This window comes from Perissodus microlepis, chromosome 17, assembly GCF_051167445.1.
Source record: "Perissodus microlepis isolate ML-2025 ecotype Zambia chromosome 17, ASM5116744v1, whole genome shotgun sequence".
Taxonomy (NCBI): Eukaryota; Metazoa; Chordata; class Actinopteri; order Cichliformes; family Cichlidae; genus Perissodus; species Perissodus microlepis.
The window spans coordinates 22,873,635-22,933,316 of NC_140477.1; the positions used below are offsets into that span (position 1 = coordinate 22,873,635).

Consider the following 59,682-nt stretch of genomic DNA (forward strand, 5'->3'; position numbering starts at 1 on the left):
CACAGCACACATAGATAATATCACTCGGTCTTCCTACTTTCATCTCTGTAATATTAACCGTCTTCCTCCCTCACTCACTCCAAACAGTACCGCCATACTTGTCAATGCTCTTGTCACATCTCGTCTGGATTACTGTAATTCTCTTCTCTATGGTCTACCTCATAAATCCCTCCATAAATTGCATTTAGTTCAAAATACAGCTGCTCGTATTATTTCCAGAACTAGATCCACTGAACATATAACACCTGTTCTTAAACAGCTCCATTGGCTTCCAGTTCACCTCTGTGTCAATTTCAAGATCCTGCTTCTCACTTTCAAAGCGCTTCATAACCTCGCTCCTCCATATCTATCCGATCTTCTCCATACATACTCATCCCTTCGTACACTCCACTCTTCTTCAGCTTCCCTTCTGTCTCTTCCACCTGCTCGCCTGACTAACATTGGACTCAGAGCCTTTAGTTGTTCTGCCCCGAGACTTTGGGATGCACTTCCACTTGTTCTCCGGACCACACACTGTCTCACCACTTTTAAATCACGTCTCAAAACTCATCTATTTAGAATTGCATACACCTGATCTGTCTTAGTCTATTTTTACCTTGCTCAGTTTTTATACTTGTCTTTATACTTTTATGACTGTTTATGTCTAAATTTTATTTTACCATGTTTATTATATATACATAACTTTTTTTTATGTTTTTTATGCTATTGTTCACGTGTTCTTGTAAGGTGACCTTGAGGGTCTGAAAGGCGCCTAAAAATAAAATGTATTATTATTATTATTATTTATTATCATTGTACATGTATAATGAAATTATGGGTGCTCCACACCAACTGTGCGGGAATAAAATAGAAATAGTGGACAGGAGGAATATTTACAGAACAATAGAAAGGCACACATTAGAGAACAAAGTGCTTGAAAGTAGTGCAAAAAACTTTGTCTGAATAGAGTCTGTGTGTGAGTGACCTGAGTGATGGGGGTTACTCAGACCATGGTTCATATTTGTGGGTGGGGTGTGGGGGGATAGTGTTTGCTAACCGTCTGAATGGCCAAGGGGAAGAAGCTGTTAGTGAATCTGATGGGGTGGGACCTGTGAACAGAGGGCAGGGTGAAACCGGCAGGGTGCGAGGGGACACCTGTGACGGCCCTGGTTTACCTGAGACAGGAGGATCTGGCGATGGCCTGCAGGGGTGGCAGAGGGCAGCCAATGATTTTTTGAACGGTGTTAATAACCCTCTGTGCAGCCTTCCTGTTCTCAGCAGTGGCTCCTGGGTACCGAACACCCAGGCAGGAGGAGGGCACACTCTCCACTGAGGAGCGGTAGAAGGCCAGCAGCAGCTTCTGGTCCAGGTTATTCTTCCTCAGAACACAGAGAAAGTGCAGCCACAGCTGGGCCTTCTTTACCAGGGCAATGGTGTTGTGGGTCCAGGTGATGTGAGTGCCCAGAAATCTAAAGGTGGAGACAGAGTCCACCCTTCTCCATTTATAATGAGAAGGCACCTGTCTGTGCCTCCTGAAGTCCATTATGAGTTATTTTGTTTTAAAGATGTTCAGCTTCACTGTATTTATACTGTATGCTGTCTCATCTCCTTCAGAGATGAGCCCAACCACGGTGGTGTCATTGGCATACTTGACGGTGACATTGGTTGGGTGGGTTGTGTTTAGTCATAGGTGTACAGGGTGTACAGTAGGGGTGCGGGGCTGAGTTGGAGGGTGAGGTGGGGGCTGAGTCAGACTGATTAAGGCCGATTTGGTAGGAAGTCTTTAATCCAGGAGCAGATGGCACAGGGGATCTGAAGGTGAGGATGTCTGGGATTATGGTATTGAACACTGAGCTGTGGTCCACCAAGAGCATCCTCACTAGCTCTTCCTAGTCTCCAGATGGCTCCGCGCTCTGTGAAGGGTGATGGTGATGGCTTCTGCTGTGGACTGATTTGCTCTTGATGCAAACTGGTGGGGGTCAATGGAGGAGGTAGGCAGTCTCTGATGTGCTGAGACACTATCTGCACAAAACACTGCATGACTACATATGTGAGGTCTGTAGTCATTGAGGCTGTGGTCATGTTTACTGAATGTTTGCTGAATGTTTGTTGGATGTTTTCTAGATCAGCGGTCCCCAACCCCCGGGCCTCGGACCGGTACCGGTCCGTGAGTCGTTTGGTACCGGGCCGTGAGAGTTGAGGCTCAGGTGTGAAATGTATAGTTTTCAGGGTTTTTAATCGGTTTTCAGCGTTATTTTGTAATCGTTTTTATCGTTTACTCGGTTTTCCTTGGTCTTTTCACGTGTGTTATGAATAAATTTTCTTTTTTTCGGTACCGGTACTAGTTTTATTTTGTTGTATTTATCCGCGACACCTTAAAGGCCAGTCCATGAAAATGTTGTCGGGCATAAACCGGTCCGTGGCGCAAAAAAGGTTGGGGACCGCTGTTCTAGATGTTTATCGGATGTGGTGACAGCAGATGAAGTGGCAGTCTGGTAATGTGTGGTTTCCACCAGCAGGGGGTGGAGCAGGCTCATGATGCATCTTCAGGTCGTGAAGGCAGACTTTCACCTGAAGCAGACAAAGCTTCCAGTTCCCGTTGCTGTTTCAGGATCATAATGACTGTTTGCAACTTTTGGGAAAAGAATTTCTCCCTTTCAAAATAAAAATCATTTTCAGTCGCTTCAGCGTCATGGAGAAGGAAACAGCAGTTACACAAACAGCTGATCAAAGTCCGGTTGATCTGAAAGTAAGAGCTGTTTTTTTTACTTTCCCTCACATATAGGGCTTTGGAGTTGACATCAAGCCACAATGCATTGTGGGAGCACGCCACCATTTTAGCAGGTCACGAATCAAAACAAACACACTGTGTTGGAAGGGAGATTGCTATGAATTAGAGCTGGGCGATAGAACGATAACGATATGTATTGCGAAATAACTTTTTCTCGATAGAAAAATTTAACTATTGCGATAGACCTCACCGCTCTTGTCCTCTTTAAAAAAAAAGAACAACCAATCCAAATTAAGTAGCGCAGAGCCGAACCAATCACAGCCGCAGCGTCACGTCACGTGACTTGTTACGTACAGCACAAGTGCCAAGCCGCACATGTGTATTTGTTTGGGAAGCAGCCAGCCGCCGTGCCGCCCGGGTAATGGAGGAAATGAGTGTGCCGACTACAGAAAAATCAACCGAGAGCGCGACCGAAAGTTACCGAAGAGAAAACAGATGATGGTTCCAATGCCGGAGAGATTGTCGAACGGAAGAGCCACAGAAGTTCCGTAGTGTGAAGGTATTTCGGCTATTTCAAGTCTGACAAAAAACAGAGTAGCGCGCACTGTAAATTGTGCCGAAAGCAAGTGTGGAAATACAATAAAGCGGTGCATGCTCAATCTCTGACTGAAAGCGCTAATTCGTCATTCGGCTTTTGTCAGACTAAAGTAACTGTTAAAACTGTTTGAAAAGCTAAGCCATACAACAAGGAGAGATTGAGAATTTCCTTTTAGTTCTCAGTTTATTTGATATTGACAAAAGTTAGTCAATTTTGTCTGTTCTTCTGTAAAACAAACTAAGATTTATTTTTAGAATTAATATTTTGTTTCTAAGTGGAATTGACAATTTAGTAGTCTGTGTTTTTTGTTCTATTTTGAAACTTAAACGCTTTAGCGGCTGCCTTTTGTGTAGTTTGCAATATTTGCCTTTATTTATCTGAAAAAGTCTCATGTTCCTTAAGTACATCTACCCTGTTGAACTTCCATCCATCCATTTTCTTCCGCTTATCCGGGGCCGGGTCGCGGGGGCAGCAGCCTGAGCAAAGAGGCCCAGACCTCCCTCTCCCCAGCCACCTCCTCCAGCTTATCCGGGGGAACACCAAGGCGTTCCCAGGCCAGCCGAGAGATATAATCGGACGAAGCGGACGAACTCTCCTTTCCAGCACCCTGGCATGTCCTGGGTCTGCCCCGGGGCCTCCTCCCGGTGGGACATGCCTGGAACACCTCACCCGGGAGGCGCCCAGGGGGCATCCTTGTCAGATGCCCGAACCACCTCAGCTGGCTCCTTTCGATGTGGAGCAGCAGCGGCTCTACTCTGAGCCCCTCCCGGATGGCCGAACTTCTCACCCTATCTCTAAGGGAGAGGCCAGCCACCCTTCGGAGGAAGCTCATTTCTGCCGCTTGTATCTGCGATCTCGTTCTTTCGGTCACTACCCACAGCTCGTGGCCATAGGTGAGGGTAGGGACGTAGATCGACCGGCAAATTGAGAGCTTCGCTTTTACACTCAGCTCCCTCTTCACCACGACGGACCGGTGCAGTGTCTGCATTACTGCAGCTGCAGCCCCAATCCGTCTGTCGATCTCCGGCTCCCTTCTCCCATCACTCGCGAACAAGACCCCGAGATACTTGAACTCCTCCACTTGGGGCAGGAACTCATCCCCGACCCGGAGTGGGCACTCCACCCTTTTCCGGCTGAGAACCATGGCCTCAGATTTGGAGGTGCTGATCCTCATTCCCGCTGCTTCACACTCAGCTGCGAACCGTTCCAGTGCGAGCTGGAGGCCCTCACCCGATGAAGCCAACAGAACCACATCATCCGCAAAAATCAGAGATGAGATTCTGAGGCCACCAAAGCGAAAGCCCTCCGCCACTTGGCTGCGCCTAGAAATCCTGTCCATAAAAATTATGAACAGAACCGGAGACAAAGGGCAGCCCTGGCGGAGCCCATCACCCACCGGGAACGAGTCCGACTTATTGCCGGCAATGCGAACCAAGCTCTTGCAACGGCTGTATAGCGATCGAATGGACCGTAGCAATGGGCCAGACACCCCATACTCCCGCAACACCTCCCACAGGACACCCCGAGGGACACGGTCGAATGCCTTCTCCAAGTCCACAAAACACATGTAGACTGGTTGGGCAAACTCCCATGCACCCTCAAGTATCCTCGAGAGGATAAAGAGCTGGTCCAGTGTTCCGCGACCAGGACGAAAACCGCATTGTTCCTCCTGTATCCGAGGTTCGACTAGCGGACGAACTCTCCTTTCCAGCACCCTGGCATAGACTTTCCCAGGGAGGCTGAGGAGTGTGATCCCCCTGTAGTTGGAACACACCCTCCGGTCCCCCTTCTTAAAGATGGGGACCACCACCCCGGTCTGCCAGTCCACGGGTACTGCCCCTGATCTCCACGCAACATTGCAGAGGCGTGTCAACCAGGACAGCCCTACAACGTCCAGAGCCTTCAGGAACTCGGGGCGGACCTCATCAACACCAGGGGCTCTGCCACCAAGGAGTTGTTTAACTGCCTCAGTGACCTAGCCCCCGGAAATTGGCGGGTCATTCCCCTCATCCCCAGACTCTGCTTCCTCCTCGGAAGACGTGTCAGTGGGATTAAGGAGGTCCTCGAAGTATTCCTTCCACCGCCTGACAATTTTCTCAGTCGACGTCAGCAGCGCTCCGCCAGCACTACACAGTGGGGCAAAAAAGTATTTAGTCAGCCACCGATTGTGCAAGTTCCCCCACTTAAAATGATGACAGAGGTCAGTAATTTGCACCAGAGGTACACTTCAACTGTGAGAGACAGAATGTGAAAAAAAAATCCATGAATCCACATGGTAGGATTTGTAAAGAATTTATTCGTAAATCAGGGTGGAAAATAAGTATTTGGTCAACTCAAACAAGGAAAATCTCTGGCTCTCACAGACCTGTAACGTCTTCTGTAAGAAGCTTTTCTGTCCCCCACTCGTTACCTGTATGAATGGCACCTGTTTGAACTCATCATCTGTATAAAAGACACCTGTCCACAGCCTCAAACAGTCAGACTCCAAACTCCGCCATGGCCAAGACCAAAGAGCTTTCGAAGGACACCAGGAAAAGTATTGTAGACCTGCACCAGACTGGGAAGAGTGAATCTACAATAGGCAAGCAGCTTGGTGTGAAAAAATCAACTGTGGGAGCAATCATCAGAAAATGGAAGACATACAAGACCACTGATAATCTCCCTCGATCTGGGGCTCCACGCAAGATCTCATCCCGTGGGGTCAAAATGATCATGAGAACGGTGAGCAAAGATCCCAGAACCACACGGGGGGACCTGGTGAATGACCTGCAGAGAGCTGGGACCACAGTAACAAAGGCCACCATCAGTAACACACTACAACGGCAGGGAATCAAATCCCGCAGTGCCAGACGTGTTCCGCTGCTGAAGCCAGTGCATGTCCAGGCCCGTCTGAAGTTTGCCAGAGAGCACATGGATGATACAGCAGAGGATTGGGAGAAAGTCATGTGGTCAGATGAAACCAAAGTAGAACCTTTTGGTATAAACTCAACTCGTCGTGTTTGGAGGAAGAAGAATACTGAGTTGCATCCCAAGAACACCATACCTACTGTGAAGCATGGGGGTGGAAACATCATGCTATGGGGCTGTTTTTCTGCCAAGGGGACAGGACGACTGATCCGTGTTAAGGACAGAATGAATGGGGCCATGTATCGTGAGATTTTGAGCCAAAACCTCCTTCCATCAGTGAGAACTTTGAAGATGAAACGAGGCTGGGTCTTCCAACATGACAATGATCCAAAACACACCACCCGGGCAACAAAGGAGTGGCTCCGTAAGAAGCATTTGAAAGTCCTGGAGTGGCCTAGCCAGTCTCCAGACCTCAACCCCATAGAAAATCTGTGGCGGGAGTTGAAAGTCCATGTTGCTCGGCGACAGCCCCAAAACATCACTGCTCTCGAGAAGATCTGCATGGAGGAATGGGCCAAAATACCAGCTACTGTGTGTGCAAACCTGGTAAAGACCTATAGTAAACGTTTGACCTCTGTTATTGCCAACAAAGGTTATGTTACAAAGTATTGAGTTGTATTTTTGTTATTGACCAAATACTTATTTTCCACCCTGATTTACGAATAAATTCTTTACAAATCCTACCATGTGGATTCATGGATTTTTTTTTTCACATTCTGTCTCTCACAGTTGAAGTGTACCTCTGGTGCAAATTACTGACCTCTGTCATCATTTTAGGTGGGGGAACTTGCACAATCGGTGGCTGACTAAATACTTTTTTGCCCCACTGTACACAGTGCAGGTAGAGCACCGCTTTCCCCTCCTGAGACGCCTGACGGTTTGCCAGAATCTCTTCGAGGCAGTCCGAAAGTCTTTTTCCATGGCCTCTCCGAACTCCTCCCACACCCGAGTTTTTGCTTCAGCCACTGCCCGAGCCGCATTCCGCTTGGCCTATCGATACCTGTCGGCTGCCTCCGGAGTCCCACAGGCTATCCAAGCCCGATAGGACTCTTTCTTCAGCCTGGTGGCTCCCTTCACCTCTGGTGTCCACCATTTGGTTCGGGGATTACCACCACGGCAGGCACCAACCACCTTGCGACCGCAGCTCAATGCAGCAGCTTCGGCAATGGAGACGCTGAACATGGTCCATTCGGACTCAATGTCCCCAGTCTCCCTCGGATTGCTGTTGAAGCTCTGCCGGAGGTGTGCGTTGAAGATCTCGCGGACTGGGGCCTCTGCTAGACATTCCCAGCACACCCTCACTACGCGTTTAGGTGCACCAAGTCTGTCCAGCGTCCTCCCCCGCCACCTGATCCAACTCACCACCAGGTGGTGATCAGTTGACAGCTCAGCCCCTCTCTTTACCCGAGTGTCCAGAACATATGGTCGCAGGTCTGGTGATACGATTACAAAATCGATCATCGACCTACGGCCTAGAGCGTCCTGGTGCCACGTGCACTTATGGACACTCTTATGTTCGAACAAGGTGTTCGTTATGGCCAAACTGTGATTAGCACAGAAGTCCAATAACAAAGCACCGCTCGGGTTCAGATCAGGGAGGCCGTTCCTCCCAATCACGCCCCTCCAGGTCTCGCTGTCGTTACCCACGTGAGCATTGAAGTCTCCCAGCAGGACAACAGAGTCTCCAGGTGGAGCACCTTCCAGCACCCCCCCCCAGGGACTCTAAGAAGGCTGGGTACTCCGAACTGCCACTCGGCGCATAAGCGCAGATGACAGTCAGGACCCGTTCCCCGACCCTAAGGCGCAGGGAACAAACCCTCTCATCCACCGGGAAAAACCCCAACGTACCGGCAGAAAGCTGAGGGGATATTAGAATACCCACCCCAGCCCGCCGCCTCTCACCAGGGGCAACTCCAGCCTGAGACAGACTGCACACAATGCACCCGACCCCTATGGCGCCTCCTGCGGGTGGTGGGCCTGCGGGAGGATGGGCCCATGTCTCCTCTTCGGGCTGTGCCCGGCCGGGCCCCATGGACTAAGGCCCGGCCACCAGACGCTCGCCCTCGGGCACCCTCCCCGGGCCTGGCTCCAGGGCGGGGCCCCGGTAACCCTATCCCGGGCAGGGTAAACTGTTCCCTCGATGTTCTTTTCATAAGGGTCTTCTGAATCGCTCTTTGTCTGGTCCCTCACCCAGGACCAATTTGCCATGGGAGACCCTACCAGGGGGCAAAAGCCCCCAGACAACATAGCCCCTGGGATCCCTGGGACACACAAACCCCTCCACCACGATAAGGTAGCGATTCAAGGAGGAGCTGTTGAACTTATTATGGTAAATAAATATTTAAATCAAAACAAGCTGCTGATTATTTCACATTTTACCTGTGAGCAACGGCACATTTAAATCTTACAAATATAGTTATTTGGCTTATATCGTGATGTCTGTGAAGGTTCTCAGTCATCCAGTTCATCGTAGTCAAAGGAGCTTGCAAAGAAAAGCGTCTGGACTTCTTTAAGTTACTTAAAGACGTTTCACCTCTCATCCGAGAAGCTTCTTCAGTTCTAAGGTCAAATGGTGGAGAGTCCCAGATATAAACCTAGTGGGAGTATCCCCCCCACAGAGGGACAAAAGGACCCCCTGATGATCCTCTAATCGCCTGAGCCAAGGTGTGAAACTGGGTGTGGGTCCCAATCAGCCAGAGTTTCGGGTGAGTTCATTGTGAAACCTGGCCCCACCTTATCATGCGAATTACTGAGGTCAGATGGCCCAGGATGTGAGTGGGCGTTAAGGCGTCTGGGGAGGGAACTCTATAGAACTCTTATATAATATAAGAGTTCTATAGAGTTATATATCGTGATATATATCGTTATTGCCTGAAATGAAAAAAACATATCGTGATATGAAAAAATCTTATATCGCCCAGCTCTACTTATTACACATCTTCTACACATTCTATTTTAGTTTTATACATTGATTAATGGCCTGCAGAATATCCTTATCATATTAGGTGATTCATAATTGTCACTTAAAGTCGAACTTTATGCTTTCTCCATCTCTAAAGTGATTACATCCTTGGATTACATACTTTAGGTTCATTTTTTGCTGGCAGATTAAAAAAAAAACAAAAAAAAAACAGGCAGATTTAGAATATAACATGCAGCATTCTTTAGATGGATACATAAAAAGATAAAAAATTACATGTATGTGCCAACTTTCTAAACACTTTGTTACATTTCTGATAAAGTAGATTAAACACATTTGTGTCAGCCTTGGCTCATAGTTCTTGTCTTTAAATTAACTTTGCCTGTGTGTGTTTCAGGTCCTGCACTCTCAAAGACTGAATGAACCAGCATTGCAGCCATGGGTCACTGTGAGCATCACAGGGAAGGTTGAAGCCGCCCACTGCACCTGTAAGGCCGGAGTCGTGGAGACCTGCACCCACGTCGCTGCTCTTCTGTTTAAAGTAGAAGCAACAGTGCAGATCCGTGGCACAAGGACTGTTACAGATGAACCTGCATGCTGGGTTTTGCTGGGTAATATGACCAAGATATAGTCAGAGGTTGGCCATAAGATAGACTTCTCCTCTTCAGCTGCCCCAAAAAAGGCTCTCAATCAAAACATAAACAGACAATCCGTAGTGACAGGTAAAAGAAGTTCCACCTGCTACCGTGGAGGAGTTGTCTGAACTGATGGGAAAATATTTCTCCAAGCATAGTTCTGTTCTGAGTAACCCATAATGTTGTATTTAGGGGGTCTACATTTATGTCTGTAGTGCATTGCCATGTAAATAATTTGCATTTACTGAACATGTACTTACTAAGTACCACTGTTCAAAAGTTGAATAAAGAAACAAACTAATGTTTGCCTCTTTTATTTTAAATTAACACCACTTTGTAGAACATTACATCAGTAACAATTGTTGTGGAAGTTTTCCACTTAAATAAAGCCTGCAGACGAGTGGTGAGCGGTAGCTAACATTCTTTAATCAAACACACAAAGAACATACAACCAAGCTTGATGGAGAGCCTGCATGACCACGGGGCAGGGTCAGCAGAGTCTCACTGAGCCTAGCATGGCTCTCAGTTAAATACCTTCTCCAGGAACAAAAGGCAGTACACAGCTGTTTCACACCTTAAGGTTCACACTCCCTTGCTACTTCCCAGAGTCCTCGAAGAGACAAAAGACTCTGGTCTGCTTCCTTACTAGACCCCCCACCATTTGTCTTACAGTATGAGTGTCAGACATGTTAATACAATAAAATAATGTGATTAATACCTAAATGAAAGAAATTCCTATACACAATGTAGAATCAATGTCATGTATAGTTTACAAATGACAAAATGTTTACATAAAATCATGACAGCATTTAAATAATATCACCCACTACTAGCATTCTGTAATTTACTGTCTCTTTTGAAAACTTATCACTACATAAACAGCACAAGACTTTTAAGAGTATTTAACAAGAGCATTTTCCCTGGTTTTACTACCACACTGGGCCACATGTTCACCAAAATGCAGCAAACCTTCACCATCTTATCCAGAAGGGTCAGCTCTTCACCCTCACATGGAAGAAGTCATCTGATTGGCATGGTGGTATGTAGCATGTAGTTTGAAGCAGGGATTTCGTAGTGCCGCATGTGTAGCGTTGGAACCCAGTCAGGATTTGTTTCATTCATTTCATCGGCTGGTTTGCCTGCATAATGAAAAAAAAATTAGCAACTCTATAAATAGAACGTATATCAACAAAATCACTCATTAGGATGTTTGTTTTAATTTGCTATGACCTCAGAGCGCCTTGAAAATAAAACTAATAGGCTATAAAGAGTGATATGAAATTATGTAGAACTTACCCGAATGGAAATGTCTGGAGCACCAACAGATATCTGGAGATGGTAGAGAACTGGATATCAGCTCGTCTCACTGCTGCTATCCAGGCTAGACACCTTCTTTTGGTAACATCTGATACATGAACTCCTTCATGTTGCTTCCAGGTGGGGAAAGAATAAAAAGAGAGCCCATTTTCCAGCTAATTCCCTTCCCGATCGTGCGATCTAACATTACAACTGAAAACACAGCAAGGATGAACCATTACTGATGCTTTCGCTCCTTTTGCCCTTTGTTTGGCCTACTAAAATGGCGCCTAGGCAGCCTCTATGACGTCACCGAGATCCCAAATGAGACAGTGTGTGATAAACACTGTGTTTGGCTTGGTCTGCAGCCTCCTCAGGAACAGGACACACGTGATCAGCTGAACTTTCACCCACAGATGCTGTCAGAGGGATAACCTGGGTTTCTCATCAGTCTTCGCTGTCTCTGGTTCTAAGGATGCTGCCCTTAAAGCATTTATCCAGCTAGGCTTTATTAGTGTAGACCACAGCAGGTTGTCACGTTGTTTGTTACTGCCACATGAGAGGGCGCTGTGGAGCTCCTCTGGTATCACACGTTTCACCTGACAGTGTGGTCAGTTTGTGGACATCCACAGAACTCTTAGGGGAGGAGGTATTTTGTGATGGGTCTTTGGTAGGTAACAGTTATTTTTCATCATGATCTTGTGTTTATATTGGAAGCTCTCACAGTGTTGGTCATTAACAATGTTCCCTCTAAGCTGTGCGCATGCGCAATTGCGCACTGCTGGGACGTCTCTGCGCACAGAAAATCTGCGTTGCACACAGAAAAAAAAATCAAACCTGAATTGAAATTAAAATTAATACTTTAACAATTCTGATTTGCAGTGTTAGTCAGTAAGTGACTGGCTGCTCCCGTATGGGATTAGAACGATGCCATCTTATCCCATAGTCCAGCCAATAATGCGATTCACATTCGTATATACGCAACTAATCAACGTTGTTGACAGGCTATGACAGCGTCCTTATGTGCCCACACCGTGTTTTAGCTAGCAAAGCAGCGTGGCTGATGTGGAGTGAAGCCACGTTAATGACACCGTGGACAACCATTGGAGATGTGAGCAGGACAGACGGAACAACTGAAGGAAAAAGTGTGGACTTTATACCAGTTTTTAAATTGTGTTGATAGGCCACGTAAAACCAGAGTTATGAGAAAAATATATGCAATGTTTGGTTTTCTTCCTGAATACTATGGTTGTTTATAAAACGGTAAAAACGGCGTTTTATAAGGAAAACGCTGGAAAGCGCTCTCCGCCTGTGAGGAAAAACAAAACCAAAAAAACCCCACCCTTTCCTATTGGTGGAAAAATGTACCATGTCGACCAATCAAAAAATGATTTGGCAACATGGCATTTAGTTGTTTAGGAAGGGGGGAAGTTGTAGGAGGGACAGCTTGTTTTGAGATGTGAGAGATTTGCGTTTAGCGCAAATCTTGTGTAGTTAGTGTGTAGTGTAGTCAATAGTTTTGTTGTGTGTGTCAGAACAACGAGGCGACTGCTGAATGTTACAGGTGTTACAGGAGGGATACATCTCCTGTTGTCAGGCCTGCAGGTATCAGGCTGTTGTTCTCCTTTATCTCATAGTGGACAGAAATTATTTTTTGGAGTGGCACAAATAATTTGTGTGGCATCAAATCTGATGCAGAACAGCTGATTGTTCTGTAAATAGTTTGAAATGTTTATTTAAAAAAAACGCCTTAGCTGCATTTTTAGGTAAACAGCTGCAAAAAACATTGTTGTTTGCATAACTCAGTTACTTTTTTGAAGAAGTAACTATATAATTAATTGCCCAACATTGGTCATTATGTACTGTATTTTGCAGACAGAGAGTTACAGGACTCTCCCCCAGACCACAGACTCATAATACAAGTCAGAGCTTTATAAAAAAAAAAGAAAAAAAAGAAAGTTGTGTTTTCAAAATTGGAGTTCAAGTTATTTTTACTTCCAATAGTGTTAACATACTACACAGGTCATGAACAAGATTTCTTTTTTTATTTTCATTGTAAGTGGGCTAAAGTAGTTAATTAAAAGTAGTCTAACATAAATGTAAATGCTGTAATTTGATTATTTTAATAAACCATGTAACGTGGATGGATTCGATGCTGGCGTGACCACAGTGCACACGTCTGCTGTTGCTCACAGTGCTCCAAGGGTCCGCTCAGGGAGTTTGTGTGTTCGCTCAGACACATGAAAAATTAGAGGGAACATTGGTCGTTAAAAACGGGCATGGGGTCATGCGTGAGAGATGTTCTCCAGCTTCTAATGGCAGACATGTTTTTGTCTCTGTGCTTGCACAGTGGTTTGTGTGAGGACGCCTGGCTTCCATGTGGAGACTGCTTCCTGTTCAGGGGCTGTTCATTTCTGTCTCCATTTAAAAACAGAAAAACAAATCTGTTTTGGAATCATTCTTTTTACTGAGATCTCATTGTTGAGTACAGAGACAGCCAGACATGCTGGCTCTTTACTTTAAGTTACAGTTACTCTTGAGTTACAGTTGCTTAATCTGAGTTACAGTTTCTTACTGTGAGTTATTGTTACTCTGAGCTAGTTACTCTGAGCTCTGATGCAGTGAAGAGTGATCGCTGCGTCAGTGAGCAGCAGAGCGATGTGATTTTAATGTGTGATGTGACGTCACGTGACGGTTGTGTTTTCTTCCTTGTGTTTTTTATGTTTGCGGTGAAATAAATTTTGGAGACAGGATGTCGTGACTAATTTCAGTCTGAGCGCCTCTCAGAGGGAGCTGATGAAGAGGAGGAGGAGCGGCTGCGGGGCGCAGGGCGGGGCGTCGGCGCGCAGCAGCAGCAGCTCCATCACCGACACCGTCACCGACCTGCTGGCGTCTGCGGGCTGCGGCATGGACCCCGCTGCCCGGCCTGTCTGTGAGTGTGGGCCGGTCCGGTGCTGCTTCCCGCGGTTCTGATGGTGAAGGCGGTGCGCGCTCAGAGAAGCGGAGCGGACACAGACCTGTGCGCGCGGCGCGGCTCGCGCTCCGATGCAGCAGCGGGAGGAGGAGGAGGCGCCATTGTTTGGATGCGCAGCAGATTGAGAGGAAGAAGGCCAGGGATCGCGCGCGCTGACCGGGACACGCGCACCATGCTGCACCCGCTGTTCCTCGCGCTCCACCTGCTCTGCTTCACCCAGGTAAGGAGCCGCACTTCCGGCCGCAGCGGCTTTGTTCGACCGCAGGAACAAGGGAGGAGGGAGGTGTGTGTGTGTGTGTGTGTGTGTGCGCGCGCGCGCGCGCGCGCGGCGGACACGCGACAGCCAGCAGCTCGATGTGTCTGCGGAAAGTGGGTCAGTCGGCTGCAGCATCACACACACACATAAACTCAGACTCACACACTCAGTCTCACACGCACACCACATAAATACAGACGGACTCATACACACACACACACACACACACACACCCTATACACACACAGACTATCACATTCAGTCTAACACGCACACCGCACACACATGCGCAAATACAGACTCACACAAAGACACTTACACACACAGTCTCACGCACACATCACACACACACACACACACACACACACACACACACACACATATATATACAGACTCACTCTTAGCTGGTGCATCTGGGTAAATCTACTTTACACTTACAGGTATTAGGAGCACTGCCTTTATTACTGCCCTCCTGCACATGCTCAGTCTGTTCTTTGTAAAGTGACTGAGTGGTCATGTGTGAAGCCAGATGTTCCTGATGTTTCTGCTGAAGCCAGAGGTTACTATAGCACCCCCTGTGGGTGTAGTCCATCAGCTGTTGACAGCATCACACAGACACGTCCATTTGTGCTTGCTGTGTGTAGTTTTTGTGGGCACAGTAACACAAGTGAGGTTACAAAAACAGAGAGGTGCCTGACCAGTGATGATGATGTCACTTTTGTCATGCAGCGCTATTCACCGGGGTGAAGATGGCGAGATGATAATGGCCCTGTGACATGCCACCTGTGGACGCTTATAAAGCACCCGTCGGTTTTACGGTTAAAGTCAGCCTGTTGTGAAGGACCAGCGAGTGTTGCGCTGATGCTGGACGACTTCTTGTCTGCGAGTTTCTGTTTCCTGTCCCTGTAAAATCATCTGGAAGCTGCAGACTTTTATTTCCTGTTCAGTGTTGAGATAGTTGTAAAGTAACGTGGCGGGTTTACAGTGTAACGGGTTCCCCTCCACCTCGTTATCCTTGCTATCCGCATGCGGCGTTAATATCCTGCTCTGAGCGCTATCTGATGCTCCAAGCTTCCAATTTCCTGTCCTCTGACAGCTGCTCTGATTCGAGGCGCTGAATGTAAAGAGTATGAAGAAGAAGAATTTATGAAGCAGTTCCTGTTTCACTGACATCAGCATCTTAAGTTTTGGACTTTTATTTGGACATAACACGACGCACATTTTAACAAATGTAACCATGTGAGGAACTTTTATTTTGAAGAATAAATGTTTTATCCAAATCCAGATTTGTTTTTATCCAAATCTGCTGCTTTGTCTCTAAAATTTCAGGTTTAACAGCAGCGTACTACATTGTCTACAATCCTGAGGAAGACGCTGAAATCACTGATATGTTGCAGCTGTTAGTAAAACATATTTAAAATCAGTGCCATCTTCAGACTGAATTTGAAGTCAGTGATTAGTTGGTCTGCTGAAATGCACCATGGGAGTCAGTGTTTATCAACTCAGTTCTTCACTGTTTGTACAAACAGTTCTGTGATTGTCTGATGGGACATTTAACTGTTTAGCAGTAACTCACCTCCTTGATTTGTTAGCAGGACTGCCCAGAAGGTGTCTGGATCCAAGAGTAGGAGATAGTCACTCAGCCAGGTCTGGTACTCCTGGGTCTTTTCGGTCTCCTGCATCCAGGGCCTCGGATGCCGTGGATTCCCAAACTGTGGCAGTGGGCTGAAGGCCTTGGGAAGGTTTTATGTGGCCCGTGATGAACAAAGACTGTTCATCTCTCCACTGCACCCATCCACTGTTCATGTTGTACGGTAGAATGAGACAAGCCTGAATCTCCTCAGTGCAGGTGTAATTTCAGGTCTGAACAGGAACTTTAACAGCTAAGTTAGCTAAGCGCCATGAGGTGGCACATTGAAATTCACTGTGCCACTGTGGCCACGCCCCCCAGTGAAACCTATGTCTCAGAGGTCCTTCAGATGAAGCTGACCAAAAATGGAGGCGACCTGATGAAATGTTGAGTTTGGCACCTGAAAACTTCAGAGAACTTCCCGTTTAGCTGTTACTTATGTATTCTGGCTTCCTACCACAGTCCAAAGACATGCAGTTAGGCTACGTCTACACTAGCCTGGATAAAATTGAAAACAGCGTATACGTCTGAAAACACTCTGCGTCCACACTATTGTTTTCATTTGTTTTCACAGAGTTGTTCATCCACATTGAAACGCAATACAGGAAACACGTTCCTGTATTGCGTATGCGTGAAAAGCAAGACGATTCGACCTGCCTCATTTCTGTCTGCCGTTTATTTACTTTCCGGCTCTTTGAAATGTCGCGGCAAAATGTTGAGGAAAAGCACAGAGTTTTTTAAATGGACTAACAATGAGGTGGAGTTGTTGCTGTGAGTAACACAAAAGTACAAAGTTGCAAAAGCGAGTGAGAGTTAAAGAATTTGAAGAAAAGCTATCTGGAGCATGTACAAACTGATATTAATCTTTAATAGGGCTGTCAAAATTGAGAGCAAACAAAACAACTGCTGTGTAATGCCCTCCACTCTCTTAGTTTAATTGGTCACATGACTGCATCACATGACTAAAATGTGTCATAGTTTTCGAAAAGGCTCCGGGTTCGCTGTCCACACTGCGACGGGAATACGGCGTTTTCAAATGTATCCGCTTTGGAGAGCATTTTCAAAACGCTCAGTTTTCCTTGACCGTCTCAGTGTGGACAGAAGGCCAAAACGGAGAGAAAAAGATGCGTTTTCAAACGAAAACGTATTAGTGTGGACATGGCCTTAGTGGGGTAATTGGAAACTCTAAATTGCCCATAGGTGTGAAGGCGGGAGTGAATGTGAGTGTGAATGGTTGTCTGTGTCTATGTGTTAGCCCTGCGACAGACTGGCGACCTGTCCAGGGTGTACCCTGCCTCTCGCCCTAAGACAGCTGGGATAGGCTCCAGCGCCCCCGCGATCCTGAAAAAGATAAGCAGCAGAGAATGGATGGATGGATGGATGACTTTTGTACATGCGGGTGTAGAGTTGGGAATAGGGGGCATGCTGTGGGTCCTATTAGTGTTTGGATGAGCTTGGAGTTCAGAGGTCAGATAATAACAGCAGTTTTTTGTATTTTTAGGAAATTGTTTAATGTCAATCAGCTGTTCTCATTATTGTGGCTGTGACATCATCAGTGAGATTTATGGGTGATGCGTGAGCCATCACGTCCTCAGATCTGCATCATGGTTCTGGGGTCACTTCTGGACTGTAAGCCCACAGTAACCGTGTGGCGCCGGCTGTGACTCAGAGATCTGTTTAAGTCGGCGCTCCACACGGTCTCTGAATATTCACACATTCGTGACTTTAATGTGCGTCTTGGATTACGTTGGAGGGTTTATCCCTGTATGTGACAGAGGGCGATAATGTGAGGGCATAATCAGAGCGACGGAGGGTTAACAGAGGCCCGATTAGAATTTAATCAGAGTTAGATCTGCAGAGCAAACACTGAGCTTCTTCTTTGAGCCGCCACGTCGCCCATGTTCGATGGCTAAATGGGCGATTCAGCTGCAGCCGAGTGGAATAACAACGAGAACAACCTCAGACACCCAGAACAGAGGCTGGACGGGCTTCTTTAGGTCAAAGGTTTATAAAGAGCAAGTGCCAGAATGATCCAGAGCCAATCACCACACATGACCAGCCTTCATCCTTCCTCATCCTCTCTGTAGAACATGGAAGGTTCTTCCTGCTTCAGCCTCTCTTTCAGAATAACAGTTATCACAGCTCGACTTTGGTTTTTTATCTCCCTACTGATGGGAGCGTTTATTTTGAAAGGTCTTATAAATAAGATATGCTTCCTGTTGGCTTTGATTGTGTAATCAGCTGATGGACCTTTTACGTGTTGTTAGTCACATGATGATGGTTATGGTGAGCTGATGAAGAGAAGGTGGTTCGCCACTTTTCCTGCTGAGCTCTAATGAAACGTTTAGGAAGGTCACTAAAGAAGCTCCTCCACCTCCAGCTCCACCACCGTGATGCATTGGGATCTAATGAAGGACTGAAAATAATCAACTTCACCCTGAAGCTCTGTCTCATTTCAGAATCCAGACGGTGAGAACAGAAAGCCTCCATGGAGGGACGCATTGTCATTGATTGGTCCACAGTTTCACATGGGGCCATCTGATTGGTTGAATCTAAAATATATATGGAGCTGCAGATCCTTCTGGATCTTTTCTAGTGACAGGCGATGAAAATGAGGTTCACTGAACCCCTCAGTCCACATTTAAGATCAAGAAAAACATCACTTAAAGTAACGTGTTGAATTTAATTCCAGAAGTTAACTTTTAGTTTCCTTCCTCGTGTTCTTTACCAGAGCGTCTTCACATGAGTTAAGACAAACTTCCCTAATGGACATTAGAGGAACTGCAGCTTTTGGAGTTGATACTTATAAGAAGTTTCTTCTCCATTTTTTGATTACAGCAATGAGCCCCAGCCCTAAATGTTGGACATTTTACTTTATTGAGGTCACATTACCTCATTAGGCTTGTTATAGTACTTGAAATAATCAACCAATCAAGTCCCTGTTCCAGCTTCTTAAGTGTGGGAAAAACATTTTCAGTCTCTTTCAGTTTTTTCACAGATCTTGAGAGCCGTAAACTCGTTTCCCGGCGTTTGATGCCCGATGTTTGTACCTCTGCGTTCCGCTTCATTCGGTTTGGTTGTTGCAGCAGCTTCTTCTGTGGGAACCTGCTTTGGAGAGCTCGTTGGAAAGGTTCTCATTGTTCTGTGAATGAGGCAGAGAGCTGTCAGCCATCTTTTGTTATTCCGGTGAAAGGAAGCACCACATGAAAAGACCTCTGAGCCTCACCAGGCTCCATAAAGAAAGTGGAGATTTTAGTGTAACACTCTTGTAAGAGAGAGGCCAGAAACATGATGGAGGAAAGGCCTCAGATTGGATTTCATCAGAAAAAAACACCAAGCTGAACTTTTCCACGCAGGAAAAATAGAGTCAAGAGGAATCTACAGAAGTTGTGAGGCTCAGGTTGTTTTTAGAGTTATGAAATTTACCCTCACCAGACTACATTCAAAAAAGGGAAGATTTACTCTGCTCTAATCAAGCCAAAAAAGTCTGAGGTGAGCCATAAAAGTTTGAAAAAAGCCCACCCAGAACACCCCCCCGTCTTCCCCACCTGCCTCCACACAGCTTTGCAGGTTTGCATGATAATGCTGGCAGCTGCCTGAGGGTGAAGCCTCCCGACCCCTGGCTCCACCCCCTGTTGGCTGTCCGTCTGCAGCCATTCACAGGGTCACATTCATTCACTTACTCAGAATCACTTTCCCCTCATGAAAGGATGAGCTGGTGTCCTGACACAACACTGAGGATTCAGTGTTTTTAGTTTTAGTTTCTACGCTCTGTTTGCTTCTTTCAGTTCATTTGTATTATTTAGAAATTTTAGTGTTACTTTAATTTTGATCTTTTTTATGATCAGCCTACAGTTGTAAGAAGTTCAGAACAAGTTTTACAATAGAAACACTCATCAGGACCTGATCATTAACACAGTTTAATACAGGGGTGTCCAACTCCAGGCCTCAAGGGCTGGTGTCCTACAGACTTTAGATGTGTCCTTGATGCAACACAGCTGATTTAAATGACTAAATTACCTCCTCAACATGTCTTGAAGTTCTCCAGAGGCCAGTTAATGAACTAATCATTTGATTCAGGTGTGTTGATCCAGGGTGATATCTAAAACCTGCTGGACACCGGCCTTTGAAGCCTGGAGTTGGACACCCCTGGTTTAATAGAAGCCAAAACCTGCAGTTCCTCTAGCGCCCAGCAGAGGCTAAAGCAGTGAGTCAGTCTCCATAGACTGTAATGTTAAAAACTTTACAGCAGAAATAAACATGTTCACAGCCTGATACAGAAGTGTTGTGGTCTCTATAGATAATTCCCCCCTTCATTACAACTGTACCAAACTTTTGTTAAGGAATAATGATAAGAGTAAGTAAAAGAGAGGAATGAGAAGAAAGGTGTCTCTATACACAGATGACACAGTTCTATATACAGGAGAAGAAGGAGACTTAACAGTTTATCTGGGGTTTATATCAGGAGTTAGAGACACAAACAACTGCACAATGGGAGAATATTATTGTAAGTCACCTTATTAACTTGCATTAGAGCTTAAAGTTTGCATTATTAGAAGCGTGGCCTCTACCTGCAACCTGCCTTATGTCAACTAATTTGAGTCTCTTAACTGGACCTCTGGACCATATTTGTGCTGTTGGAGCCTTTGGGAGCATTTTTAATTACTTTATCAGACCAATAATATGGCTGCTGTGAGATTACTGTACTAACAGGCTATCCAGGAAGTCTGAGCACCAGTTTTAGGAATTTATTTGGATGTTACCGATTAGCAGGCATCAGCGTCTGTATGTTGTTCCCATTCAGTCTTTTCTAAGATGAGTCCAAAAACCAGTGACTGCTTCCATCTTTTATTTACAGTGTGTCGTTACAGACATTGATTGAAAGAAAATTGATCAGTGCTGACAGACCATTGATGTTGTTTTGTTCCTGTCTGAGTATGTACAGCAGTGCTTGACCCTCAGAAAGTCTGTGATCTGCAGAGAAATCGAAAACCTTTCTCTTTGGAAAAGTGTAAGCGGTGCTGAGTGTGTAGCTCTTGGAGCTGTAGGATAATTTGGACAGTTAATGAGTGAACAGTGGGTGAAACTAAAGATAACCTGAGGAAATGTGTTGCAGGTTTTGATGTTCAGGCTCTCAGAGGATCTTCTTATTGACCAAACTCGCTGATCAGTGAAACAGCGGGGGTCATGTGATTCTGGCCCGATGTGGGGGCTGGGGGTACATTAGTAGCATTGAGCCCCCATGCTCTGCAGCGTCTCCGTGGTAATACTGCTGCGCCGCCACCCACCCTAAACGTGGTGCTCCTTTCATCACTGTTGCCATGGCGACAGCAGAGCAGTGGAGCCTTGAATGAGTCAGTGTGGATTTTCTCTTCCACTCTCACTCAGGCTGATGTCGATGGTTGCAATGTGGCGACAGCTCGGGTTGTCACAATACTTGAATTTCTAACTCATCACTGATCCCCAAGAGAGTATTGCATATATGGGAATACTGCAGTACCACAGGAAAAATGAGAGGCTTTAGTGTTTTTCTTTTAAATAAAGACTGGAACAATACAAACAACAACAGAAGTAACAACAGTAACTATGTGACCAGTACTTTAAGGTTGTTTCTGTGCAGCTTCTGGTCGACTTTTCTGCTTCGGTCATAAAGACAAACCGGTCTGTCCACTGACCTCTGAACTTCCTCCTGAAGCTGTGCTTAGTGTTAGTGATGGGAGGGGTTCTTTCAACTCAGAATAACTCTCTGATCTGATTGTAGTTTAAGTATTGATTAATATCTGAGTATCAATTTTTGCCATCTAAAATAAGTTTTCAGAACTTGATTGTGTGAAGCTGACATATAAATTCAGCTCATTTTGAAACTTATTTTTACTCTTGGAATTTGAACTGGATATTGGTGCAGCCCCTTAATTGGTCCTCTGAAACAAGCTGTTTTAGCTTCTCCATGAAAGCACACTATCTTCTGATTGACTAACTTCACAGGCATGCAGAGGGGCAGCACCCAGAGGTTATGAGGTGTACTACAGTGAAACAATATATCCATGACAGATAATAAGAAAATAAAGAATAGGTACCCTTTAATTTAGAAAGTAGAAAGCGGCTTGTGGATTGTGATTAAATATGTTCTGGAGGTTCGTGTTCCCATTAGGATCAGCTCATCTACCGCCTCCATCAGGTTATTGATTAAGCTCTAAACAATGAGAGCCATGCTCCACATATGAATCAAATCAAAACAAAATGACATACACATGTTTTGTTTTTCAAAATAAGGGCAACCTCCACTAGGTTGTAGATAGCTAAGACTCTCCACATTTTAAGAACTGAAGAAACCTCTTGAATAAGAGGTGAAATGCCTTCAAGAAATTTAAAGAAGTCCACCTGCCACCTGCTTTCTTTCCAAGCTCCTTAGATTATCGTGACCTTAATGACAGAAAACCTAGACAGACAGAAGAACAATTTCATTTTGAGGGATTTTAAAATTAAAAATAATCCTTTTTTCACCACCGCCAGTGTTAGCTTTGAAGATGCCTACATGTTTTCCTCTTTTGTTTTTCTGGAGCAGATGTATAAACCTGTCAAGCATCATAATTTTTGTAGTTTTTGCCAAATTAAAATAAAAAAAGATCTTTAACACATGGATGTTCTCTATAAAACAGATTGAATTGAATCTAAAAAAAATCTAGTTTGGGCTCAGAGCAAGTCAGAACTGATGACAGAAACCATGTTAGCCTTGCAGGGTTAACAGACCACAGATTCAGCATGAAAGTCCCAAAGTGTTTAATTTTTGGTTGTTTTTACAGTATATTTCTTTTTAAGGATCCAACATCCTCCAAATACCCCGACTTCCAGCTTCAGGAAAGTAAAGCGGTACAGTTGAGTATCACCTGCATACAGGAAAAAGCTCAGTTAGATGTACTGTTGATGTAAGTACAGAAAAGAGGAGGACCCAGGATCGAGCCATGAGGTGCACCACACAGTCAGTTTCCTTTCCACAAACAAAGCTATGTTCTTCCTTTTTCTTTATCTAACTCCACAAATAGACCTCAGCACCTCCTCCCCCACCTCCCTTCCCATCTTTATGGACCTGCTCTGTCCAAATACCACAGCAGTCATTAAGCCGGAGTGCCGGCCTGGCATTTTAAAAGGCCAAACCAGAGTGGGCCGAGCTTTTATTTGCCTCCTTTCTATAGAGAGAGAGAGAGATTTATCTTCTACAGTCTAATGTGGAGGCGTGCTGTTAGAGGAGGTGAAGCTTCGTAGGCGGAGGTCGTTCACAGAGAGTTTTAACAGCAGTTGAAGGAAAAGTTTTATATCAGGCACAGCAATGACAAAGATGGCTCTTTGATAAAACTGATAGTTTTATTTGATTCTGCTTACATCATACAGAACATTTCCCTCTCTTTAATGGCCTTTTGAGAGAATTTGTGTGAAACACTGAATGATAACAGTTTTATCATTTTTAGATCATATATATTTACACAGTGTGTTTTTATGTTCTTTAAATAGAATTCAATTGATGTTTTCAACCTGAGGGTTTTTTTTACAGCGATCCAAATGTCTGTAAAGTCTAGATTGAGGTTTCACTGTATTCTTATTAAGCACAGCGCTAAAAAGACAATAAAACCAGAGCCTGTGTCCTGCATGGAGGAGTTGGGATAATGGTTGTTCTCAGCTGACAGGTTCAGAAATGTTTCCTTCCTGGATGTAGGTCAGCTCCTGCTACACTTTACATTTACTAACATTTAACCCGCTTCGCTTTCTCTGTTTGTCGCTGAATATTTAACGTCCTCACGGCGTCAGGGTAGATTCCATCATGCCTCGGTGCAGCACACGTTCGTGACTGTTTGAAATGTGGGTCAGGTTCTGTGCGGATGGATAATCTGCTGCTCCGCAGTCACAGCAGGTCGCAGTGCTTTCATGAAGCTGCTGTAGGCAATCGTGTCACTGAGCCGCTGCTGATCCACAAACAGGAAACACAGGCTCCAACCGACCGATCCGACCTCAGCCGGAGCGCAGCCGCTCTTAGATAAGATACATGGAAACTGACGGCATAATAAATACACAGAACCAAAACACACGAATCCAAGAATTAGTTTGACACTTCTGTATGGTTTTATCATCAGGAAAAAAAAACACCTTTAAGGTGGAATCAGCTGACATCTCCTGTTTCAGACCAGGAACCAATCAGTGACCAGTATCAAATAGTGGGTTGTAACTGAATGAAATGTGTGGTGCTGTGTTCATGTGATTCAATCAGCAGCGTGAAGTTTATGCACACGGATGGTGCTTGGCGGGGAGTCGACCTCTTGATGTCAGATTTAATGAAGGCAGACCAGCCTGCTCAGCTCAGGACAGGAGAGACAGGAACACAAATCATCTTTGCGCTCAGAAAGAAGAGAAGAGAATAAGACAGGCCGAGATTACGGGAACTCCGATGCTCAGTCTGAGGCTTCTCTTCACCCAATCAAACGTGTTTAATATTGGTCATTAATTGATCACCAGCCAATGGGAGCCCTCTCTGCATCCTCAGTGTTGTGTCTTCTCTTTCTCTTTGGCCTGATTCTTAGAGCTCTGGGGCCAAAGCATGATGGGAAATCATATTCATGGACACTGAGACTGCAGGGGGTAACGGTTGGCTGTTGGCAAGTGTGAGAGGCTGTGCAGCTTTTCAGCTGTTTTCACTTTTGATTTCTTAACTTTCAGAAATAAATCATGTTCTGTTCCATGTTTCTTCCTGGACTGAACCAGAGCTGCTCTGCATTATTCACAGTTAATAATAATCCTTCTTTATCTAAACAAAGCTGTCTCTTTAATAACCCCTTTCCTAGAGCCCACTTTCTTCTGATTGGCCTATTCTGGGAAGCCTGTTGAGGGGCAGGATCCAGTGCGTTTGGGCCTCACCAGAGCTCAGCGTATCAAAGTGAAAGGAGCTGCTTCATCTAAGCTGAAATAAACGTTAACCTCTTTGTTTGCTCACATTTTTCTTTTTCAGAGCACGACGGCGTTCCAGGCGACCGTAAACGACGAAGGTTTGATTGTGGCGACTTTGGATAGCTCAGACCTGCAGGAGAACGTCACGGCGTATGCGGTGCAGATCTCTGGAGAACCTAGAACCATCCTGATCCAGTTCGTGAACACCAGCGAGCCTCTGCTGTACAACGCCTCCTTCCACGGCCTCTGCTACACGGTGGGGCTGCTGCTCAGACGGGGACAGGCTTGGTCCCGCCCCATGAAGACCGTTGCCGTGCTCACAAGTAAGAACCTCTCCAATCACGGGGTTGGGGGGGTGGGGGGTTCAAAATCACTGATTCTGATATTACAGGATCGCACCATGTTTAGCTGCTGGCCTTTACAGGAAATAAACCTGAGAGTCACTGCTTTCCATTTTTAATAACCTGAAACGTCATTTTGGACATTTCCTCTGTTTTCTGATGTTTTTAAAACCAGTTAAACAATCAACTGAAATAATCAGCAGACTATTTTTACCTTCAAATTCTGTTAGCTTGATCATCATTGGTGACTGAAGAAGTCAACACTATAAAAGTCTGATTTATCTGGATTATTCTGTAGATTTAAGCTTTAAAAGTGGTTGAGGTTTGTTTAATTGATTATGTGTAATAAAGGAGCATATATGAAGGAGAATTATCCTCAAAAAACTGTTGTTGCAAGAATTAGGAAAATTTTATTATTTTTAAAATTTTGCATATTAGACATGTAGTTCAAATAAAGGGCTTACATCTCTGTTCTGTAGTTCTGTGATTGTGATGTTCGACTCAGTTTCGTTTGTCTCCTCAGAGCCGCTTCCTGTCCGCAGCGCTCAGATATTGGACTATAAGGAGGCTCCAGAGACTGGCGTGGTGTTTGAAATCGATCCTCCGACCAGAAACGTCTTCAGCAGAGTCAACATCAGCTACGCTGAAGGACAGGATCGCCGATCGATGCTCTATAAAGGTAAAACATTTCATTCTGTTTGTATGAGTGGGTGCTATTTAGTGTAATTTAGTGTGTTTCGTAAACCAATATGAGCCTTCTGCCTGAATGTGAGGACAGTTATTGTAGTTCACAGTCTGACTGGCAGGTGGAGGCACCTGAGTAGCGATAGAGGAATGTGTCTGTCTGAATAAATGCCCGGCCCCTTCCAAACTGAAGATTCTGATTGGGTAGAAATCCTCCGGGGAACTCTGGGGCGCCCTTGCCTTTCTCTGATGAAAACAATTCTGAAAGCACGTTATTCCACTTAAAGCGGCTTGAGACAACTGATGTTGTGATTTGGTGTTATATATAAATAAAACTAAATTGAGCTGAACCAAGTTATTTCAAGTTGACCTGCACACACCTCAGTGGAGGCAAATATAAAGGAAAGAGGACCCAGGATTGACCCCCGAGGAACTCCATTTCAATTCAATTCAATTCAATTCAATTTTATTTATAAAGCACCGCAACAACAGTCGCCTCAAGGCGCTTCATATTGTAAGGTAGACCCTACAATAATACACACAGAGAAAAACCTAGCAATCATATGACCCCCTATGAGCAAGCACTTTGGCGACAGTGGGAAGGAAACACTCCCTTTTAACAGGAAGAAACCTCCAGCAGAATCAGGCTCAGGGAGGGACGACAGGTTGGGGAGAGAGAAGGAAGACAGTATAAAAGACATGCTGTGGAAGAGAGCCAGAGATTAATAACAAGTATGATTCAGTGCTGAGAGGTCTATTAACACATAGTGAGTGAGAAAGACCAGACCTGATTTCAGCTGCTCCAGACTCATAGTCGCTCAGTGCTTTGGTGTTCATGTCCTGACTGCTGACAGATGTTAACACAGCTCCAGAAATAAAGAGAGTGTTTTTGTGCTAACAGTTTCTTTCTGCTTGTTGTTTGTAGATTTCTACAGAGGGAAGACAGTGTTTAAGCACTGGTTACCGGGGATGTGTTACCGAAACATCACCTTCCAGCTGATCTCAGAGGCCACTGTGTACCAAACTGCACTGGTGACCCACAGTGACATCACTCACACACCGCTGCATCATCGGACAGGTGAGGCCCCTCCCACTGTGAGAGTCCAGTGCTTGCTCTGTACTGAGTAGATTAGATCGGCTCTGAGGCAGACCTTCCTGCATGAAGCTCTAAGTTCTGCTTTCAGAAATCGTTGCCTTAGTAAATACAGTGATCAGAACTGGAGAACATGGCGGCCCGGTTCAGAGGCCTCCAGCGAGGACCTGCTGCCTCATTTTTTTAAACAGTGATGTATGATGAGACGGGAGGAGCTTCGTCTGGCGAGCTGACTAGCCATTTCCTGCTCAGAATAATTCACTCCCCTCTCTCCCCCCAGTGCCCCACCCTCCCCTCAACATCTCCTATAAGATCATCCATTTGAGCCAGAGGGCAGCTCCAGGTCAGCTCCCCGACATGCTCCCACATGATAGTGGGCAGCGATCCCCCCGCCAGGCCCGGGACGTCCCACTGATGGAGGAGCGGGAGGAGGAGGAGACCCAGGCTGAGGAGAACACCTCAGATGAGGTAATAGGAGTCACTTACGCCCCCTTCAACTCCACAAAAGTGTTGACGGTGAGCGCCCCCATTGATGTGAACAACAGCCGCACGGAGGAGGCAGAGCCTTCGAGCTACTGGCTGGATCCGACGGAGCCAGCTCCCGCCGACAAGGATGAGGAGTTCGTTAATGGCGTGCTGCCCGAGTACGAAGACTCCAACGAGCCGGGCTCGGCCATGGCACTCCCTGCCGAGCCTTCCGTCCTGCCCACCAGGCTTCCTCCAATCCTTTTGGAACTGCGCTGGCTGCCGCCGCGCCCACCCACCAGCTACGACGGTTTCAACGTCTACATCTACAGAGATGGTAAGCAGGAAGCAGCTGAATAAAGAACATCTCAGATGTTCCCATGTTGGCATCTGAACCTCTCGTTCTGCTCCTCAGGTAACTCGACAGAAACAGCGACGGTGGACGAAAGCACTCACGAGTTCTTTACAGAGTTAACGGAGCCGGGAATATACCGTGTGCAAGTGACCACACTGAGCTCGTCTGGAGACTGCGAGTCCCGAGAGAGCAGTGGCGACACTGCCTTCACCTTCTACCTCAGTAAGTGTACAGGAAGTGATTATGGCACATGCAGCAGCGTGTGGCAATGAAGGATGGATTCAATCAAATGCATCTTTGTTCTAGTGTTGTCATTGTTAACGTAATCCACTTCCTGTTGACCTGCTGCTGGTTTATTAATGGTTACAGGTCCCAGCGGCGAGCTGCTGGAGGACCTGCGAGAGCGTCCTCAAGCCGTCAGCGTCAGGCTGCTGGACTCGAGCACCGCTGCCATCTCCTGGGCGCCATCGTCGCAGAACCACAATGGGAGCCTGGTGTCAGTGGTTTCCACCACCTGCCTGAAGCCCAGCCTGAGCCAGAGGATGGAGAACACCTACTGCAGCGAGGTCAGGCACGGCACTCATTACTGGCTGTGCACCGCAGATTGAAGCTCACACAGGGGGTCTTTTCAATAAATAATAAAAATAAATTAGAATAAAAATTATATATATATTTCTCTTTTAAATGTCTTTATGAAACTTTATAAATGTTTTTGTTTTGAATTATTTTTTGAAAATTCCAGCTTCGACCCTCGATTTGGACCTCGAGCCTTTGACCAAGGCTTTGGGGCCTTGGTCAGAGGCTCCTGGGCAGGAGGCCAAGTACGTTTAACCTTTTATTTTTTTTAATCACAGGAAAACTCGACGAGTGACATCATCACCAACCTGACGCCGGGTGCTCAATACCGGGTGGTCGTCTATCACACCAATGGACCCCTGATCAGCCCGCCTTCGGAGCCCGTCATCATCGATATCGGTGAGCGTCACTTTATCCGTCTTTTTCAGTCCCACTTCCTGTTCACTGCTCCTGTTCTTCCTGTTCCACTCTTAAATCCCGCCTGTGTCGGTGTGCTGTGTCAGAGCCCACCGGCGTGCGCGAGCTCACCGTTTACCCCCTGAGTCCAACGGCGGTGATCCTCAGCTGGCAGCGTCCATACCACGTTGCCTTCAGGAAGTATGTGTTGCAGACCTTCTTCTTCAACCCCGTCACGCTTGCCTCTGAGTGGACCACCTACTACGAGATCGCCGCCACCGCCTCCGTCATCGCCTCAGTGGTAACCAGTCTGTCTCCGTCACAGGAAACATGTCATGGCACCACGCCGCGTCCACCTCACCGTATTTGTCTCTATTTCCTCTCAGAGGGTGACCGACTTGCTGCCTGCCTGGTATTATAATTTCCGTGTTTCCATGGTGACGTGGGGTGACCCACCGCTCAGCTGCTGCGACAGCTCCACCGTGAGCTTCGTCACAGGTAATGCCTCACCGCAGCAAGGACGCTGCGAGGGAGGCTGGGCCAGGATCCAGCAAACAGACTTAGACTTAAAAATAGAATAAATAGACTTTTAAATTTGTTTTTACCGATTTATTTAGTTTTTATATAAAGAGACATTTAGACACATAATTTCAAGCCATTTTTTTCTTCATGAATATTTTTTATTCTTCTGTATTCATCCATCAGCTCTAAAAATAAATCAAAAATAAATTAAGAAATAAAAACATGCAAAATTAAAACGCATTTTAGTGTTTAACATTTTAAATATTTTTTTTAATTTTGTTTAAATATTACTCAATTTGGTCACTCCCTGAAATAATAAAATAAATATACAATTTAAAATTTATGCATAAAAATAGAAATAAATAAAATAAATGTATATTTTTAATGATCTAATTCATTTTGTTTTTATTTTATATCTATTTATGGGTTTACTGATAATGCAGCTCACAGATGAAGAACAAAACGCATGAATTTTTATTGTTTCTTACGTTTTTTTTATTTTGTTTTTTATTTGTTGATATTTCTTGTGAAGATCCAGACGGCACATCTTTAATGTGTCTGCAAACGTATGATGCAGGTCTCCTTCCTCTTCCTCCTCTCAGCTCCCGAGGCGCCTCACATCTCCTCTGTGGATTACTCTCATGGCGTTCTGTACGTCCGCTGGACATACGGCGAGCTCTTCATTGACCTGTCGCACTCAAGGATGCTGCACTGGCAAGTGGTCGCTGTCGGGAAGAAGGGACCGGAGAAGACGTACTCCGTTGACGTGAGTCCAGACACATCTGTCTAGGTGTTCACGACACTCTGAGACACGTTCTCGCTGTTTTAGGTGTATTTGTGCGTTTGTGCGGTGAGTGTGTCTCCAGCAGCAGCTCATTATTTCAGGGTCGAGCGGAGCTGTTATTGACTCTCTCCTTCGGGTTGGTTCGATGGTCTGATTAGCAGCAGAAGAATGACCTGCAGACGTCACTGCTCTACGAGTCCAATTACCACCGTAGCCTGAGCTCGCTTCTGTGATCAAGTGTCTGAGGGTCCCAAGCCATGTTGGAGGTTTAATTGAGAGCGTATACAGATGGCGTGTAGATGTCAGCTATATTCAGGATGTTAAGCAGTCTTCATTTCTACTAGATTGCTACTGATAGTTCTGATAAATGTGTAAACAATTAAACCAGCTTACAAAAACACAACAAACAAGAGAAATGTAACTTTATTTTGAAGAATTTATGTGAAATAGAAATCTCAGTAATGAGCATTGACCTCGGGGACTGAAACCAAAAATTACACTTCCTTTTCCAAATGTGGTCAAATGTGTATATAAAAGATGAGCATAGCCACCATGACATCATTCATTAGTTTTGTTAGCATTCTGGACGCCAGCTCGTTGTTTTCTTGTTTCTTAAAATGTTTGTTTTGTTTGGATAAGAGGGTGGCATGCTAAGTTATCATCTAATGCTAGCTAACTTGGTTAGCATTGTTTAGCTAAGTTTGTCTCTATAATAACCTCACAGCAGCTTTATTATTGGTCAGATAATGTCATTAAAAATGCTCCAAAAGACTCCAACAACACAAACACAGTCCAGAGGTCCAGTTCGCTGAATGTAAGCCTAACTGGCAGCTGGCAGCTACAGTCACCTGTCAGTCAAAGAGGCCACACCCCTAATAATGTAACCTGAGAGTTTCTGCGGACTCCATCACTGCTGGGGCTTCTGCTGGAGGTTAGAGGACATGGCTTTGCAAAGCAATGGCTAACGTCACATTGGTGATGTCCATCTTTTATACACAGTCTGTTGAATGTAATTTAAAAGTACGAAGACTGAGGACTTGTTGTGTTTGTGGTCAGCAGGTCTGCAGAAGTTTAATGAAGCTTCCACACTCAGAGCTGATCATTTATATTTAATCTTTAGTTCGTGGTGGAAGCAGACGGTCACAGTGACTAAACGGAGACAGAGACAGCTGTGAGGATTTACTGCAGGGATATTTTTAGTTTTATTCAGGGCAGATTAAAAAGATATTTTAGGAAAATACCTGCACTGTTAATCTTTCAGCAGCTCCACGTGGGACAGAGGCAGAGCAGAATATGACCCCATCAGATGGAGGAAGGGGGCACTCAGGACTGACTGTGTGCACGCTGTTCAAGTGTTATTTACATGTTGTTTACGTGTTGTTTACATGTGGTGCTGTGTCAGGTGACTCGGAACGTGATGCGGGCAAGCCTCCCTCTGCCTCCCGGAGACATCTACAACCTGACGGTGACGGCATGCACAGAGCGCAGCAGGAACACGTCCACGCCAAACATCATCAAACTGGGTCAGCGAGTATTCACTGCAATTTAAAGATGCAATAATGATGCAGCTATGCAGTGTTAACAAGGTTTCCGCTACATCAGGGTTTCATACGTAAAACCTAAAGAGGCAGCCGGCTGCGCAGACTAACAGACTAACTCCCCCAAAGTTCCCCGAGTGCTTTTTCAAAAAAATCATCCCAGTTTTCTTGAGAAAGCATAAATGATTTATATTAGTACACGATAACTGAACAATATTTTCACCCCACTGAAAGACCGACCTTTAACTCTGTAATTCTCAGAGCTGTAAAATTGAGTTAAAGGGAGGGTTAGCTTCTGGATTACACTCAGTATTAAACTCCAGTAAAAGTTTGAGCTGTTGCTGAGAAAGCATCACGCGTTAAACCAAAGAAATCACTTTAGACCTGAGAAAAAGAATCAGTTATGCTCATAAAGCAGGAGGTGGATTTAGAAAGTTATCAAGTTATAATGTTAAGTAATGAGGCTGCAGACTGAGAACAATTACACTTCTGCAGAAGAGACACCTTCGTGTCAGACTGAAGTATGTTGAGGACGATCTGGGGACAGATCTGGAGGAACCTGAGAGGTTCTCCAAAGAAGAACGGGCTGGGATCATTTAGGAGATGAGTGTGAGACACTGCAGGCTGTTATCCAGCATAATGGACTGACAAGCAACTGTTAGCATGAGGGGCTTTTTTTTTTTGGAATACTTTAGTTCCTGTGTGCAAATTAAAACAATGTAAGCATCCAAAATAAAACCAGGATGTTTGGAAGAGCTGTGCAGCACTTCTTTTTCATGGGGGTAAAAATTCTGTCCTTGTGATAGGATGACGTGTAAAATGTGTTTGCTGTTTCTGTCAGTTTGTAGAGAGATAATTGAGAAAATGAAACCCTGGGCTGCAGGAGTTTTAAAACGTGAAGGATGTAAGTGGGAAAGACGTCTCGGTGCTGATCGCCGCGCGGCGGCCTCTCTGCTTGTTAATCTGTGCTGTGGGTCTGAGGTCAGACTCACAGAGTGAACATGAAACTTCATTTTCTCCACTTCCCCTTCTGAGCGTATCAGACTATTTCAGTCCTCCTCAGAGGAAGTGCGGGGTCTTTAGCAAGCTTCGGCTCGGCTCGGCCCTGCAGTTCACCACCGCAGTTCATCCTGCACTGTAAGCTCTCATGAAGGGTTTTCGCTGCTGTTTCCTGCAGAGCCGGCTCCTCCCAGATCGCTGTATGCCGTCAACGCCACTCACTCGTCCGTGACTCTGCTGTGGACCGAGGAGGGAGTGGTCGACTATTACCAGGTCCTCTGCAGACCCAGCAAAGCCAGCAAGGAGCAGCTCAAGGTAAAAGTGCTCCAGCCATGCTCTATATCAGCTTTCATTGCCTCAGCTGCAGGTCTGAGACGATTAGGAAAGGATTACAAAAGAGCGAGATTACAAGTTAGTTTCAGCTCTGCAAGTGTTTTCTGTTTTAACTCATACAAATTCATTCATTTCAAAGATTTTTCTATGTTGTTCAGACATTAAGTCAACCAAACTTTTGTTAATTGTGAAAATAAAAATGTGATGCACAGATAAATCAATAATAAAGGAACTACTTTTGTGTTTTGCTGATGTGAAAGTTTCTGAGATAATCCCGCAGAAATGTGGAAGTTGTTAAACATGAGATGACATGACATGCTGATGAGAAATAAACCAGACAGATCCAGTGAGGACCGAGGATCGATCCCTGGGGAACGCCAAGCCTCATTTTAGCTGCTACAACCAAAAAGTTCGATTTTTGCAAATCAGATTTTAGCTGCTGTAGAAACAAAGAGGAGGAATGACAGAAGTCGCAGACGTTTTCTTCGAGCATCAGCGTGAATAAATTCATTGAGGCTCTCTCAGGCTGGGGAATTTGTTTCATATTGGCCACATGGGATCTGTATTAACAGTTTTCTGATCATGTGACCCAAAGAATAATAAAATGCAGTAATCAATAATCCCAAACTGAAGCTCCCTGAACATAGTAATGAACCCGGACACAGACACAAGGGACCAGGTTTGCAGAGATAACGAGCTGCTGATGCTGAACACGTGTTTTTAGGCTTGAAATTTAGTTTGTTCCCAAGCTAACGAGCTGGATGCCGGCTTTAATTAAAGAACTGAAAGTGTGATCAAAGCTGAAAGCAGAATAGAGTGAGTGCACATCTAAGGGGAGATGATTGATTGTTTCCTTCTTTTATTTTAGCTGTTTAAAACTTGAGAGCAGACTGACTCAAAACAAACTCACACAAAGCCTGAAGTCTGCAGTAAAACATGATGACATGTCATGAAAGGCCTGGGTCTTGTGGTCGGGGTGTCCTGCAGCGAGTTGAAAAGCATCATGGCGTCTCGAAATGAATCAGATTAACTATAAAAGGATGAGTCAGCATCAAATTATAGGAGGTCCAAAAACTCGAGCTCTTCAGCTCCATAAACCAGTTTAAACTTTTCACTTTCAGTCTGAGACCAAACTCAGATCTGTGAGGACTCTGATGTGATTGGTCGCATTTGACCCACACCAGCTGAGGTGGAGAGAGCACGATCGGCCTGATATTGTTGGGACAGTAAAACAAGATTATTTTTATACAGCTGGCATATATCCCTTTAAGGAGTTAAATAATGACAAATGGCAAACGTTTGGGAAATCTGTTGATGTTTCGCATCTGAAAGGAAAAAAATCAGCTGATTTCTGATCAGATTTTTGAGCATCTGTCAGTCTTAAAGTCTATAGGAGAAGAGTTTAGAAAACATGGTTTTCTTCCTGTATCGAGCTTTCATCCCTGACTATGTTTTGTTGTTTTTTAATGTCCTTTCAGTGTAATGGCTTGTTTACCGTCTGCAGGCTGAAGTTTTTTTTATCATGAAAGCAAAATGATGTCCCAAAGAGCCGCTCAGCACCTGTGTTTGCTGGTGCGAGTTGGTGTTTATGTGGATCAGTTGCAGCTAATCTCATTAGAAAGCTTAAAAGTGAAATAAATCTTTTATTTTGGAAATAAATCCAACTTTACTTTTAAAAAGAGAGAATTTTTTTTTCTGCCTGTGATGCATTTGGATGATTTGACCCCAACCTCTCGGGTCATCTGCACGTTAGAACCCAAAGCCTCTGACAGCAGGAAACTTACAGCTGTTTCCAGCTGTGCTCCAAAACAGCTGCTTTTGGAGTCATCAGACAGGTTTTTCCTGCAGATGATGAAGAACATGGTGAAGGAGGCGTGTTTTCGTTGTGGATGGCTGTGGATCACATATATGGTATGGTATCTGTGGGATGCTGTGAGTTTGTACAGCAGCTGACTCGCTAAGAGAACATTTTTGATATGAGTCCAGCTTTCAGGTAAAATAAAGATGAATGACTGCAGGGAGGTTAGCAGGAACTGGTGTTGGAGGTCTGGACCTTGAGAACAGAAACTTGGTCACATCCATGGTTCCATATGAAGAGGTAGGCGATAAAAGGAGACTAACAAAAAGGATTTAGATAGGCCTAGTGCTGCCAAGGGTAATTTGGCAGCACGTGTGCAGAGATGCAGGTCAATAAGATGTCTGATTGTAGAATGGCAAGGAAAGCTTCAGGCAGTTGTTAATGATTCAAACTTGAGTGCACTGCTCGGTGGTTTCTGTCCAGTGAGAAGTCTCTCGTTTGACCAAATTTAAAATTAGAGTTTCAGAAACAGGAAGTGCCACGTAACCATGGAAATATTTGGGAAAATTAAGACAGTACAATTTTCTTTAGCTTCTTCTTTTTAAACTTCTTGACAGATTTAGCAGTGAAGCACATACTGGAACCAGGGTTATAGTAGTAACAACAACAAAACACCAAAGAGTTTTGGAAAATGTGAAATATGTGGTCATAAACAAAAATACAGTTTTAGTGATTCAGTCTTCCTGCTCAGCACCAGGCTGGGGTCAGCAGCCGCTCAGCCCTTTGTCTTTATATGGACTACAAATCTGACCTCTTCTTCCTCTTCCTCAGGCCCTTGAGCCGCAGACCTCCACCTCCCACGTGGTCACCATTTCTGGTTTGATACCATCGTCCAGCTACAACTGCACCATCACCAGCTTCAGCTACAGCACGCCCAGCAAACCCACACACATCAGCGTCAGCACCGTTGGTAGGTGGCACCATTTACCTGCACCGTAGGAGGGCAGTGACTGTCTTTATTTGAGCCCTGAAACATCTTAAAAGTGAAAACTGAACTAAGTGCAGCTCTTTAATTTGAAGATTTAAAATGTTTTTAGTCACTCCTGCAGGCAGTAAAGTGAACTGCAGTCACTGAGGGTGAGTATGACATGAAGAAGATTTGTGCTGTGGAGCTGAGCTCAGTGAACTCTTTCCAGCTGCTTGCAGCAACTCAATGAAACGTTTTGGTGCCGTTAGTCACAGAGAAGCAGCAAGCTCATTGGTTAACACCTTGTCATAACAGGTGTTAACCAGTGAGCATTGATTTACAGGTTGTAAATCAATGAGTAAGGATTGTGAGATCCACCCCTCTTTCAACACAACAAGAAGCTCACAATTTCTATGTCGGTCTTTTATAGTCTATGTTTGTAGCAAAGTACAGTTGGAGGCCACCCACTTGATAAAAGAACTTTAATGTGAAAGTACCATACAGGAAGGGTTCTGTGTTGAGAAAACTGATGAAATCGGAGAGGACTGTGCTGAGAGGTAACAACGTCTGTCTGTGCGTCTGTCTGTATATCTGCAGCCAAAGAGATGAATCCAAGCGTTGCTGCCATCTCGGCTCTGGCTGTCCTCAGCATCCTGCTCATCAGCCTGCTCGTTCTGTTCCTGCTTGTGCTGCGCAAGAAACACCTGCAGATGACCAGGTAACTCAAAGTCAGCACAGCAGCAGTGCCCTCTGCTGTCACACAGTCATCTGTTGTTCATTTGGCCTTCACAGCTTCACTCTGTGTGACAGTTATACTGTATGAGATACAGTGTATGAGTTTATACTGTATGAGATACTGTGCATGAGTTGTAGTGCATGAGGTTAGTTTCTGTGTGCATTTCTGCAGCAGATCCTGCAAAAAAAAAACAAGCATGTGTCCTGAATGTCCTGAATGTCTTGTTTTTGAAATGCCCATTGAGATCAGTTTATGGACTTTATTCTAGTTTTAAGTAAAGTAAAGTCCTTCATTTAGAATAGAAATGATGGAATTTGGATCACAGTTATTGGAGTTTATGAGCATGAATAATCTTGGAGCTTCAGAGTGATTCACAGCTGAATTTCTGAGGAAATAACTGAGAGGGTGTCTGCATGCTGTACACTAATCTGTAAAGCAGTCAAGCTGTGGTCTGCTGTGGTCAGCCGTTAATGCCCAGCTAACTGGCGTTCATAATTCACAACACCTTTTTTTCTTAGAGTCATGACACGCACGAGTTAGGACGCAAACTACTTCCTCTTGTCAGGAGGCTGAGCGGCATGGGCGGTGTTTACGAGGCACTTTATAGACCTACACGTTATTGAGGAAGCAATATTTACACAGTATTACGCTGTGTGTACTGTAATATGTGTGTTTTACAGAGTTATAGAATAATGGTATTCTTTTTTGTACTAAAATAAAATACAGATTTTTTGAATGTATCTTAATGCTACATTTCAAATATAATGTGGAAAATAAAAAATACTTACATGTATGACAAAAATAAAAGATTTACTTTTTTAACATGAAAATTATGAAAAAAAAATCAATTTAATACAAAAGTTAAAATGAATACATTTTAAATCAATTTCTACTTTGCACATTCAATTTAGGAGTTTTTGTATCATATTTATGCAGGATATAAATGCTGTGACATTAAAATGGTGCATTTAAAAATGTGATGTTAATTTAAAATTAAATCATATAATTTTTACTCAACAGTTTTCGTTACACTTACGTTATAATTCAGGTTTTTTAATGTAGGTCAGACTACAGAAGCACTAGAACCTTTTTAACATTGAGTAGTGTTTTTTAAATGTGTCAAAATAATTTAATGCAAAAGTTAACATTATAAAATTATAAATTAATAGTTCTACATTTAATTTTATGTGGCCAAAGTCATTAAAAAATGTAATGGAAAGCATTAATAAACATCAGTAAGCAGAATTATTTCAAATTTTTCACATGAGCCAATCAGAATGCGGCATGCAGACTTTTACTACTGAATCACATGCAGATGTTAAAACGTTTAAACTGTGTTACAAAGTTATGATTACCTTATGATCGTAACTTTACCCTGTATCATCTCTCCAGTTATTCTATCTTTTTCATTTTTATTTTTCACCTTTTTGAATTTTTATTTTTTAAAATGCTTCTAAAATGTTTGAGCAAAGAAAGTCGTTATTTTCAGATGGCTTGATAAATTCTTTATTTTACTGTAAATTTTCTTTTCATACTCACTTCACAGCTTCCTCCATTTCCTTATAAGTCATCTATAATTTCTGAGTTCCTCAAACTGAGCTGTTCTCACCACATGTGCTTGTTAATTTCTGTTTCAGAGAGTGTGGCGCGGAGACCTTTGTCAACTTCGCCTCGTTTGAGAGAGACGGAAAGCTTCCATATAACTGGTACGAGCTTCGTCATGTGTTTGTTCATCTTCAGATCACAAATTAAGCGTTCACGCACGGGTGGATGTTGTTTTAGCTTGGATTTAGAGTAATCACACAACCTCGGTTTGGATGTGTAAACACCCACGAAAGACCCAATCAGAGGCAGATTAGCAGCCCAGAAGGGGGATTGAAGAGGCAGATTAGGGATTTGAACATATAGGCACAGATTTTAGCTCATCTGTGGTGCTTTATACAGCTTGAGGTGACGGTGACGATGACCATGATGATGATGATGATGACGACGACAAAGAGCTCAGCACCCTTGCCTGCTTTGTTTGGACCAGCTGAAATGGGGTGTTTGATGATGATGAAAGCTTTGAATTTCCCCTAATCTCAGATTAAAAGGACAAAATGTTGCTTTTTGAGTCAGTCGTGTTAATTTGTTCAAAACAAGAAAAGATAATTCAATTTTATTTCTCCTTTAAAATCAAGCAGAAGAGGCAAAAAGTGCCTGTTTTTAAACTGTGAAATGGCTGATGGATCAAATTCAGTCTCACATGTTATTTCTGACAAACATTTGGAGATTTGTGATTAATATAACAGCTGAAAGACGGTCAGTTAAGGCAGAACCTTGGCTTCCATCTGCTGTTGTATTTGACCTTCCATCACTAAATGCACATTTCCATCAGAGTGTCTTCTTCTTCTTGATGTGATGGTGCAGTTTGCTTTTAATGTGCATGTGGACAGACTCACTGTGTGATGTCACAGCAGTGTGGATGTGATGAAAACGCGATGCCCCCACTGATGCTCCAAAAGGAAATTCTGTCGAGAGCATTTATCTGAATATACCAAGTTTTAAAGAACTAAATGATCCTTTTTTTATGTTATATAACAATGGAACCACTTAAAGAAAAACAAAAACTACAAACAGCATAAAAAATAGAGCAAAACAATATAAATATGATGTACAGTTAGGTTATTTATAGTTGCAAAATATGAAAGGTATAAGCAAGAAACTCATCATGATGAACAATTCTCCATATGTTTTGTACAATTTTATGTTTAATTCTGATTGAACTCTTTATGCCTTGAAAGCCTAATAGGAGTTCTTATATGAACTGAGCGGTTTCTGCTTATAGTGCATCAGAATTTAGCACAGGTGGTCTCTTCCAATGGACCTACTCTTGGAGAAACTCAAAAATGACTGTAATTGTCATCAAACCACCTCTTCATTAATATACACTGAAGTGTAGAAACTTGCTACACCTCAGGGGAGGTCGTCAAATGTCATGTTTGTGGGGGAAAGAGTTAAGGAAGATAAGTCTTGGAATTAATGTAATTTACCTTCTAATTAACCTGATTTTTATCTGAATTCTTTGATTGCTTTCAACAAATCCTGAAAAAAGCCCAAAGCAACCAGTGTAAACCAGTATGGTGTACCTCAAAGCTCACTTCCTGGGATATTAATTTTTTAAACTCACAGTTTTACACTTTTATGACATTGGTTAGATAATTTTATTTGCAAGAAGGTGATGCAAATATTTTTCAAAGATAAAAATTGGAATGAAACTAACAGTGTATTATCCAGTGTATCTAGCGGGCTAAATGTTTTCCCATTTTTTATGAACAAGTCAGCAAGATAATTCATCCAGTAAGTTGTTTTAGGATTAGTTTTAGACTTAGTTTTATTACTTGATACTACAGAGACATTTAAGTCTGTGGCAATAAAATGTAGAAGTTTGACATGACTTAAATTTTAATGTTTGTGCTCCCGAGCTTCATCAAGAAAACTCAGGAAAACCCAGACGGACAAAGAGGAGTTCATAAATGTATCGGCATCAGTGGGGTCATTACCCAGGCACCACAAATGTAAATGAGATCATCAGGTTCATAAAGGTGGCTGTCACTGCCAAGTGACAAACTGAGAACTGTTTATACATGGTGTCGGTCCTGGCTGAGGGTTGCATTGTGGGATGGCGGGGAGGACGCAGTGATGTCACAGACTCAGGCTGGGGGGTTGTGTAAAAGAAACAGAGTGGCCATTGACGTCCAGCAGCATACAGACTCCTGTTGTCCTCCAGAGACACAACAGGACACTCTCTGAGCGGCTGCATGATGCATTAACTCTGTGTTCAGCACTAATGTGAAGCTCTTGACGCTCTGTGCCTCTTTACTAATGGAGCACCATGTTCTGTCCCCAACCTATCACCCCCCTCGTGTCTGTTTTTTTTTTTTTTTTTTATTCTTGTTTTTATTTGAACCCCCTTCAGGCGAAGAAGTCTCTTTGCCTTCCTTACCCTACTGCCATCCTGCCTTTGGACTGACTATCTTTTGGCTTTTTATATTAATCCTTGGTAAGTAAGCACTTGCTGGCCAAAAACACTGCACTTCAGGGGCATGTCTAAGCAGAGCCACAGCCAACAGTATTGATCAGAGACACTGTTTTACTCTCAAAATTAACCAAAGTGAGGAGTCACGGATCACCTCTGGATCCAGAGTTCACAAATAAGTCTGGTGGTGTTTTGTATGGAGTAAAACAACAATCCATTTGTCAGTGTGATGTACCTCAGGGTTTTCATCATTCATATTTTCTATTTTTAGGTCAATATTTTTTTTAATATCAATTACAAAGAAAACCAAACTATTGCCAACAAAAGAGTCCTTTTCATTGGTCAACAATGGTCCACATAAAACAAGAGAAGTGAGAGATTAATGGGTCAAAAGCTTTGATCCTTTTTTGTAGCAATGAAATAACTTCTGATTGGCTATAGGTGTTTTGGTCATTTCAATCAGGAAAACATTGTGGTTTGGGTTAAAATAACCACTTCATCAAGTTTAAAATAATAACCACAGAGTTAAAGTCGGGCAGTGACTGTTTTGGTGGTTGGTAGAAAACAAATAGCCATGTCCTGTTTAAAAGTACAACATTAATAGACCTATCCAACCACCTTGAGCTCCTCCCTCAGTTTTATCCATGCTTCTATAGCCAAAATACACTCATTTATCTTTTAAGAAACTAGTGACTTCATTGCATACCACGACTGCATAGGGATGGTGTGGCTGAAAATGTCCTGTGATGGTTCTCTAATTCTAGCAAATTTACTTAGATTAGATAGTGAATCTAGTTTTTCACAAGGGTTAATTTCAAGGCCTGTGTTGTTTTTCCAGGACACACTTATTTAATATGACTGAATGAATTAGCCTAATTGCAAAGCCATTGTCTTCTTTTGCAAGTTTAAAGTGATCGGGATTAAAACCAAAATGTAACAGGTTTCTTCAATAATCCATGCTCCACGTCGCCACCAAGCTTCAGGATATTCAGTTTGGTACTTTTTGTGTAAGAACCGCTACCTCAATTCAGCACAATACATAGTTTATGTTACAAATGCACCCAAGATCTATTTTTCTGTCACCAGGGATTTACTGTTTTATTTATGCATGGCCTTTAGTCTCAAATTTGAATACAATTTTGGGTGTGTGTTTATAGCATTATGTTACACTTAATGCTCACAAAAAACTCATCAATTTATTTGGGACTAAACCAAAAAACAAATGTGATCATTTTTAAGTTATCTAGTATAATCAGCTGGAATTTCTTACTATTCATGTTTACTAATTCATGTTTATATGTAGATAAATATCAAATAAAACAGTCAAATAAAAGAAAAAATATCTTTAGATGTATAAATAGATTACTTGCAATTCTGCTTCTGTGAATATGAAATCTGGTGTTCCTCAGGGATCCATTTTGGAACCCTTTAGGTTTTTTTGTGTTATAAATTATTTTTATTTGTAATGTTTTCTTTAGTGTTAGTTGCCAGCAGGAGACAAAACTCAGTGTTGGATTGGATATGTGACTGTTTGTTGACAAGAACAAAAATATATCAAACTTAATATATAAAACATCACCAGACTTGACACTTCATTTTGAAACTACAGGGAACTCCCGAGGTAAATAGGTAGTCAGATGTCAATTCTGACATGTTGAACTTTGTCTTGCAATGCTGTGTCTGTGGTTACACCTTCAAAGTCACATTGAGTGTATTTCTACTAACATGTTAGATGTACTTCAGCATGAAGCGAACTCTCGATGCTAACTCCGGCTTTGGTGTCTGCATGCTCCCTGTCTCTCTCTTTGTGGACTTTCTCTTTAGAAGTCTCTTTGTTACTCAGTTGTGATTTCTGTTCTCTCATAGATTGTAGATGTGATGTGCATGTTGATGGATCAAGATGAACTAGCGGATTGTGTTTTAGCATCTCCAGATTTCCTCCCACTTGATGTTTGAAAACTTGGTTGTAAACCAAGGAACTTTCAGGACATCATGAGTGATTCAGGGGGAAATTTGGCCCAATTTAACACAATTTGTGTTAAATGGTTGAATGTAGATACAGAAGTATGAAGAGCAAAAATTACAGAAGATGCATGATTGTGGAGAAACTTAATGGCTCAGTCACACTAGGGTGAAAATAGGACGGCAACCTCCTTGACCTCCTGGGTAATCCAGAGGTTAACTGTGTAACACCTTTAATCTGGGCAATCACAAGGTGACTGTACAGGTCGCCTGGTAGGAAGAAACCTGTCTTGAAACGGTCGTATTCCAACTCGGACTGACTGCAATCACTCTCAAAAAAATTGGAGAAGATTCACAAATAAGATCTTGATAATGTATAAATGCAGACAGATTGCCAATATACTGAAGTCTGAGTCAGTCTGCACTGATAATTGCAATTCGTCTACAATCCATCACTTTGTAATAAGGACCTCAACTCAATTGGTTGCCAGCTGATTATAATCTGATTATATTCCTACATAAAAGCAAGCTTGTGTGTACAGGTAAACTGCTGTGTTATTTGTGTTATTTTTTAAATCTATGAGATGAATGTGTGTTTGTTTTATTTTCTGTGTTTGTTGATTGCAACAGATTTGTAATTTAAGCAAATTTATCCCAGTTAATTGCCGTATTATCACAGACAGATTGCATGTTATTGCCAACTTGACCCAATGTAATTGTAAACTGGTAGCAGACTGACTCCATCTTTTTGTTGTTTTAATGCTGTGTTGACACTTTGAAGCCAGCAACTGACTGAATGGTTGCAGACCTGGTCCCTTTTTTCCAAAGCAAATTTCCAAAGCAAATTCAAAAATTATTTCAGAGGCAAGGCAAGTTCATTGCACACTTTTGCAGTAATTAAGGTTGTGCCATGGTTTGTTTTCCTTAGTGTGACTGTAGCATTAAGCAGGTAGCAGATCTAGATGAAGACGATACTTGTGAGCATGACATTGTCTTGCTTTGATGGGTCGACTTATTTTGAAGTTCTGCTTTGTTGGGTTGGACCGATGCTTGGGTTCGGTACTGGCGTTATATGCAAAAGTGATTTGTGTGAATCTATCTTACTGAAGATAGACCATAACCCTTTTATTATTGCGTAGATATATGACAGAATCTGAACCTCAATAAGATTTCAGTTAGGCAGCAAAAATGTCTAAAAACTACAACCCATCATTTTACCTGGGACTAAATCCAAAACAAAATGACTTGGTGCTTTTATGCAATTCAGTAAGTGACTGGAATAATTAATGTACAGTTTAGTTGGAGATTATGTATTGGAATTTCAGGAGCAGGCCCACGTCTCCAAACACGCTCCTTCCGGTTGTCATCTATATAGGTTCCCCCAGTTCTGCAAGCTGTTCATTCTCGTTTACGTGCCCCACCCTCCTCCCTCCCTTCTTGTTCTCAATTCTTTAACTTCTTCATTTCTATTTAGTGCATGGGCATCTGCCAGGCCTGGGAGCCATCGCCAGTCCCCTTCGAGGCCTTCCCCAAACCGCAGCTCAATTCATGTCAAAGCATTCATTTTTACCCACTAAAACACTGTCAAACCTAAAATGAGGACGTGGACCCAGCTAGTGATATATTTTATTGTTGCCATGGTGCATCATAAAAAAACCCCTCTAATACTGAAACAGGCAACTATATTTGCTCATTCATCATAACCTGGAAATTTTGTTCACGCCAAAAAATGAAATGTGAGATCTAGTCTAGAATAAAATAGAATCCAACCTGTGGCCCTTTGCTGCATGTTTTCCCCTCTCTCTCTCCTGCCGCTTTCCTGTCACTCTTCACTGCTTCTATCAAAAAAGGCCCAAAAAAGAAACAATATTTCTAATTTTTGTCAGTAAAAATTAAGTGATTATTGATAACATTTAAATACATTTTAAGAAAGATATTTGGTGTTTTACAGTATCAAATATCTTAATATTTTAAGCATTGTGGCAGTTCACAAATTTGATCTAAAATAGACCATTTATTTCCACTTAAAGTCTGGATATATTTTAGTAAAGGCTTTTACTCAGCAGGACATGACTTAAAACTGAATAACTTCTCGTGTTAATAATAACCACAGAACTATAATTCAAGAAATGTATACAGGAAATGCTTTAAATAGAATATTCTACCTGCCCATGACTCTTAACTGTGGAACTAAAGTCTGAACCTTCAGCCTCTGGGGCGCAAATAGGCACAAACACTGAAAACCTGCAGTTCCTCTCATTTCTAGCAGAGGCTGCAATCACAGTATTCTAACATGGTGAGCGAAAGCTCCAGGCGATCCAGGAGAGAAGAACAACTGCTGCCTAGGCAAAAACCCTTAGCGATCCCTTATGTGTCAGGAGTATTGGAACAGTCGACACGCATTTTACTCTAAACACGCTGCACCAAAAATTAGGTCCCCTGGCACAAACAGTGTAATATAGTGTACCCTGTTAAGTGCCAGGAGGATTGCTGTGATTTATACATGAGGGAAACAAACAACCTCTGGCGAAGCAGATGGCACAACACAGAAGAGCTACCTCATCAAGCAGGACTTCACAGTCTGTTTACGCCTACAGGCCAGTGGACACTGTTTCAGTGATGAGGATGTTCACATCCAGTCAAGGAGGCCATTTACATGAAAAGGGAAAGACCATCTCTGAATTGAAGAGGGGGCCTAAGGGTACATCTGTCACCATCTTACAATACTGTGATTGGTACTGATGGCCATTGATCAGTTGTCATTGATCAAAGGTCTTTGATCAGTGGTTGTTGATCAATGGTCATGACAGTTTGGATATTTATCATCAAGAAACTACGCTACATCCACATGAACAGAATCAACTTTTTAGACTCCCATATTAAAACTTTACAGCAGAAACAAACATGTTTACAGCCTTATACACAAACTGTTTTCATCTCTATAGGCGATTTCCCCTTCATAACAACTGTATTAAACTTATTACATACTTATTACATATTGAAGAAGATTTTAGCAGCTTAAGTGGGGCACATATCAGGAGTCAGAGACAAATATGAAACTGTTAGGGGTGAAATTTTATATGTTGTTATAACCCACATGTTTAAATTGTAATATGGCTTAAAATTTCTATTATTAGGGGTGTGGCCTCTTTGATTGTCAGGTATATGGAAACACAGGAAGGTGTAGCAGCTTGCTGTCTGCTAGGCTTCACCTGAGCTAATTGGAGTCCTTGAACTGAACCTCTGGATCGTGTTTGTTCTGCTGGAGCTTTTTGGGTTTAATGAGCAATTTACAAACGAACTGAAAACAAACCACACAGCAGGGGGAGATGCTACATTAAGGGGTAAAAACCTGCATCGGTCAAAGCCCAACATGAGCTAATGATGTGAATGAAGGAGGGGTCAGAAATCATCACAAGGACTTGACATGTTTGTATTTTATAGGAGCAAGACTGCTTTAAAGAAACGGAAGCTAACAAGGTAACGACGACTGCATGCAGCTTTCAGCCTGTGGGCTCCATCTTTCTCTGTGTGTGTGTGTGTGCGTGTGTTCACCACTAATACCATCCTTCAGCCAGAAAACAGTTTTATCCAGCAGTCTCCTGAGAAATTGAACCAACATTAACTGTGTACTCAGAGGGATTTCTGACTTTTGTGGGTGTTTAAAGGTTTGTTAATAAATTATTTCAGGATAAAATATTTATTAAAGTGCATGAAATTGCTCATGCTTTACCTTAGTGATGAACCCATTAATGCATTGCAAGAACTTCGACCTTTAGGTGGCAACAGATACATTTTTGCTCCATCTTATTATTACTATGGAGTAAGTGTTCCCTGTGCAGTGTAGTGACTATGTGTTAATTACCTGTTTATGCTGGTTACCTGTAACAGTGTTTTAAGAACCAATGCAAAGTTTTTGGTGATCAACAAATGTAAATGAAGTCTGAAGCCTGACGTTTCTGATACTTTCCAACTTTCTTCAAACTGCCATCTATCCACCTATCTTCTTAACCACCTTCCTAGTACCTATCTACCTACCTACCTGTCTTCCTGCCTTACTATATGCCTACCTTCCTGACTCCCTTCCTACCTTCCTTTCTACCTACCTATGTTACCCTTTCCCTACCCAAATCCCTGTTATTCCCTTACTGCCTACCTAACTCTCTCCTTAATTACATCTATCTGCCTGCCTACCTACCTTTGTATCTTCATTATCTTTCTACCTGCCCTTCCTACCTCCACGTATACCTCTCTACGTTTCTTCTCATCTTCCTATCTACCTACCTGCCTTCTTCCATCCCATCTTGCCTAACTGTCCTCTTGGCTATGTCCTTCCTACTTTCTACCTGCCTACCTATTTATGTTCCTACCTATTTATCTTTCTTTCTTCCTACTTACCTGCCTACCTGTGAGCTGGTGCTGTATAGACATAGGCCCATCTATCTTTCATTCAGGGCAATTGGATTGTATTACAGCAGCTTGTTCTTTATTTTTCTTGACTAATTTATTTAAACTTACTTAATTTAAAATTTTCCAGTTTAAAAAACTGACATTAGCAAGCTAGCTGTAGCTTAGCTACTCTTGAATCAGGCGCTGGTTATTCTCTTGTGACAGCTGAAAAGATGACTTGCACAGGGCAAGCTGGCCAGTGAGGCACATGGATAAATGAGCTGACAGCATCAAGGCTTCTACACTGCTGCAGTGTGAGCTAAAGAAATGTTGGTGAGGTGAACTGAATATTTCATAGAACCAGCTGCAGGTTGTTTGGGGTGAAGAGATCTTCAGGTCCAACATTAGAGCTCATTAAAGGTTTTGTGCAGCAAACGTCTGCCCGTAGGACTTGGAGCTTTCGTTATCGGTGAGATTAAAAGCGAAATGTAAAGACGGTGGTGGGTGTCAGCCATTTGATAGTGGTTTTTTTGTGCTTTCAGCCCTGTGCAGCTGGACGACTTTGAGGCCTTCTTCAAAGACATGAGCAAGGACTCTGCCTACAAGTTCTCCTTGCAGTTCGAGGTACAGCTTTAATCACGTCTTCTGAGACCAACAGGCCTGACGTTTGTCCTGAGAAGCAGAGGGAAGCATCTGAAACCCTCTGTGTTTTTTATATCATTTAACTTTGGTTCTGGTGACGTTTCGGTAGCAAAAACCGAAAGAGGAAGTGAATAAATGTCCCAAAATGACCTTGAGAAGCTTCTAGGCTAGTGAGTGATGAAATAAAGTCTGCAGGTCGATTTAGATCAGCAGGAGTGAATGCTGCTCTAATACATCGCCTGACGTTAGCAAGTGAGCAGGATCTTACATATTTCATCAGTTCACATATAACATTTAAATGTTTACAATTTAAATGAAATATGTCTTTTAGTTATATATTGCATGGGTGTGCCTTTCAAGGGTGTTGGGCGACACTTCCCCTTACTTGGGAAAACAGCGAGATGCTTAATTATCATGTGGCGCCTGATTTTGTGTTTTTCTTTACATAAATAAATACGGTCTAAACTGAAGCACAAAAAACAAAAACTCAGTAGAAGTGAAGGCAATCAAATGTTTAAAAATGTTCCTCTAGCGCTCAAACTGCGGTGAGGCTTAAACCTTTTTCTGCACGCTATAGTGGGTGTGTCATCTGATTTTTAGAGTGCTTAATCCACAGCCGTTCACGAGTAACAATCAAAACATGTCCTGTTAGAGCAGATTCGTGCTGGTAGGTAGCATGGCAACAGTGGTGGCTGCAGACGTGCTCGCAAAAGCATGGGATGGTTTTTCCTGTCGTATGGACACGTGCCACTCATTTGGCGGGAGACACATGCAGACATTATATAAAGTTTTCTATGTAAAACTTTATATTCATCCAGGTATTTTAAAATTTTGAATTCCTTAAAAAATACAGCGTTTTAACTTTTGATACACCCAGTATTATACATTTATTCAAAGTGGATCCATTCCCCTTATTTCCACCTGCATTTTTTACTGTTGTCTGTTCAAGCAGCTATGCATGATTCACACTTCAGAATAATCCTTCTTTATCTGATACCAAGCTTCAGTTCATTTGCTCTTTGAAACAACCCGTTTTAGCTCCTCTTCATTTAAACCAGCTTTCTTCTAACACTCACAAACAGAAAAAAATCAAATCACTTGTTTTGAACTTGAACAGGAGGTGGGTGGGGCTTCTGTCTACCCTCTCTTACATCATACAGTTCCAAGAGTAGGAAAAACTGTGATAAACGCTGTTTAGAACAGGCTGCAGGGATTTGTGTACATGCACTGAGCTGATTATTAGACACTCTGGTCATTTTTAATATGAACATCCAGCACAGGAACAGGAAATGAGGAGAAGACCCCTGGGTCCATTTTACATCTCACATAACCTCGGAGCTTTTTAACCCTTTAAAGCCGGTCGGAGCGGCACGCTTCGTTTTGCGTAACTATTTTTAAATCCCGGTTGCACTGCAACCATGTAAGCTAGTGCAATAATTTTTTTTGCATATGAAACCGGAGGAGTTGTACTTACATCTTGTGCCATCAGCTTGTCATAGGTCCCAGTTTCCTTCCACATATAGCTTTGCAAACATTGCATAAAAAGCGCTTGCAGCAACAAAAACATAATATTCCAGAAACACGCTTTGCCGATCCGAATAAGCTGTTCGTAACACTTCCTACGTCCATCAGCGCGAACTATCGCATGTCCGCCATGACCTGCCCGAACCCGAAAGTGACGTCATTTTCGCAGAAATGTAGTTTTTTACCATCAGGGCCTTGTAAGGCTATACTGGTGTTTTTAAAAGTTATGTTAGACTTTATGACTTTCTGTGTCGTTTCTGCGATGCTTAGAAGTCAAATTGCACTGCTGGAAATAGTTTATTTTGATGCATATGCTGTTTTTTTTTGCAAATTTGCATTATAATACTTATTTTCATTTTTCCTGCAGTATATGAAAATTGGTGAATTTCAAAAATAAAACTATGAAGACGCTCAAAATAAATTTCCTGTGGTGGGAAACTATTTTGTGCAACTTTTTTGTATTTACAGTTTTGAGGGATAAGCCTCTTAAATTTCTCTAACTAGAAATATATGTTAAAAAAACCAAAACGATTTTCAATTTTTTTGTAGTTTATTGCACTGTTTTGCAATTTATGTAATTACTATGCACTTAATGCATACATATTATTAAAATTTGGGCTATAATGGTTGTATTGGTGTACAGCAACTTGAAATGCTCCGAAAAATGGCACTACAGCATGTAAAAATATAATATAAACTCTGGCGGACTTGGTTCTATGGTAGGTCTTAAAGGGTTAAGAGCATTTTAATTTTAAAATCTGACTCAGATTTAAATGATCCTCATCCTTAATTTTAGTACTGATGGGTTTTTTTTCCAGGATCTAAAGAGCATCGGTTTGGATCTTTCCCATGATGCTGCTGACCTTCCTATCAACAGGCCCAAGAACAGATACACCAACATCCTCCCCTGTGAGTCTGCACTAACATGTATATATCTAGATTTATTAAAAAAAAATACACAAGATCATCAGAACAAAGAGGAAGGCGGGGCCGAACTGAAAGCAACCCGCTGATAATGGGGAAACCATAAAATCAACCGTGAGCCTCCACTTTACTGATTTATTGCCCAGAGAAAATTTACTTTCATTAGACGGTTTGTAATAAATGTGTAAAATGGAGCCTTGCGGTGCTTTTTCTCTGACTTAAAAATCCAGCTCGTCAGAGTTGTATTCTGAAACCAGCGCACACCACTACAGTGAAGATACCATTATTAAGTGCCTTTATAGAAATGGAGAGCTTTCATTTTTTCTGATTCTAAAGTCACGTGAGCGTTTGTGTTCCTCGGAGTACGAGGGCAAGTTTTACTGTTTGGTGACGACCTGTAGTTTATCTTGGGACTAACGAGAGAAAATCTGCTCTAAGATGACTTCAGTCGGGTGAAGCTGATCTCGATGCACAATGACGAAGGTTCAGACTACATCAACGCCAATTACATACCCGTGAGTACATCCACAACACAAACGTGAGGAATTAGCATCTATTTGTTTTTCATCTCTTTTATAGTCCATATTTTGCATGAATTACTTTTTTCTTCTGTAAAGCTGTGCTTGTGTTTGGATTCCAGGGCTACAGACACAATAAAGAGTACATCGCCACACAGGGTCCGCTGCCTGAGACCCGCAATGACTTCTGGAAGATGGTTTTGCAGCAAAAATCCCCGATCATTGTCATGCTCACACAGTGCAGCGAACGGCGCCGGGTGAGACTTTAGGTTTAATCAGTTTAGCTCTTTGTAAGTGGAAAATCTGGAGGTTCCAAGCCGCTTTAAATTTTATACTTAAATCAAAAAAATAACAGACACGTAAAAATAGACAGACATTCCACAAATTTGCCATTAAAGATGACTCATTAGAATAAGTATTAAAAGATTGATTAATAAATAATGTTTTGAAGAAAATTTGTAGTAGCAAATACTTCCTAAAAATGGTTTTCGAAGGATTCTGCTTTTTTGGTGTTTATTTATTGGTGTTTTATTCAGACTGAGCACAGGTAATGTGATTAACACAATCAACAGACAGTCACATTACACATATCCACCTACGGCTCAGCACAGAATCACCATCTTCACCTTTCATCAGATCAGAAAATTATTCTTTTTTAATTAGAAGAATAAAAACAAATAAGATGTTGTGTTTTTTATTTGCATAATGAAGTTATTAATGTCATATTTCTAAATTAGTATAAATAAGGGGAAAATACGTACACACAAATATTTTGTGTTTGGGGGGGAATCTGAAGACGAAAATTTCTTTAAAAAAAAATAGTGTGGGAGTAAAATGACAGAAGTTGCACAATTCTGCCCCCTGGTGGTCATTGTTAACTGTGGCCGTAATTTTTTTTCATGTTTTCAGGTGAAGTGTGATCATTACTGGCCCTTCAATGAGGACCCTGTGATGTACGGTGAGGTCAGTGTAGAGTTGCTATCTGAAAGCGAGTCTCCAGAGTGGATCATCAGGAAGTTCAGACTTGGATATGTGAGTTTCTTTGACTTCCAAACGGCTACTGACAAAAGCTTCCAGTTAGTGCATTTATCAAACGTGAACTGTTACTGCCACCTGCAGGCTGATGAGAGTCAGGACGTCCTCCACCTGAACTACACCTCGTGGCCGGATCACGGCGTCCCCACGGTAAATGCCATCGAGAGCATCCTGCAGTTCGTCCATATCGTCCGCCAGCAGGCCAACAGGACCAAAGACCCCATCATTGTCCACTGCAGGTAAGGCCACTCCTTAAAAACATCTGCAGATATTTTATCTTGCTGTGACTCATCTGTTAGCGTCCTCTGGTGGATACATGGACAATCTAAAATAAATCACAATTATTGAAACTTTTCGTCATTCCTGCTCATTAAATGAAATAAAATGAAACGGCGTACCTAGTGGTGGTGCAGTCTGATTATTTAAACAGAGAAGCAATGCGCAAATGTCTTCAAAATAAAACATTAGTGCACAATATATGCCACTATTAATGGTTCTACGAACATGGGCTGGATTTCCTGGATGGTTGCAAAGATTCTAGGATCCTCGATGGAATTGGATCAAGTAAAAAACCGAACCCAGGTCCTAGGAAGGAAAATGGTGGTTTGTGGGAATGTGTGAATCATTGAAGAGGTTCTTTCTGTAGCCCTTCCCTGATCTCAGTGTTTCTATCTTCAGGACCAGTAATCTGTGGAGCTGTGTAGCCATCTTAACACTAGAACCACGGACTGGATCATTTAGACTCCCTGGTATTTTAAAAATCGTGTAAATCTGTCACATTCAAACCCCATCATCTTGTATTTCATGGCTTTTCCTAAAACCCTCAATCCACCAACTTCCTTAGATGTCACTTAAAACTTTTAGAGCCGTGGAGCGTTTCTTTGGTAGAAATACTTGGAACCATGTAGACTCTGACAGATGGGTATGTGCTCGACAGATGTTTAATGGTTTTCTATTGTAACTGAGACATAAAAAGTCCTCCTCTTGGTATTTTCTGGTAGCCAATGAGGTCCATGTTTTTTCATATTGCTTCTGTATTAGAACCAGAACTGAGTCAGTTCTCCGTTAGTGGAAACTGACCTACCTTCCATTAACGTCCCAGTTTGCGTTCAGGTTTTATGAGCGGTTGGGTAGATGTCCTCATTCTTTCTCGGAGTGAATCTATTTATCCGAGTTTGATTTCTGCAGGTTTGATTTTCTCAGAGCAGGAAGGCGACTCGTTTCCTGACAGTCTGAGCCATAAAAATGCAATTAGAGAGATGATGTAATGGCCATTATGATGTCCATTAGTGGACTAGCGACAGCAGTGATTTGGTTTCTAATGATGCCGCCTGTCTGTGTCAGTGCTGGAGTCGGCAGGACTGGGACCTTCATCGCTCTGGATCGCCTGATGCAGCACATCAGAGAGCACGAGTACGTGGACATCCTGGGCATGGTGTCGGAAATGCGATCGCATCGCCTGTCGATGGTTCAGACTGAGGTCAGACACTGGCACGTCACACCAACACATACATGTGTAAATAAGACAGTTACTTGAAGAAGTCATTAAGTGTCCACACTTTAGAAACCGTCAACTGGATTGTGCCAACATGTCCTCAATGACCTGAATTTGTGATCGTGAGTATCAAAGGGTGTTTGTTGTCTGCAGGAGCAGTACGTGTTCATCCATCAGTGCGTCATGCTAATGTGGCAGAAGAAAAAGCAGCAGTCCATCACCTCGGATGTCATCTACGAGAATGCCAGCAAGACATAATGTGGACACCTCCAGACGTGAGTCAAACCCGAAGTATCAGGGCTCGTCCCGATTCGCGACATGCTTTATGGTTATTCACGGTATAGAAAATGATTTAGAGCATCCATCCATCCTCATCTTTGCCGCGGGGGCTAGACCCTTTTCCAGCTATCCTAGGGCGAGAGGCGGGGTTTACCCTGGACAGGTCGCATGTCTTTGGACTGTGGGTGGAAGCTGGAGTACCCAGAGAGAACCCTGCTAATCTTCATTGCTACCAATAATGATTAGCAACAACTTTCTAGAGCAGTGGTCCCCAACCCCCGGGCCTCGGTCCGTGAGTCGTTTGGTACCGGGCCGCGAGAGTTGAGGCTCAGGTGTGAAATGTATAGTTTTCAGGGTTTTTATCGGTTTTCAGCGTTATTTTGTTATCGTTTTTATCGTTTACTCGGTTTTCCTGGGTCTTTTCACGTGTGTTATGAATAAATTTTCTTTTTTTCGGTACCGGTACTAGTTTTATTTTGTTGTATTTATCCGCGACACCTTAAAGGCCGGTCCATGAAAATATTGTCGGGCATAAACCGGTCCGTGGTGCAAAAAAGGTTGGGGACCGCTGTTCTAGAGGAAGTGGTTAAATATCTTGGACAAGTTTCAGTGAACCCTGTCAGGTCTGAGTCAAGCCAACCCTAAAGTCTGTTATGAAGAAAAGTTTTTTTTAAAGTGTATAAATATAAATGCCATGGTCTGATAGCTGTCTACCTCAGAAACGAATCTGTGATAAAAAAAAAAGTCTGACCTTAAATTTAAATTGAATTTATCTCTGCATCCTTCATCTTCTTGTTGATCCAAACAAATGTCTTTGTGTTTTAGACTAAATCCTCCCTTTGTGCTTAAACCCTTCTGCTTGTCTTGCAGGCTGTGAACACACCCCAACCTCCTGTGCTTCAGGCATCCATTCTCTGCAGAAGAAGACTCGCTTCATCATCAGTATCAAAAACAAAAAAAACACAACATAGAACATCTGGGCGAGAGAAAACTATTATCAGTCTCTTTCTTTGAATTGGTGTTAAAGCATGGGATGGAGTTTTGCCTTAAGGAGCCTTCACTGACTGACCAACATGTTCAACCACAGCCCTGCCCTCTGAACTGGACTGACTCACACCAACGTGGGCTCGGAGGAGCATTGACAAGCTGCATCAGTTGAGGCAACGAGTCGGTGGAACGGAGTCAGTGGTTTTTCATTTTTATTTATGTTTTTAATCTCAGGAGTCGCTGTAAAACCAGCAAGCACACTGGCCTCTTTCTCCCCTTCAAACCTTTGTTTTAGGTTCAGGTTTTGCTTTGCCCGTCGTCTTGCACGGTGCAGCTTTCCTGGCTTTTTGGGGCGTAGGAGTCGGCGGCGGTAGATTTCATCATTACGCACTGCCACACCTACCGCACACGTCGATAATTAAAAACCCCAATGGCTCGAGCTCGCTGATTAACTGCCAGGACTGCTGCACAGGAAGAACCCAGCAAACATTCACTAAAGAGCGAACCCAAGATGAGCACAAATCGGATGTTTGGAGACATTTACGTCATCTTTCCATCATGGCTGCATATGCCAAACTTCAGAAGTGAAAAATGAGGAACTTTTCAGATTTCTGCTCCAAATTACGGCAGAAAAATATCATCATCATAACACTATCCGAACTTTATCGTGATCAACCCTAGCGGTGTGAATGTTTGCTAGGTCTGTACAACAAGAGGGCACAAACGAGTCGAGGGGAACGCAGTCCCCACGCTGCCATCCGTCGCCGCTCGGCGTGTTTGAGGCCAGTTTAGAAGCTAGAGACTGTGGTTGTAGAGCTGTAGTTTGTATTTGCACTGAGGCCTCTGAGCTGCTGAACAAGAAGGGAAGCATTTTGCTGCTGCTTCCCACCGTGGGCGATCAGCACGCAGTCACCATGCTTGGAGCTGTAGATTAACGTTAGGACTACTGTAGAGCTTTGGACTGTCCGATCGGGCTGGCAGAGGAAAAGGACCGTATCCGACAGCATGGACATCGGAGACAGAATCTCTCAAGTTTCCCCGTTACTGGCCCGAAGTCACAGAAACATATCTGCTCAGCATATCAGCAGAGCTCTTCTGGGTCCCACATAAATTGATTTTTCACCGTCTAGAAGTGCAGTCAGTTATTACACAACTACAAATTATACCTTTGAATCTGGACTAGAAAGTATAAATAAATAAGTTACAAAAATATCTGCATTTCAATGTCCCGATGCAGTCAGTGGTTTTCTTATATATGCCCACAGTGACTTCCTATAAAGAAGCACTACACCGATAAACGTTTAGCGTACATTTCACTGGACATCACGTGTGATCCAGCGTTTGTAGTGCAACAAAACAGAGTGTAGGCATCCTGTAAGTATCTTTGAAAGTTTAAAAGAAACTTCCTTCACAACGGTTTGTTTTCTCGTTCATTTTGAACTCTAAGCTTTTCTATTTTAACTTTAATTACAGATTTTTTGTAGTGTTTTCAATGAGTAAAACACCCAAAATTTAATCATTAACATTTTATGTAGTATTTCGTACCTTTTTACCATGTCACATACTACAGTCTAGTATGTATTAGACTAAAAGTATTTTAAACATGTGCGTTTCACTAAAATGCATTTTGTTGGGTTTTGTTTTTGCCACAGTTTAACATTTTGAAAGGATTTTTTGGGCATTATAAGAAAACCAGTGAGCACAGACATTTAATAAAAAACACCACAGTTCAGGTTTTTGCTGGTTTTGGGCCCCTGGTGTCGGTTTGCGAATGGCTGAGACCGACTCATCAAATTCGATCTGTACAGAAAAGTATTGAAGCATCAGTGTCTGCTAGTTAGATCAGGTTCTATTCAGCGATTTAGTTTTCATTGTTCATCTTTCTACCGAGTATTTCACATGAAGGGCAGAAGAATATTCACATTTCCATCATTCCTCAATGATTGTAGAGAATGTCTACTGAGCAGATGAGTGGTCGACTTCAATGAACCCAAAGTTTTACACTCGATTCAGGACATACAGGGTGTCGTCAAAATAAGAGCTCAACTCTGGGGGACGGGGGAGTATAATCATTTGGGATAGCTATGGCTTTGGAATGAATCACAAAAGCTGGTTGAACAATCCAAATAAAAGATTTGGTAAAATGCTAAAAAATTTCATCAAGCTTATAAAATGTATAACCCAAACTCTGCACTTCCTACAGTCTACAATCAAAATTTATTGTTATTTTAGAAAGTGTACTGCAACATACGTGGTGGGAAAAGTGGAGCACATTTCAGATGAATGAAATCAAAATTCAATTTGATTTCATACCAAACTGAATTTTAGTTTTTTTCCCATAATAATTACATTTTGGCACATCGAGCAAAGCTTTTAAATTGCTTTGCTAGTTATTCCCATAATGAATACTAAACCAGGTAACTCGCACTTAATGCTGAAGTACAGATTTTTATTTTGACGACACCTTGCATTAAGTTTGTGCAAATATTTCAGTAATTAATGAATGTTTAAAAAGGCCACTGGCCACTTGTGAAATGATTCATCTTTGTGGCCTTGTGCTTACCACACCTGAAGTCTTTACCTGTCAGCCGTCTCAGATCCTCGACGGTTGGGTACTTCGGTTCAGTCGCCGCTCGATCTGAAATAGTTTCCATGTCACTCTTAGATATCAGATGTACTGTACATACTACTACTACTGCTTAACTATTCTGTTTCTACTCGTCATTGCAAAGTTATTCTTGTGGAGATGTTGCTTTAGAAGTTTGTTTTTTAAAAGTTGTTGTAAATGTGAATCATCTTTCTCTGAGCTCGGAGCTGAATTCTCGCCGGCGCCGTTTCTTAAGCCTCAGCGTTTAGAAGCGTGACGTGGACGTGGAGGATGCATCTGGGGTCTGAGAAATGCACTTTGGTATGACTGTCAAAAAAAGATTTTTAAAAACTGACAGAACTTGCAGACAGTTTTGTGAAGCTCAGCACTGAAACTCTTCTACAGTTCTTTCTTGCTTAGTGTGTGTCCAGTCGAACTCGTACGTCATTGGTGCCATTATTGTGCATTGTGTCACTTACAGTTTGAAGGATGATCCCGAGCTCGGGTCGCCGTCACAGAGTTTTACTGTGTGTGTTGGAACAAAATAAAAATGTTGCAGTAAAAACAGTGTGTGCTAAGTATAACTGTATGATCTTACATAATAATTTAGGATACCATCATGTGTGTTGGCATAATGGCGATATAATTTTTAAATACAATAGTTATGAATACATAGATTTACATAGCACCATGAATATAAAACAGTAGCTCCTTTGAACAACAGAGTCCTGAGTACTACTTGAGGGAAAAATAAAATCAGAAGGTCGCCAACTGAAACGTCAACTTTATGGAGTACACTGTGCCACAATATATGATTCTAGCTTTTCTGACCATCTCACTGTACCGTATTTTCCGCACTATTAGACGCACTTAAAATCCTTTAACTTTCTCAAAAATCAACAGTGCACCTTATGTATGAATTGTGTTTGTGCTTACTGACCTCGAAACAATTTTATGTGGTGCACGGCACTCAAAAATGTTTTAGTACGACTTTGGTAAGCTACGAAACCGGACCGCTTGATGGATTGTCGAAGCATTACGGCTACTGTAGTCAGGAGCCTCGAGGACTCTGAGTATCTGGGTCCAAAACTCCGTCGCTTCAGGTCCCAAAGTCAAATGAGCACCGTGGCATCACTGAGAGTTAAAAACTGTCTAAATCTTTAATAAAATGATCAGCATTGCTGCTTTACCAGGTGTAACAATTAAGTTTAACATCCAGGCATCCATGAAAACAGAATATATTAAATTTAACAGAGTTAGAAGTTAGCAGGAAGTTAGCTCGCTAGTTTCCACCTAAACATGATATAGCATGTTCTGACTGAGAGATTTCTGAAAAAATTTAAACGTACAGCTCTGCTATCACTTCCAACATAAACGAAGACAGAAAACTAAACAGCAGTGATGTTTGTAGGGTTACTGAAGTTGGACTAGCTGGTATATAATGATGTGCTACGTGATGTACCTGGTAGCGACACGGCTATGTTAGCATAAACACAGTGAAGCTGGAGGCAGTGTTGGTCAAGTTACTTGAAAAAAGTAATCAGTAACTAATTACTCATTACTTCCCCCAAAAAGTAATCCCGTTACTTTACTGATTACTTATTACAAAAGTAATTAGTTACTTAGTTACTTTTTAAAAACATGATTTACAACCTGAATAGGTAATAAAGCAATAGATCTTTCAGCCCAATTCTACACGGTGGGCCATTTATAGGGATACGCCGTAATAAAATGGGAATGGTTGGTGATATTAAAGTCCTGTTTGTGGCAAACTCCTCAAGATGGGTGGTGACCATGGTGGCCATTTAGAAGTCGGCCATCTTGGATACAACTTTTGGTTTTTTTTTTTTCAATAGGAAGAGGGCCATGTGACACATCAAAGTTATTGGTGATGACACAAGAAAAACAATGGTGTGCTTGGTTTAACAGGGTTAGAAGTTAGCAGGAAGTACTTGTAAGTACCTGTACGTTTTTTACATAATCCATCATATAAAATGTAATGTAAAATGAAAAAGTCTCTTTTTAAAACTGGTTTTATTAGTTTTAATCTTTTAACTTTATGCATCAAGCAAAAATTAAATTATATGCAACATTCTCTGACTGGAAGAAATTTGTTGAACATTTAAACCTTTTTTTGCACATTCCAGCATATAAAATAAAATAGTTTTTTGTGTTTACACTCACTCTTTCAAATAGATGCGAGTAAAACACAGCAGAAAATAAATAAAGCCAAAGTCTCAGCGGTCCTGTTGCTCTATTTTCACCCGTATAGCAGGAGTGAGGCAGGCAGAGGTTTGCCCTGGTGCAGGTGTGTTGCAGCGGTCAGTGGAAGGATCCGGGAGTTTCTCTGTGAATTTCCCATTCTGTGGCAGCGTACTCTGTGCTTGTTCTGAAGTTTAGGGTGTTTTTCGTTGTGTAAAAAGAAGTTTTCTTCCCATGCAGTGAACAGCGGACGCTAATGTTTTTGTCACTTTTTACGGAATCAAACTCAAAGTAAGGTCAGTACGTCCACGCTTTAAACGCTGCACGGTCATACTCTCTCCCGCACTTGTTATATTATCCATTGTTATCTGCACACAACTGTTGCCACGAACGTCGCACTCGTTTACGTCATTGTCATGAGACAGTCTCGCAAAAAAAATCATGGTTTTATTAACGCAGTAACGCAGCGTGCTTACAGGAAAGTAACAGTAATCTAATTACCTTTTTTGCAATACAATCCCTTACTTTACTCATTACTTGAACAAAGTAATTGGATTACAGTAACGTTACTTGTAACGCGTTACTGCCCATCTCTGGCTGGAGGATGAATGCTAACTTTTTTCCACTCGATAAAAGTTAACGTGAGGGTTCCCGATGGTTGGGGACAAATGCA

At 42.8% G+C, this 59,682-nt stretch overlaps 1 protein-coding gene across 3 annotated transcripts; it reads left to right on the forward strand.

Moving 5' to 3' along the window:
- Positions 1–13,923: 13,923 nt before the first annotated feature.
- Positions 13,924–57,374, forward strand: ptpro (protein tyrosine phosphatase receptor type O). Of its 3 annotated transcripts, XM_084910254.1 has the most exons (27): positions 13,925–14,260; positions 24,922–25,183; positions 25,725–25,880; positions 26,811–26,963; positions 27,259–27,780; positions 27,859–28,020; positions 28,168–28,364; positions 28,653–28,773; positions 28,878–29,071; positions 29,157–29,268; positions 29,895–30,058; positions 31,479–31,599; positions 32,792–32,928; positions 35,576–35,714; positions 36,309–36,429; positions 38,085–38,153; positions 40,406–40,489; positions 45,872–45,907; positions 47,359–47,440; positions 49,801–49,891; positions 50,345–50,421; positions 50,547–50,681; positions 51,334–51,456; positions 51,544–51,698; positions 52,804–52,939; positions 53,108–53,229; positions 54,104–57,374. In XM_084910254.1, the coding sequence occupies exons 1-26, from the start codon at positions 14,039–14,041 to the stop codon at positions 53,210–53,212; spliced, it is 3,876 nt and encodes a 1,291-aa protein (XP_084766380.1). In that variant the 5' UTR covers positions 13,925–14,038; the 3' UTR covers positions 53,213–53,229; positions 54,104–57,374. The 3 variants fall into 3 exon arrangements, with proteins under 3 accessions (XP_084766381.1, XP_084766380.1, XP_084766382.1); XM_084910255.1 differs by lacking the exon at positions 40,406–40,489 and having other exon boundaries at positions 13,924–14,260; XM_084910256.1 differs by lacking the exons at positions 40,406–40,489; positions 45,872–45,907.
- The last annotated feature ends 2,308 nt before the right edge of the window (positions 57,375–59,682 follow it).

What these genes read in the sequence shown, in the direction of transcription:
- ptpro (XM_084910254.1), top strand. Translation starts at nt 14,039, where the DNA reads ATGGTGAAGGCGGTGCGCGCTCAGAGAAGCGGAGCGGACACAGACCTG. An exon ending in CATCAGCGTCAGCACCGTTG is followed by an intron (nt 35,715 to 36,308) that starts GTAGGTGGCACC and finishes GTATATCTGCAG; the next exon opens with CCAAAGAGATGAATCCAAGC. An exon ending in GCTTTTTATATTAATCCTTG is followed by an intron (nt 40,490 to 45,871) that starts GTAAGTAAGCAC and finishes TGTATTTTATAG; the next exon opens with GAGCAAGACTGCTTTAAAGA.